Source organism: Alnus glutinosa, chromosome 9 (assembly GCF_958979055.1).
Source record: "Alnus glutinosa chromosome 9, dhAlnGlut1.1, whole genome shotgun sequence".
Lineage (NCBI taxonomy): Eukaryota > Viridiplantae > Streptophyta > Magnoliopsida > Fagales > Betulaceae > Alnus > Alnus glutinosa.
The window spans coordinates 26814916-26886681 of record NC_084894.1 but is presented as its reverse complement, the minus strand read 5'-3'; the positions used below and the strand labels follow the sequence as shown (position 1 = coordinate 26886681).

At 35.3% G+C, this 71766-nt stretch overlaps 5 protein-coding genes, 1 long non-coding RNA gene and 2 pseudogenes across 9 annotated transcripts in view; 6 read left to right on the top strand and 2 right to left on the bottom strand.

The window, feature by feature from the left end:
* Positions 1-4018, top strand: part of LOC133877500 (disease resistance protein RPV1-like) — an 8007-nt gene extending 3989 nt beyond the window's left edge. The window contains exons 3-7 of one of the 3 annotated variants that reach the window (XM_062315829.1): positions 1-39; positions 611-889; positions 977-2542; positions 2633-3099; positions 3286-4018. The exon at positions 1-39 is cut by the window's left edge and continues 1051 nt beyond it. In XM_062315829.1, coding sequence (XP_062171813.1) covers positions 1-39; positions 611-889; positions 977-2542; positions 2633-3099; positions 3286-3388 — 2454 coding nt within the window. In that variant the 3' untranslated portion in view covers positions 3389-4018. Of the gene's footprint in view, positions 40-610; positions 890-976; positions 2543-2632; positions 3170-3285 lie in introns of those variants that run through there. The other 2 variants (XM_062315830.1, XM_062315831.1) reach the window with 2 other exon arrangements.
* Positions 3587-15171, top strand: LOC133876936 (disease resistance protein RUN1-like; annotated as a pseudogene).
* Positions 15172-15769: 598 nt separating this feature from the next.
* LOC133877505 (uncharacterized) lies at positions 15770-17957 on the bottom strand. Its single transcript, XR_009901750.1, has 4 exons — positions 17737-17957; positions 17617-17660; positions 17011-17066; positions 15770-15996 (listed from the first exon to the last, which is right to left on the bottom strand). It is a non-coding gene; the product is annotated as an uncharacterized LOC133877505 (long non-coding RNA).
* A 9328-nt stretch (positions 17958-27285) lies between these two features.
* LOC133877502 (disease resistance protein RPV1-like) lies at positions 27286-34305 on the top strand. Of its 2 annotated transcripts, none has more exons than XM_062315836.1 (9): positions 27286-27676; positions 28087-28594; positions 29169-30267; positions 30620-30898; positions 30983-32497; positions 32568-33128; positions 33231-33774; positions 33984-34085; positions 34171-34305. In XM_062315836.1, the coding sequence occupies exons 1-6, from the start codon at positions 27559-27561 to the stop codon at positions 33084-33086; spliced, it is 4038 nt and encodes a 1345-aa protein (XP_062171820.1). In that variant the 5' UTR covers positions 27286-27558; the 3' UTR covers positions 33087-33128; positions 33231-33774; positions 33984-34085; positions 34171-34305. The 2 variants fall into 2 exon arrangements, with proteins under 2 accessions (XP_062171820.1, XP_062171819.1); XM_062315835.1 differs by having other exon boundaries at positions 33981-34085.
* A 4005-nt stretch (positions 34306-38310) lies between these two features.
* On the top strand, positions 38311-42939 carry LOC133878168 (internal alternative NAD(P)H-ubiquinone oxidoreductase A2, mitochondrial-like). The gene is made up of 9 exons (XM_062316677.1): positions 38311-38863; positions 39558-39771; positions 39882-40042; positions 40273-40338; positions 40663-40826; positions 41415-41529; positions 42034-42213; positions 42292-42459; positions 42596-42939. Exons 1-8 carry the CDS (start codon positions 38450-38452, stop codon positions 42442-42444), a joined length of 1467 nt encoding a protein of 488 aa, XP_062172661.1. The 5' UTR covers positions 38311-38449; the 3' UTR covers positions 42445-42459; positions 42596-42939.
* Positions 42940-43572: 633 nt separating this feature from the next.
* On the bottom strand, positions 43573-47809 carry LOC133878606 (selT-like protein). Its single transcript, XM_062317172.1, has 4 exons — positions 47532-47809; positions 47360-47430; positions 44864-45182; positions 43573-44111 (listed from the first exon to the last, which is right to left on the bottom strand). Exons 1-4 carry the CDS (start codon positions 47709-47711, stop codon positions 43995-43997), a joined length of 687 nt encoding a protein of 228 aa, XP_062173156.1. The 5' UTR covers positions 47712-47809; the 3' UTR covers positions 43573-43994.
* A 2627-nt stretch (positions 47810-50436) lies between these two features.
* On the top strand, positions 50437-54319 carry LOC133876935 (U-box domain-containing protein 43-like; annotated as a pseudogene).
* Positions 54320-64705: 10386 nt separating this feature from the next.
* On the top strand, positions 64706-67434 carry LOC133877763 (omega-3 fatty acid desaturase, endoplasmic reticulum-like). The gene is made up of 8 exons (XM_062316166.1): positions 64706-65507; positions 65607-65696; positions 65774-65840; positions 65963-66055; positions 66142-66327; positions 66420-66500; positions 66791-66928; positions 67011-67434. The coding sequence occupies exons 1-8, from the start codon at positions 65194-65196 to the stop codon at positions 67200-67202; spliced, it is 1161 nt and encodes a 386-aa protein (XP_062172150.1). The 5' UTR covers positions 64706-65193; the 3' UTR covers positions 67203-67434.
* Positions 67435-71766: the final 4332 nt, after the last annotated feature.

The window sequence follows — 71766 nt, the reverse complement described above, 5'->3', positions numbered from 1 at the left end:
TTTCACGAGGATGTCTTAAATGTACTACGCAAACATACGGTAAGAGGCATATGCATTTTTACTTCTTAAAAAAAAAATAGAAGCATATGCATTTACATATATAAACACATGCACATGCACATGTTCTGATGTACATAATTTACGTGCTATGTAGGTGTTTTATGTAGATATGCATGAGAGATTTGCCTTTTTGCCAAGCATGCTTCCTTGTTTGAATAGTGTATCAACATAACTCATAAGTGGTTTGACTTTCAAAACTTCTCCAAATCAAGTAAGATAGTTTTCGACATTAAAATGGTTTGCAATTGTGTTTTAAGCAATTCTAATCATGTTCAAATCGCTTTTAGTTTTCTCTTTTAAATTATGGTTAGAATATATAGGCTTACTCTATTTCAAAGTTAATATTCTAGAGAATATATAGTATTCTTTGTTTTTTGTGGGCTAGCTGGGTTGTTCCTGTATATATTTATTGTGCAGTTAGGGGCATCTTACGCTTTTTTTTTTTTTTTTTAATAAAATCTTCTTACTTATCCAAAAAAAAAAAAAAAAAAAAAAAAAAAAAATAAAAGATGAGGATATGCGTTGCTAATCTAGCCATCTATTTTGCCAGGGTTCGAAGAAAGTTGAGGGTCTCATCTTAAATCCCCCGCTACTTGAAGATGTAGAACTGGAAACTAAAGCATTTAAAAAAATGACGAATTTAAGATTACTCCAAATCAATGATGTACAACTTACAGGATCCTATGAATATCTCTCCAAAGAGCTAAAATGGCTTTGTTGGCATAAGTGCGCTCTAATATCTCTCCCACGGGATTTTCATCTAGAGAACTTGGTTATTCTTGACATGCAGCATAGTAAAGTCAAACGAGTTTGGAAGAGGAAGAATAAAGTATAGCAAATCTTATAATGATTTTTTTTTTCCTGTTAATGTTTTAATGTATAACTAACAAGTACTTTTCTTTTATTTTTCTCACAGATTTTCAACAAGTTGAAGGTCCTTAATCTTAGTAATTCCAAATGTCTCACTAGATCACCAGATTTTTCACAAGTCCCACAACTGGAGATACTAGTACTTGAAGGTTGCACAAGCTTGGTTCAGGTGCATGTGTCCATTGGACATCTCAAAAGACTTGTTTTATTGAATTTAAAGAATTGCACTAACCTGAAGTATCTTCCAAGAAGCATTTTTAACTTAGAATCTCTTGAAACTCTTAACTTATCTGACTGCTCGGCATTTGAAAAATTACGGAATCAACAACCATCCTCCTTTGGTCTTTTCATGAATCTCAAAACTGCATCGTTTTCTGGATGTAGAAGTCTCATCGAATTACCAAACTTCTTACATGCCCCACATTTGGAGAGTCTGGAACTTGTAGGTTGTACAAGCTTGGTTGAGATTTGCAAGTCTATTGGACTTCTAAAAAGACTTGTTTTGTTGAATTTACGAAGTTGTGAGAAGCTTAGGAATCTTCCAAATAGTTTTTCAAACTTAGAATCTCTTGAAAGTCTCTACTTAGGGGGTTGCTTTAATCTTGAAAATTTACCGGAGCAATTAGGGAATATGACGGCTTTAAAAGAGCTGGATGTGAGCTCCACTGCTATTAAGCAACTGCCATCCTCCTTTAGGCTTTTGAAGAATATTGAAACTATAAGTTTTTCGGGATGTCAATTTCTGATCGAATCACCAGAGTTAGCACAAACCTCATGTCTAAAGTATCTGACATTTGAAAATTGTACAAGCTTAGTTAAGATTCACAAGTCCATTGGACATCTGAAAGGACTTAAATTACTTGATTTAGGAAGGTGCAAGAAGCTTAGGGGTCTTCCAATTAGTAGCACTTCTAACTTAAAATCTCTTGAAAGTCTTATATTGTCTAACTGTTTACCGGAACAATGGGGGAATATGTTGGCTTTAAGAAAATTGGTTGCATACGGAACTACTATTGAGCAAATACCATTGTCCTTGGGTCTTTTGAGTAGTCTCAATGTTTTAAAATTGGTTGGATGTGGAGGATCGATATCACCCAAAAGCTCCAACCACATAAGTTTGTTATCCATTTCTGAATTATGTTCATTGACACAACTAGATCTCAGTAACCACAATTTGTCTGAAGACGAGATCCCCATTGAATTTGAATGTTTATCTTTACTCGAAGAATTGAATTTATCAAGAAACAATTTTCGTAACCTACCTAGTTTCATCAGTCGCCTTCCTAAATTAGAGTTTTTAATTTTGAATGAGTGTACTAGTCTTCAATCAATTTCACTTCCTAAAAGTGTAACATCTTTGAAAGCAAATGGTTGCACATCAGTGGAAAGAATCTCAGTTCTGACAAATGAGAGTTCAGGATCTTCTGACCTTGATTATCTCGACCAGTGGTGCAAAAAGATGCCCGCATATATTGAACTTGATAATTGCCACAAACTGGTTGAGATTAAAAATCTGGAGAGTTTGCTACGTAAACCAGGTTGTGTTAGCATGGGAAGCTGCTACAATCTATCATCTGATTTTAGGGAGAGTGTTCTCCCGTATCTTCTCAAGGTTCTCTCTCTCTCTCTCATTTTATGACGCAAACACTTTTTTCAAATTCTCTCTCTCTCATTTTATGACGCAAACACTTTTTTGAAATAGACGATGTGCGAGACAGGTGATGAAGATCCTTTCGTTTTCTTACCCGGAAGTGAGATTCCAAATTGGATTAGCCATCAAGCAATCGGTTCTTCAATATCCTTTCGTGTACCTCCCTTATTAGAAGGTAAAATCAGCAAGGTGCTTTTTTGCATTGTTTATGCTGTAAACAAGGAAGCACCTAGAGACATATTAGCTCAAGTGGTTTGGTTGAGATGGAAATGGAGATTTTGTAAAAGAAGTTTGAGAGACCAGTCCAACAACTGGAATGAGGTGCCACATACTCATCTGGATGTACCAACTTTTGATATCTTTGAAGATCATATACATGCACTAAAGATGATTGACTCTATGTCGATAGAAAGACTTCAGATGAAAAGTGGAGATGAAATAGAGTTCGCCGTCGATCTACAAATGTGGCGCCAAGGAATTATGTGTGAAATTGATTCACAAATTATGGAAGTGAAGAGGTGTGGAATCCATATGTGGAATCTATGAGTAATTCTAGTTGATTTTGCACAATTCCACCCCAAATAAATGGTATATAGATATCCCTTGCTGCCTTTTTTTTATTTTAAAATTTAATACTTAGAAAATCAAATAAAATATTTTATTTATTTTTTATTCTTCTTTTCTTGTTTTTTTTTTTTTTGTAGACAGTCGTGGCAGATAAAAAAGCAAATTGGTGAAATGCATGAGAAACCGTTTCCTGCTGTCCCTGAAATTCCCTCACTCACAGACGGCATCTGTATGCCTTAAGCAGTGTCCAATGCAACAGTGGCCAATGCAGTAGCTGAATTAGCATGGATTCAGTCTTTGCTCAGTGAACTTGGTGTTACTTCTCCACGTCAACCAGTTCTACATTGTGACAACATTGGCGCCACATATCTCACATCTAATCTTCTCAATCACGCACGTACAAAGCATATAGAGATTGATTATCATTTTGTTAGAGATATGGTTGCTAAGAAACTTCTTGATGTTTGCTTCATCTCTGGGAAAGATCAACTGGCTGATGTTCTCACCAAGCCCCTTGCTGCTATCCAGTTCGTGATGCTACGGTCCAACCTCAACGTGCTTCCTCCCACGTCGAGTTTGAGGGGGCGTATTGGATCAGAATCCTATTTGGCTAAAGATACTACTATAGACTTGAATAAGAATTCTTCTAAAGCTTTAGAGTTAAACAAAGACTCTTCTATTTAGACTTCTCTTTAGATTAACTCTAGACTAGTTGTGATTGTAATCTACTAGGACTCTAGAGTTATATGTTCAGATTTGATAGATAGTTTGTTTCATGTAAAACACATCTAGCTATTATCTAGATGCTTCAGATACTTCCATAAATACAACTACTGGCATACATGTTATGTAGGCAGAATTGCAAAACAATCTAAATCTCTATGAAGAGATGACAGTTTTATTAGATCTTGGAACAAATGACGTTCGCATTGTGGGCATCTATGGGATGGGTGGAATTGGTAAAACAACCTTAGCAAAAGTCGTCTATAATCAAATATGTGATAGATTTTAAGGAAGTAGATGTCTTTTAAATGTTAAAGAAACTTCAGGGCAATCCAATGGTTTAGTTCATTTACAAGAACAACTTCTTTTCGATATATTGAAAACGAAGAATATAAAGATTTTCAATGTTGATGGGGGGGGGGGGGGGGGGGTAAAGTTGATTGAGAAAAGAATTCAAGGCAAAAAAGCTCTTATTGTTCTAGATGATGTGAATCATGGGAAACAACTACAGGCATTAGTTGGAAACTCCAAATGGTTTGGTTCAGGAAGTAGAATCATTGCAACAACTAGAGATGAACAATTGCTTACTCAACTTGGAGTACATAAAAAATATAAGGTTGAAAAATTGAATATAATTGGGAGTCTCTTCGACTTTTCTCCTTTCATGCTTTCGGGATGACCCGTCCAACAGATGATTACTAGGAGCTTTTGATTAGTTTAGTTGAATATGCAGGAGGTCTTCCATTAGCTCGAGGTTTTGGGTTCTTTTCTATTGAAAAAAAAGTGTTTTTGAATGGAAAAGCGAAATAAAAAAATTACAAAGAATTCCTCACAAGGAGATGCAAAACATACTTAGATTAAGCTTTCAATCACTAGACTCCTATACAAAGAAGATATTTCTTGATATTGCATGTTTCTTTATCGGTATGGACAAAGAATATGCCATCAAAATACTTCATGATTGTGGTTTTTTTCCAGATATTGGTATTAGTATTCTCATTCAGAGGTCCCTTGTGACAATTGATTTGCAAAATAAGTTGCAAATGCATGATCTTATTCGAGATATGGGAAGGGAGATTGTTCGCAAAACGTCACCTTGTGATCTTGGAAAACTTAGTAGGTTATGGTTTCATGAGGATGTACTAAATGTACTAAGACAACACACGGTAAGAGACATTTGCATTTATATATAGGTATACGCACATACATAGACGCAAGATATATGTGTTAAGTAGGTATACATGAGAGTTTTGTCTTTTTGCCAAGCATACATCATAGTTCGATTAATATATCAACATTTATGTATGATCTTAAATCCAAAATTTCTCTAAACTAAGTCGTACAACATTAAAAAAAAAAAGGTACGCAATCAAGTCTTAAGCAATTCTTGTCAATGTTTAAATCAGTGTGTTTTTTGTTTTAAAGTTTTGGTGCGAATATCTAGGCCTACTCCAATTTGAAGGTCTTTTAACTTTACACAGGTTGAGGGGAAGTGTTGCTAATCTAACTACCTATTTTTTTGTCAGGGATCGAAAGTAGTGGAAGGTCTCATCCTAAATTTGCCAGTACTTGAAGACGTACATTTGAAAACCGAAACATTTGCAGAGATGAAGAATTTGAGATTGCTCGAAATAAATGTTATATCTCTAACAGGATCTTACAAACATCTTTCCAAAGAGCTAAGATGGCTTTGTTGGCATAAATGCCCTCTGGATTTCTACCACTAAATTTTCCTCTAGAGAATCTTGTTGTTCTTGACATGCAGCATAGTAATGTCAAACAACTCTGGAAGGAGAACAGAGTATGGAAAGTCTTACTATGCAAATTTTGGTCCTCCTTTGATGTAAAATATAACTCACTAGAACTTTTTTTTTTTTTAATGTAAATGTTCTTTTTCACAGGTACTCAACAAGTTGAAAGTTCTTAATCTTAGTTATTCCAAAAATCTTACCCAATCACCCAATTTCTTACAAGTCCCACATCTGGAGATGGTAATACTTGAAGGTTGCACAAACTTGGTTAAGCTGCATGAGTCTATTGAACATCTAAAAGGTATTGTTTTGTTGAGTTTAAATGGATGCAAGGACCTTAAGAATCTTCCAAGAAGTATTTCTAACTTAAAATCTCTTGAAAGATTTAACTTGTCTGGTTGTTTAAAACTTGACGTGTTACCAGATAAATTGGGGAATATTATAGCTTTAAAAGAGTTGCTTATAGAGAGAATTGCTATAAAGCAACTACCATCCTCCTTTGGTATTTTGAAGAATCTCAAAGGTGTATCGTTACCTGGATGTAAGGGTCAATTCTTAGAATCTTTGTTGTCAAGTTTCTCATCGTGGATATCACAAAAAAGTTTGCTATGAGCTTCTGTTTTTAGATTTTGTTCTTTGGAAAGACTAGTTCTCAATAACTGCAATTTGTCCGAAGATGAGATTCTCATTGATCTTGGTAGTTTATCTTCACACCAGGGTTTGGATTTATCACAAAACAATTTTCGTAACCTACTTGATTGCATTAGTCGCCTTCCTAAATTGCAGTACTTGTATTTAGATCAGTGTACGTCTCTTCACTCAATTGTAGAACTCCCCGCAAATCTAGAGGTTGTTAGAAATAATTTAGACATGAAATTATTTTAACCTAACATGCGCAGCGGAAAAATAAAACATAGAAAAGTTTTTAGGCATACCTTCGGCCATTGTTGCTCAAGCACTCCTTCAGAACTTCTAGAAACAAAAATATGCGGGAGCTTCTAACCTATGCCTATTGCTTGATGGCTGTACTGATGGTGTACACAGGCACTCTATTTATAGGCTAGGTCAGGGACCCTCAAAATGGTAAACACCGTATTTGTTTCCTTCCATCAAGGAAACAATATCGTTAATTGATTTTAAAATCAATTAACCGATTCCATATTTACGGTAATCTAAATAAATAGAAATAACCATAATACCGATTCCATATTTACGGTAATCTAAATTAATAGAAATATCTGTAATACCGTATATGTTTATTATTAAAATAATAAACATAGTAGACACCGTAAATGTGATATAAAGGCCACAACCAAAAAGGAATAATATATACTACATAGGTGTAATATATATTACATTCTCCCACTTGGACTTTATAACACATGACCATATGGTATTAGGTTCTTTAGTTTTGGCCAATCTTTTATGGAATCCTCCAACTCAGTTAAGAAGTGTTTCACACGAATCATGGCGGTAAAACCATTATAAAAGTAGGTCGTCCCTTCCATGTATCACAATGTAAACCACTCCTTACATGAGTACCTTATAGATAATCAAGCTTTATGAATGAACTTCCTATAAGTCATTCGGGTCCAACTTTATTTATCCTCATGGATAAAAAATAACGAATGTGCACAATAAACTTTATTAAAATAACTTTATGTCTATAGATCAAAAATGAGTACAAAACGAATCAACAAGTCCCATATGGTCCACATGACCTTAAACTGTTTTACCGGTAAACCTTTTGTCATGGGGTCCGCAACCATTGATTCTGTACTAATATGCTCAATGACAACTTCATGTCTCTTAATGTTATCTCTAACGCTAAGATACTTGATGTCGATGTGCTTACTTCTGCTTCCACTTTTGTTATTCTTAGAGAAGAAAACTGCAGCAGAATTATCGCAAAAGATCTTAATGGGTCTTGCTATTGAATCGACAACTTTTAGTCCACCAATGAAGTTTCTCAACCACAATGCCTGTGTAGTGGCTTCATAGCATGCAATGAACTCTGCCTCCATGGTAGATGTAGCAACTATAGTTTGCTTGCTGCTTTTCCAAGATATAGCCCCTCCAGCTAGAAGAAAGATATATCCTGAAGTAGACTTTCTGCTATCTACACATCCAGCAAAGTCTGAATCTGTATACCCAAAGACCTCCAAACTATCAGCATGCTTGAAAGTCAAACTGTAACCCTTGGTTCCTTGCAAGTATCTCATGACCCTCTTGGCAGCTTTCCAATGTTCTAATCCTGGATTACTTTGGTACCGTCCCAGTATTCCAACCGCTAATGCAATATCAGGTTTGGTGCAGACTTGAGCATACATCAGGCTTCCCACTGCAGATGCATATGGGATACTTTTCATCTGCTGTTGTTCCAACTCATTTTTGGGACACTGGTCTTTACTGAATCTTTCTCCTTTAGAAATAGATGCCACACTAGACTTACAGTCACTCATCTTGAATCTCTCTAAAACCTTTTCAATGTAGGCCTTCTGAGACAGTCTTAATATTTTTTGTTGTCTGTCTCTGTGAATCTCTATGCCAATGACATAAGAAGCTTCACCCAAATCCTTCATTTCAAAGCTTTGAGAGAGTAACTGCTTAGTTTCATGTAGCAAACCTAAATCATTGCTTGCAAGTAGAATATCATCTACATACAGGACTAGAAATATCACTTTACTCCCACTGACCTTAAGGTATATACATTGATCAACAAGGTTCTCAGTAATTCCAAATGAGGTAATAACCTTGTGAAACTTAATATACCATTGACGGGAGGCCTGTTTTAGTCCATATATAGACTTCTTTAACTTGCAAGCTCTCTTGCTATCATCATCAAAGCCTTCAGGTTGTTTCATATAAACCTCTTCATCAAGATCCCCATTCAAGAATGCTGTTTTCACATCCATCTGGTGTAACTCTAAGTCAAAATGAGCTACTAATGCCATGATTATCCTAAATGAATCCTTCTTTGATACTGGAGAGAAGGTTTCATGGTAATCAATGCCTTCCTTTTGAGTGAAACCCTTGGCCACAAGTCTAGCCTTATATCGTTCAACATTACCAGAAGCATCCCTTTTGGTTTTGTAAACCCATTTGCAGCCTATGGTTTTAGCTCCCTTTGGTAAGTCAACGAGATCCTAGACTTGGTTTTTAGCCATGGATTCCATCTCTTCCTTCATGGCATCGTACCATAGTGTGGAGTTATCCCCACTCATGGCTTGTGAAAACATACTTGGATCATCCTTAGGTCCAACATCAAAGTCAGACTCTTGGAGGTATACAACATAATCTGTAGAGATTGCTGGTCTCCTTATTCTAGAGGACTTTCTTAATTCTACTTCCTCTGCATTTTGCAATGGGAGAGTAGATTCATTCTGAACCTGTTCTGTATGAGTTGGTTGTTCTAGAACTGGTTGTGGCTCAGGAGGATCAAATTGATCTCCCTGTTCTTCATGAGCCGGTTGTTCTAGAACTGATTGTAGCTCAGGATAATCAATCTGATTTTCCCTGAATACAATCAATCTTCCTCTGTGAGGAGGAGATTTGGCCAACTCTCGTGCTTCCACTAATTCTATCCTTTGTGGATGAGCACTCCCACTAGGTTCAGCATCCTCTAGAAACTTTGCATTTATAGACTCAACAATCCTAGTACTGTGAGAAGGACAGTAAAACCTGAATCCCTTTGAGTTTTCTGCATAACCAATAAAATAACCGCTGATTGTCCTTGGGTCAAGTTTCTTCATGTTCGGATTGTAAATCCTCACTTCAGCAGGACAACCCCATATGTGTACGTGATTTAAACTTGGTTTCCATCCAGTCCATAATTCAAAAGGTGTCTTGGGGACAGCCTTGGATGGAACTCGGTTTAATACATACACGGCAGTCTTTAAGGCTTCACTCCACAAAAACAAAGGTAATTCAGAATTACTAAGCATGCTTCTGACCATGTCCATAAGTGTGCGATTCCTTCTTTTCTGCAACACCATTTTGTTGTGGTGTGCCAGGCATTGTGTATTGGGCAACAATACCTTCTTCTTGAAGGAATCGCGCAAATGGACCGATCATTTGTCCCTTTTCTGTGTACCTACTGTAGTACTCTCCGCCTCTATCAGATCTTACGATCTTGATTCTCTTTTCCCTTTGTTTCTCCACTTCCACCTTATAGGTTTTGAAGGCATTGAGCGCTTCAGCCTTGTCATTTAGGAAGTAGAGATACATATATCTCGTATGGTCATCAATAAAAGATATGAAATATCTTTGACCATTGAGGCAAGGAGTAGAAAAAGGTCCACAGATGTCTGTGTGTATGATTTCTAGAATCTCAGAGCTCCTTCTGGCACCTTTAGTGGTCTTGTTGGTTTGCTTTCCCTTTATGCAATCCACACAAGTACCAAAATTAGTAAAGTCAAGAGTTTGTAAAACTCCATCGCTTACTAATCTTTTGATTCTCTCTATGGAGATATGTCCCAATCTCCTGTGCCATAGCCAAGCGGAGTTTTCATCTACAAGGCTTCTCTTTATGCCAATATCAGTATGCAACGATAAATAACTGTTCTCAAAGTTGGGATCTAAAGAAAGTTTGTATAGACCATCAATTTTTATTCCACCACCAACAAAATTATTATTTCTAAAAATACTGAAAATTGAGTTAATAAACCAAAAACCGTATCCAAATACATCAAGTTTTGAAATAGAAATTAAATTTCTAGAAAATGATGGAATATAAAAAACATTCTCAAGGTCTAGTACATATCCAGTTTTCAAAATAAGTCTGTAAGTCCCAACTGCTACGACCGGTGAGAACAATTTATTTCCCGAGTAAACACGTTGCTCACTTCTTATCGGCTTCCTTGTTTTGAGAAATCCCTACAATGTATTCACAATGTGGATTGTAGAACCAGAATCAATCCACCATGTATGGCAAGGAGCCTCAACAAAAAAATATTCATGACATACAAAAGAGATGAGATTACCTTTCTTTTCCAGCCATTTAATGTATTTCTGGCATTCTTTCTTCATGTGCCCCTCCTTCTTGCAAAAGAAACAAGCATCCTTATTGCCTTTGAGTGACATCTTGTTTCCTTTCTTGGAGTGGTGGGCAGCCTTGCCTTTCTTAGTCTTTGCTTTAGCACGAGCAACCAAGTGAACACTTTCTGGTTTCTCGTGTTTCAATCTCTCTTCCTCTTGAACACACATGGTCAAAAGTTCATTAATTGACCAGTTATCCTTATGTGTGTTGTATGAAATCTTAAAGGGACCATACTGAGGAGGAAGAGAGTTGAGAACCAAATGGACCAAGAAGGATTCGGAAATCTCAACCTCAAGGGACTTTAATTGAGCTGCTATATCCCTCATTTCCATGATGTGCTCACGCACACCTTTGGAACTGTCGAAGGCTTGACTTGATAGTCTCTTCATTAGAGTGCTGGCCATGGCTTTAGTTGAACTCACAAACTGTGCTTCAACGGCTTTCAAAAAATCCTTAGCCGTAGGACATTCGGGGATAGAACCCCTAATGCCTTTGGCAATGTGAGACTGCATAAACATTAAGCTGAGGCGATTGGATCGCTCCCACCTTTCATGTTTAGCCATCTCTAGTGCAGTACTAGTATCCGTTAAAGCGGGTGGTTCATCCGTCCGGAGTGCCATGTTTAATTCCAAACACTCTAATGTAAAGAGTAAGTTCTCTTTCCATTCAGCAAAATTATTGCCATTGAGTTTCGGAACATGAAAAGTACCGTCAAATAATCCAGCAGGTATAGCTGCAAGAACCAAGGAAAAAACAAAACTACTTAATTGCTATGAAGTGACTTTAATTTAAATTAGCCAATGCTAATTTAAATAGTAAATTTCAACCTACCTTTGGGCAAAGGTTGCATCACGCATGAAATTTACTCCTTATTAATAAGACCAATAAATTTAAAAATATTAATAAATAAAAATTCCCCGTACCTTTGGGCAACCGAGATAATTTTTATTTTTAATACTAAATTTATTATCTTATTCTAATTAAGTCATAAAAATAAAAAACATTCCTTTGGGGATAGGTAATTAAATTTATGAGTTAATTACAATACGATGTTAATTTTTTCCATATGAAGTTCATATAATTAAACTTGATGCAATTATTATTCAAAATTGAGATGCTTTGGCTCTCTCAAATTATCATAATAATTGCGACTTCATTAACATCTAATAACTTTATAGATGCCCACAAATGACCCTAGGAATAAAACAAACCAACACGTAAATGAGGTAAACAACATTCTCCAAGGTGCAAGCAGATGAGCTCTCAGGAAAGTGAGGGGGGTCACACCGGACACACTTAAATCCCAAGACTTTCCTTGCCAGAACTTTCCCCGACATTGCATTCTCAGATAGCGTCATAAACCCACACTAACATATTAGGTTTTGCTAATTATCCCTTAGGTCTAGGCATCAATCAATTTGTATAAATATACAATAAAATAATTACACAATAATTTAAACCTCAACCCTAATAAAAAGATATTAAGAGAACACACTAAGCTTATAGCCTAGCCTAATGGTTTAGAATGTGGCTTTAAGCCCTTTTACACTAAGTGAACCCAAGTTCTAAACCCCATAAACCCCCCCCCCCCCCCCCTTTTTTTTTTTTTTTTTTGAACAGGCCCAATTCTGGATTGGGCTGACCCACGGGTCAGCCCACTTAATGTCAGGTTGGGTTCTGGATTGGGCCCACTTGATGTGGGATTGGGTTTTAAACCCTACCCAACTAACAACCCGACCCGACCCGTCCTTTTTCTAGATGGGTTGGCAAAAACCCTAAAGGCTGAAAATGGACCTAGCCGCCACCCCACCGCCGCCCTTCACTCCTGATGCGGCGGCCAAGATAGGCCGCCGCTGTGACGAGCCCGGCGACCCATAAGGGTCGCCGGGTGCTGGAGAAGCAGCGGCCAAAAGGCCGCTGCTTGGAGCACTGTCGGCGACCCTTTGGGTCGCCGATTGCTGGAGAAGCAGCGGCCGAAAGGCCGCTGCCCGTAGTGCTGTCGGCGACCCAAGGGTCGCCGATTACTGGAGGAGCAGCGGCCTTTCGGCCGCTGCCCATAGTGCTGTCGGCGACCCAAGGGTCGCCGATTAACTAGAGGGGCAGTGCTCTCTGCAATACACGGCGACAGTGGGCGGCGACAGTGGGTGAGAATTTTCAAGGTTTCCAAACAAGGGCAAAAGGGTAATTTTCTTTTACAGTAAATATCACAGCCTAGAATCATGCGTTTCTATCACAGTATATTCGTAAAAGCAACAATAATCTTCCACAGAGTATTGACAAAACAATAATAAATGAAAATATACTGGATTAAAATTGATAACGCAAAAAAATCAAGTGCTAAACAACACGGCATAGAGGCTGGCTCTGATACCACATGTTAGAAATAATTTAGACATGAAATTATTTTAACCTAACATGCGCAGCGGAAAAATAAAACATAGAAAAGTTTTTAGGCATACCTCCGGCCATTGTTGCTCAAGCACTCCTTCAGAACTTCTAGAAACAAAAATATGCGGGAGCTTCTAACCTATGCCTATTGCTTGATGGCTGTACTGATGGTGTACACAGGCACTCTATTTATAGGCTAGGTCAGGGACCCTCAAAATGGTAAACACCGTATTTGTTTCCTTCCATCAAGGAAACAATATCGTTAATTGATTTTAAAATCAATTAACCGATTCCATATTTACGGTAATCTAAATAAATAGAAATAACCATAATACCGATTCCATATTTACGGTAATCTAAATTAATAGAAATATCTGTAATACCGTATATGTTTATTATTAAAATAATAAACATAGTAGACACCGTAAATGTGATATAAAGGCCACAACCAAAAAGGAATAATATATACTACATAGGTGTAATATATATTACAGAGGTCCTATATGCATACAGCTGCTTATCAATGGAAACACTCTCAATTTTGCCAGATTCGCAATTAGCTTGTCTCTGTCTTAGTGACTGCTGCAAACTGGTTGAGGTTCAGGGCTTAAGTTTGGATTCTAATTCACTCATTCATTTGGATGGATGCTACAATCTATCATCTGATTTTCGGACTAGTCTTCTCCAGGTTTGCTCTCTCTCTCTCTCTCTCTCTCTCTCTCTCTCTCTCTCTCTCTCTCTCTCTCTCTCTCTCTCTCTATCTCTCTCTCAATGATGCAAACATTTGTTTTGAACATTTTTTTTTTAAACGGTGTCCGTCAACACAGGGTGACATGTGTAATTGTTTCATTTTCCTCCCTGGTAGTGAGGTTCCAAATTGGTTCAGCCATAAGAGAATTGGATCTTCGATATCCTTTCATGTTCCTTCTCTTGCAGAGGGTGAGATTCGCGTATTACTTATTTGCTTTGTTTACGCAAAGAAGAAAGAATTGGATCCGCGAGTGACTGAAATTTGCGTGATAATTCATAATAAAACTAGAGGCCACCAACATGTTCTTTTCCCAGTAAATTTTCCCTTTTTTGTAAACAGTTCAGATCATTTGGTTTTATCCCGGTGGCATGTTGTAAAAAATAAAGTAGTGGCGCCTGGACCTTCATCAATAGAGATTGTAAATGGAGAGGAAATGGAGGTGTCCTCTGAGCTTTGGAGCTGGGCTGAAGTGAACAAGTGTGGAGTTCATATAATAGTTGATGAATCAAAAGCTATAGGCAGATATATATATGGAAGTGCAGACCAATGTGTCTATTCTGATCCTATTTCAGGTGATATAGTCCCCGAAGGTGATACTACTGTAGATGATCAGGTGTCAGGTGAAAACTTTGAAGGTGAAGACTGATTACTATAATTCCTTTAATCGGGACCGTTTGTTACAATGAACAGTCTATAATGTGCCACATTAGCAGGTCAGTGAAAGTTAAAAAATCTTTCCATATTACCAATAAATTGCCAGAAGCCAAAAAACCGTTCCCTCTCTTTTCACCTTTCAGCCAACAAGCCAAAGCTAAACGCCTCCACTGACGGTCTGTGGGCATGATACACAGGTGATCTTGCTTTTGGATCTAGGCATCCACATCAGCTTCAGCGTCTCACTCGGTAAGCTATTATCATAATCATTAAATTTTTTGTTCTTTAGAATTTTGCATTTGGATTGTCAGATATGTTTGTGGTAGTGTTTTTTTTTTTTATAATGTCTTGGATTGGTAGATTTTGTTTTCGTTTAGTGTTTTGCTTTTGTTTTGAAGATAGTGTCTCAGATCTGTTTCAAGCAGTTGTGGTCGAATTTGTTGTTGTTCAAAGATGTACCATTGAAAAGCAATATGTGATGTAGTTGCTGCTGTTGATACTGTTTTTTGTTGGTGTTGTAGCATATTCCAAAAACCAATTAGTGCTATCTTCATTTACAAGATTTGCTTCTTCAATCAAGTTAATAAGTGTTTGTTAAAATGCTAATATGACCAAGCAGAGATGATGTTTCCAAATACTATATATATAGCTCTGCCTTCTCTTTTTATTTTTCCTCAGCTTTCTCACTAACCAAACAAAGGGATTAGTTTCATAATAATTTTATGCTGCTATGCTTACACTTGGTTGTAGCATGTTTGTGCTCTTGATTTGATATTTTTTTCGTGGGCTTCCTAATGGATGAGAAAAAGCCTCATTATATAATTTCTATGTATGCTTTCTAGTTACATATATAATTATGAATTAATTGCTCAGGTATGTGACATTGGGTTAAAGTTGGATATGTGGAGAAGTATGTGAACAATGGAGCACGGGCTGTTGCAGCTTCAAGAGACATTGAGGATACGGTTGGAGATCTCTTGGCTTCTTCAAACTTCAACGTCAATGGTTCACTTTTGGTTATTCAACAACAAAATTGTCTCTCACGTAATTCAAAGTTAGTGTGACGACCCGTTTTTTTTTTTTTTTTTTTTTTTTTTTTTTTTTTTTGAAAACATACAAACGGATCTTCACAGTGGCACGACTACTTGTCGCTCAGCCAATATAACATACACGTTCCATAACATGTATCTGATATTCAGAGTTACATCTAACACAGCGAAATATAAATATCAATGTGCAGCGGAACACATATCATAAGCGAAAATACATCTAATACATCACAGTTAATATCAACAAGAGCCATTTACATGTCTATCTATTTAAGGCTTATAAAACATTTTACTATAATTACATATCAAATTACAGGCTCAACAAATACGTAAACCACGTAAGACACGAGCCATAAATAGAATACCCAAAATATGAACTACCCATGAGTCCATAACTTATGACTGTCGCGATGTGCTCCAATCATAACATCCCATACGCTAGGTGGACGAGTCAATATCTATATCTGTAGAACCTGCAACCAAAGCATCAATGTCTGTACAGTTGCGGGGGTTGCCGCATCCATACAGGTGGAATTATGAGCCCACCGCCTTAGCATAAATAATTACACTAAGACCTCAGAGGTATACTATTCACTGAGTTTTCGCAAAGAACCAACTTTTCTTTTCTAGTCATGCGTACACTATAACAGCCACCAATTTTATATATTTTTGTTTGAAAATCCCCATAGCTGATTTAGCGGACACTGACTAATAAAAACATATAAAGCATACTACGCAGCTGAGCTTATACGTAGAAGTTTCATTGTTGGAAACAACTACATACATCCTCACCTACTATATTACTTTTGTTTCAGTGAGATTTAGAAAACAATGACATTTAAATCATGCAACCATCCGATAGAAATATGCATAAGCTCTTTTTCATTAAAACTCTTATGCATACCAATACGTATAGCAAAACTACTCATAATATAAAAACATCACTCATCAAAACCATGCTATGAATGATTATGCAATGCACATCATGGAAATGAATCCAAGCATCATGGGTTACCCCAAGCATCATGGAAATAAATCCAAGCATCATGGAAATAAATCCAAGCATCATGGGTTACCCCAAGCATCATGGGAATTACCCCAAGCATCATGGGAATTACCCCAAGCATTGTTTCCCGTGAGTTGTGAACCTCACTTCGATGCACGTTTAGCGTTCATATGCATATGCATCATGCTTTAAAACAATATACACAATATACATTTCATTTTATGAATTATGCCTTTAACACATGCTTTCTTTACAAAACATAATCAATTCAACATGTCATTTCTTTAACAATTTGCATAACTTAAATCTTTATACTCACTCTAAACTCACCAATCATATTCATAGTTCAAAACATCATCAATATTTCAATATACTCCAAAGTACTCAAATCATCCAAAACAATTCATAATCAACATACAGTTGGTTCAGGTTTGTAAAACAATATATGTTTTGCAATTCATCATTTTAGAAAATAATACTTCTCAGTGAGTAGAATACTCACTTGGCTGCGCGGATATTAAGCACTAGGCCTACTAGACACCACCTTGCAATGCGTCACTGTGAAAATACACATTGCACATTATTTGACATTTCTAACATTAGACCGACATTTAACTCTTAAATTGCTCAAGGGCTAACCCTTGAAAAACCCATAATATTTTAAGGGTCCCAATTACTCACCCATAAATCTAGACACTACCTAAACTCAATTAACACTAACCCAAAGTATTTACTTGGGGTTAGACATTAAAATCACCATCTCAAATAATTTCCTATAACATCAAATATTAATCCCAAATTATAATCATTAATCTATAAATTATTTTCACTAACATTTTCTCAATATTATTAACCCTAATATTATTTCATAAATATTTTTACATCAATTACTAACATATTAACACGATTTAATCATCTAGATTTTTAATCACTTAAAAACCCCAAATTAGTTTAACCTATCAAATTAGGGTCTCTAAACTTTAAATCATAATTTATAAACACTACCTCAAACACAATATTATTAACCCAATAGCTTTTACTAAGGGTTAATCACAATAAATAGCATTTTAACAAAATACCCGAAAACTAATGTTTATAGAAAACTTACCAAAAATTCGCCAAGCCTCCTAGCAACTCCAAACTATCCAAAATCTAGAGAAAACGCCAAGTTAAACTCATCTCTATAAGATTTATAAAAATCTCCAAAAATGCTAGTTTAGCGATTTACCTCAAAACGATCGGTAGAAACGTAGATCGAGCTTCGTAGATCACGTTACCGAAGTCGGATCGAAGATCGGACCGTTGGATCTTCATAGATCAAGGATTTTCTATAAAAATCCATAAGAGAAAAATAAGGAGGAGAGGCACTGCCTCTCCGAAAAAAATAGAAAAGGCCAAATGGCCTTTTCTTCGGAAAACAAGGCGCAGTGCGCCTTGTTGTTCATTTTTTTTATTATTTTTTTTTTTCTTTGTCTTTAGCAGGGAAGGGCCACTTTAAGTGAAGGTGGGGCGCAGGTGGCGCCCCACACTTCATTTATTTATATATATATATATATATATATTTTAATTTTACTTTTAACTTTTCTTTTTCTTTTAATTTTATTTAATTTTATTTCTTTTTCTTATTTCATTTTCTTTTCTTATTTAATTTTATTAATTAATTTCTTTTATGTTTATTTTTCATTTCTAATTTATTTTTGATTATTTCTATTTTCTATTTTATTTGGACTTTAAAAATATTACTTTTTACATTTTTAATAATACTAAAATTATTTTAACTATTCATTTACTCAAATTTTATACTCTAAATATTAAATAATGTCCCGGACATTACAGTTAGTGTAGAGGGAATTAAAAACGGTTGACGGGGGATTATAAGAATTTACTAATGAAGAATGCAATTTCATATTTACATTGTACGTTAGAATATAAATTAAATTATTATACTTATACTTTCCTACCTGTTTAGGCTTTTAAGATAAGTAATGATTTAATATGATATTAGAATAAAAGTTATGATCGAGTTCGAACATTGTCTCCATCAATACATATATATATATATATCTAAATCCAAGCTAGGGGTTGGCTCAAGTGATAAGGGCTTTGGTCTTTGTGGTAGTCCCATGAGGTCTAAGATTTGAATCCCCTTAAATACAAACAATTCTTTAGGGTCGACGAAGCTGGAGTATTGCCTGATCTGTGTGAAGGGGGCGCTTTACATGAGTCCTAGATTTATTTGACATTGATGGTACACGTAACATGAAGTGGCCCTACATTGGAGGGGTTCCTTGTCATAATATATATATATATATATATATATATATATATATATAAAGTTTAGATTTACTTGTAAATATACATGTACACTGATATATGGTATATAAGGAACTTATGTCTCAATTTCAACTGAAATTTGGACCCAAACGAAATCCCAAATTAGAGATGGTAATCACCTATGAGATTTGCCTACTAGAAAGGTTACTACATGGAATAAACTCTAAAGGTTTCTCTTTGATAATGTAATGATATTGAAATATTAGTCGGATAGTAGTACTATTGAATCTTAATAATAAAATATCTTGATTAACCTTACAAATGTGATGCCATTTTGCAAGAAATTAATGGATTCAATGGTTAGTTTGATCAATCATTGGATATTTAGGACTTACATGTAGAAAAATAGATTCAATGATTAGTTTAAAAAAAAGTTGTTGAAATTGTACAATAGTTGTGTAAAAAGTTATACAACAATCATTAATTTATATATATATATATATATATATATAAAAAAAAAAAGCTAGGGAACAATTATTGCAGAGCAAAAGTCTGTCTTAGAGCATCTTCGATCAACAGATACTTCAGATACTTAATTTAAATAACTGATATTAATTATATTTAACTAATATGAATCCTTCACTTAAGAAAAAAAACACTAATATGAGTCCTTTAGACTTTTCAGCACATGCTTAAAAGTAAAATATATGCTATAGTTGTTACAAATAATCAACATATTATTTAATCTAACATGCGCAGCGGAAAACGAATAAACAGGATTCAGGCTTACCTCTAACCATGTTTGCTCAAGCGTCTCCACGATCCATCTGAAGAACAAGAAAGATTATTTGAGGGATCTTCTAACCTATGCCTATTGCTTGATGGCTGTACTGATGGTGTACACAGGCACTCTATTTATAGGCTAGGTTAGGGACCCTCAAAATGGTAAACACCGTATTTGTTTCCTTCCATCAAGGAAACAATATCGTTAATTGATTTTAAAATCAATTAACCGATTCCATATTTACGGTAATCTAAATTAATAGAAATAACCATAATACCGATTCCATATTTACGGTAATCTAAATTAATGGAAATATCCATAATGCCGTATATGTTTATTGAAAAAATAATAAACATAGTAAATACCGTAAATGTGATATAAAGGCCACAACCAAAAAGGAATAATATATTACATTCTCCCACTTGGACTTTATAACACATGACCATATGGTATTAGGTTCTTTAGTTTTGGCCAATCTTTTATGGAATCCTCCAACTCAGTTAAGAAATGTTTCACACGAATCATGGCGGTAAAACCATTATAAAATTAGGTCGTCCCTTCCATGTATCACGATGTAAAACACTCCTTACATGAGTACCTTATGGATAATCAAGCTTTATGAATGAACTTCCTATAAGTCATTCGGGTCCAACTTTATTTATCCTCATGGATAAAATAACAAATGTGCACAAAAAATCTTTATTACAATAACTTTATGTCTATAGACCAAAAAGAGACAAACCAAGCGAAAATGAATTAATGAGTCTCATATATTCCGCATGACTTTATTCTTTCTTTACCGGTAAACTTTAAGTCATGGGATCCGCAATCATTAATTCAGTACTTATATGCTCAATAGACCATTTATGTCTCTTAATGTTATCTCTCGTACTGAGATACTTAATGTCGATTTACTTCTGCTTCTACTCTTTATTCTTATAAAAGAAGATTATAGTAGAATTACCGCAGAGTATCTTTACGGTCTAACTGTAAAATCGACAAGATTGAGACTTTCAACAAATGTCTCAACCATCATGCCTGTGTACCAAATTCATAGCACGCTAGACTTTTAGCTTTCTTGGTAGACGTAGCAACTATAGTCTGCAAACTGCATCTCTAGGATCTATCCTTCAATAAAAAGATATATACCTTAGAGTAGACTTTCTACTATCTACACAATCAGCAAACTCAAATCTAAACAACTAACCACCTTCAAATGGAAAGTGTATCCTTAGGTTAAGTTGTTCTTCTTGGTTCCTTGCATATACCGCAAGGCTTTATTTGCAGCACTTTATTGACTCAATATACTTATTGTCAGTCATATGGTTATGTATAATGCAGACGCTTAAAACTTTTCATCTGCCCTTATTCCAATACCTTTTGGGACATTAATCTGTATTTAATTAGTCCCTCTTAATTGCTATTGAAGGTTTCTAAATTTTTCCAAAACTTTTTCAATGTAGACCTTCCGAGACAATGTTAATATTCTTTATGTCTCTGTGAATCTCTATGTCAAAAGACATAAGAGGTTCCTTCATTTCAAAGTTTTTGTGAACTTTATGTAGCAAACCTAAATCACCACTTGCAAATATAGGACTATAAAGATTACTGTACTCCCACTGACCTTAAGGTATATATACTAATCAACAAGGTTTTCTACAAACAATAACCTTGTAAAAAGTATCTTACCATTGAGAGATCTATCATAGCCATAAATAGAATTCTTTAATTTGCAAGCTTTCTGACTGTTATTTATAAAACCTTTTTGATTGTTTCATGTAAACCTCGTCTTTAAGATCCCCATTCAGAAAGTCGTTTTCGCATCCACTTGATGTAGCTCTAGATCAAAAAATGAGCTACTAATGCTATGATCATCTTGATGAACCATCCTTAGACACTGGAGAGAATGTTTCACGATAATCAATGCCTTCCTTATGAGTAAAACCATTGGCTACGAGTCTAGCTAGACTGTTGAGCAATGGATTTAACTCTTGCTTCATGGCACTGAATCTCAATGTGGAGTTTTCTCCACTCATAGCATGTGAAAACAAACTTGGATCATCTTTATGTCCAATGTCAACATCAGACTCTGGGAGATATACAACATGATCACTAAGACTTGTTGATCTCCTTATTCTATAGGATTTTCTTAATTCTACTTCATCTGCATTTTTGCAATGGGAGAATAGACTTTTGAACCTGTTCTGTATGAGTTGGTTGTTCCATAACTGATTGTGGCTCAGGATAATCAATCTGATTTTCCCTGAATACAATCAATCATCCTCTATTAGGAGGAGATTTGGCCAACTCTAGTGCTTCCTCAAATTCCAATTTATGTGAATGAGCACTCCCACTAGGTTCTGCATCCTCTAGAAATTTTATAATCAACAACCCTAGGATTATATGAAGGATAATAAAACATTAAAACCCTTTAAAGTTTACTAGATAGCTTATAAAAGATTCGCTGGTTGTCCTTGAATCTAATTTTCTAAGGCGAGGATTATAAATCCTCTCTTTAGCAAGGCAACCCCATATGTGTAAATAATTTAAACTAAGCTTCCATCTATTTCATACTTTAAAAGGTGTCTTAAGGACAATCTTAGATGGAATCCTGTTTAACATATACACAACGATCTTCAAAGCTTTACTCTATAAGGGTAATAGCAGATTAGTATTACTAATCATTTCCCCTTTGTGTGTACCTACCTTAATACTCTATGCCTATATTAGATCTTATGATCTTCATATTGTTTCTCTTCTTCTTCCTTATAGATATTGAAGCATTCAATACCCCAGCTTTAATATTTAGAAAATAGAGATACATAAACTTTATATGGTCATCACTAAAAGAGATAAAAAATATCTCTGACCATTTAGGCAATGAGTATGAAAAGGTCAACACCTTTTAATGTAAATGATCTCAAGAATCTCAAAATGCTCTCTTTGGCACCTCTAGTGGTCTTGTTGGTATGCTTTCCCTTATGCAGCCCACACAAGAACCAAAGTCAGTAAATTACCGACTTTTATTTACTGTATGGAGATATATTTCAATCTCCAAAGCCGTAACCAGAGCATTTTAAATTCTCAAAGACTCTACTTTACGTCAACATCAGTATGCAGAAATAAACAAATAATTTTTGTTTCGAAAATTGGGATGTAGGTCAATTTTAAATAGACTTTAAATAAACCCCAACCAATATTCCACCAAAAATAAGAAAAATTTCAAGTTTAAAATAAAAATTGAAATTTTTAATAAGCCAAACTAGAAAATAGATTTCAAAAAGATTGTGGAATATAAATCATTTTTGAGGTCAAAATTATAACTGAATTTTAAAATTAACCTATAGATCCCAACAAACTCAAATTGTAAACACGTGTTATCCATTTTAAAAAGATCTGCATTTGTGTTGACAATGTGGATTGTTAAACCATAATCAATCCACAACATATTTGAATGAGTCACTATAAGAGATTCATGACATACTGGATATATGAGATTTATTTTAAGTCATTTCTTTTACTTTATGCAATCTTTCTTTATATGCCCTTAATTTTCCTTATTGCATGAGAAATAAGTATCTTGATTGCCATAATACTTTATTGGCACCTTATTCTCATGCTTAAGTGTTGGACATGATTGCATTTATTGGTCCTTCCTTTAACATGAATAATCATGTGAACACTTTATAAATTCTCTCATATCCTTGAACACACATGGTTAGAAGTTTATTTACTAACCATTTATCCTTACGTGTGTTACAAGATAAAATTCTACACTTAGAAGAGAGAATTCAAAAAATTGAAATAGACCAATAATGACTTAAAAATCTCAATCTTTAGGGACTTAAGCTTAAACTACAATATCCTTCATTCCCATAATGGAATTAGAACACTCAAATGAAAAAGTATATTAATCTTTTTCCAGTCAGAAAAATATTACCATAATGTATTGGAATATAAAACCACCAAAGTAGATAAATATGAACAGCTGCAATAACCAAGAAAATAAAAAATAAAAATACTTTAATGCTATGAAGTAACTTTATTTCAAATTGGCCAATGCTAATTTAAATAGTAAATAGTAAAATTTCAACCTACCTGTGGGCAAAGGTTGCATCACGCATGAAATTTACTCTTTATTAACAAGACTAAAGCAAATTTAAATATTAATAAATAAAATTCTTCGTACCTTTGGGCAACCGAAAGAAATTTTACTTTTAATACTAAATTTGTTATCTCATTCTAATTAAGCCATAAAAATAAAAACTTCCCTTTGGGGATAAGTAATTAAATTTATGAATTAACTACAAGACGATGTTAATTTTTCTATATGAAGTTCATGTGTATGATCCTTATGCAATTATTACAAAATTAGGATGCTTTGGCTCTCCCAAAATCATAATAATCACGCTGTAATTCATGAACATCTAATAAATCTTTATGAGGTTCATGCGTGTAATCCTGATGTAATTATCATACAAAAATGGGATGCTTTGGCTCTCCCATAATTATTATGATAATTACGTGTGTGTAATCTTGATGCAATTATTATTCAAAAATTGGGATGCTTTGGCTCTCCCAAAATCATAATAATAATTGCGACTTCATTAACATCTAACAACTTTATAGATGCCCTCTCAATAGCCCCAGGAATATAACAAACCAATACCTAAATGGGGTAAACAGCATTTTCCAAGGTGCAAGCAGATGAGCTCCCAGGAAAGTGAGGAGGGTCACACCGGACACACTTAAATCCCAAGACTTTCCTTGCCAGAACTTTCCCCGACATTGCATTCTTAGATATTACTGTAAACACACCAGTATTTATGGTATTGTTGATTATTCTTAGGTCTAGGCATCAAACAATTTATATATAACAATATAAATTCAACAATTAAAATATATTCCTCAATATATGTATTAAAGAAACAATAATCTTAAAATACAACACTGTAAATAATAAGTAGAATAAAACTGCAATATGAGGACATAATAAAAAATATGGCCCAATGGTTTAGTAGGTGGCCAAGGCCCTTTACACTTGGTCAACCCAAGTTCTAAACCCTACATGAGTTTACTATTTTTAATTCTTGATGGGCTACTGAAATGGGTTGCTGTATTGGGCTGACCCAATTTGGGTCAACCCACCTAATTGGGTCAGTTTTCTTATTGGTTAATCGGGTCGGGTCTCTACATTGGTCACTTAATGGGCCATATATATATATATATATATTTTAATTGCATTATTATTATAAAAAAAAAAAAAAAAAAAACGAATCGGGCATGGGTTAAAACACCCACACCCGGAACCCGACCACCAGTTTGACCCGACCCCAACCCTGACCCGGAAGTCTTTTGAACCCAAAACCGGAACCCGGTTTACTTGACGGGTCGAAACCCTACCCGGTTCCTCATCACACCCACACCCGGAACCCGAAAAACTGAAAAAACCCTTCTCTTCACCATGAACGCCGGCCAGATCCTCTGCCTCCTTGTGCACGGCCACTGTGGGCCGCTGCTTTAGCAGCAACGGCGACCCAGAGGGGTCGCCGTTTGCCCAAGAACCAGGCGGCCCGTAAGGGCCGCCAGTTCTTGTGATGGGGAAGAGGCCGCTTGCAGCGGCTTCTTCCCTCCGGAACGACGCCGGCCCATACGGGCCGGTCCCTACTGCATCCGGCGAAAACCCGCTCAGCCTTATGCGGGTTTTCGCCAGTGAATGGCCGGTGTTGAGGATTCTTCTTCAGGCACCCGCTACTGCCGCTACCTTGGTCCAGGAATCAGGCGACCCGTGAGGGCCGCCAGTCCCGGTGAAGGGGGAGGCCGCTGGAAGCGGCCTCTCCTTCGACAAACGACGCCGGCCACGACGGGCCGGCGCCTGCTGTATGCCGGTGGCGATCCCGCCGGTGGTAGAGGAGAGATCGGGCGGTGAAGGTTTGTCGGCAATGTATGGTGTTTTACTGCAATCTCTAACAATCCTCTTATGCACATATCCGAAACACAAACACGTACAGTTTGTGAACAACAATAATAATAGGCTGAATTCTGTTCCATATGGAACAATGGAACAAACAACATGTTGAAAAATTAATACCCATATATTTTCCAACCGTTTGTGAACGATAAATATAATTTCAAACAAATTATGTTTACAAAAAATATCAATTCAACAAAGACTTAATGCTAAACAAAATAGCATAGAGGCTGCTCTGATACCACATGTTAGAAATAATCAACATATTATTTAATCTAACATGCGCAGCAGAAAACGAATAAACAGGATTCAGGCTTACCTCTAACCATGTTTGCTCAAGCGTCTCCACGATCCATCTGAAGAACAAGAAAGATTATTTGAGGGATCTTCTAACCTATGCCTATTGCTTGATGGCTGTACTGATGGTGTACACAGGCACTCTATTTATAGGCTAGGTTAGTGACCCTCAAAATGGTAAACACCGTATTTGTTTCCTTCCATCAAGGAAACAATATCGTTAATTGATTTTAAAATCAATTAACCGATTCCATATTTACGGTAATCTAAATTAATAGAAATAACCATAATACCGATTCCATATTTACGGTAATCTAAATTAATGGAAATATCCATAATGCCGTATATGTTTATTGAAAAAATAATAAACATAGTAAATACCGTAAATGTGATATAAAGGCCACAACCAAAAAGGAATAATATATTACAATAGTAAACTCTTATACATATGAGAAATGTTTGACATCCCAATGTTTTTTATTTTTTTTTAGAATTTGATTCCAATTATGTGCCACAATCCTATGAGATTGTGACACATTTTTCAAAATGATATATCTCATAGGATTGTGACATATAAAGTTGGAACCAAATTCTGAAAAATAAATAAATAAATAAAATAAGAAAAAAAAAATAAAGTGTTTGGAAGTATAGCATTCCTCTATTCATATTGACTATTTAGTGTGTATATATATATATATATAATAAAACGAAACATTGCACTGAATGTTAGGCCTTGTTTGGTAAACAACACAAAATTTTCCCACTTTATTTTTATATTTTCTAATAATAATCATCATCAAAACATTTCAACTTTTTTTCTCTTTTTATATTACATCAATAATTTTTAATTACTATTCAAATAAAAAAAATTTACTAAAATACAATTTTTTTTTTTCACTTTTCTATACGAATTATTTTTACTTTATATCACATTTATCACTTTTTACTAATTCCAAAATTAACAACTTATTATCTTGTTCTGTTTTGCACAGTGCTTTACCAAACAAAGCCTTAATATTAATTTTAGTATTCACAAAAATCTTAAAAATACGAAAAATATTTAGTTTCATTTTATTACACTGTTGTTTTGTACATCTCCATATAAGAGATGTCCAAATTCATCATTAAATCTATAATAACCACGCATGAATTCCATATAAACTAAAAAAAAAAGTACAAAAAAGTAACATGAAACAATTCACTCTCTCTGTGTGCGCGCGTGTGTGTGGTTATCCAGAAGATAAGTATGAGGAATTTCACTCCAGTGACAAATGCCCCACAAAGACTTTCTCTCCGGTCTTCACTCTCCATCTTTTTTTTTTTTTTTTTTAGTTTCTCTTTTCCTTTATTGTGGCCAATATATCAACATTTCACATTTCCACTTTCACTTATTCCACATCCTGTGTCTATATCGCGTTTGCTTTGGTATAGACAAAGGTGGCCCACGTGCATCAAGAAAGATGGCAGGAAATGCATGCAGCGAGATTCGCGGAGCTTTCTTCATCTTATTCTTCTGATCTCTTCTCTCTCACTTTCCCACCTCTGAACCCAAAATCTCTCTTTGCGTCACCCACAAATCCTAATCCAACTTCTCTGCCATCAAACCCACAAACTAATCAGCGTTAAACCCATTTTGCTGACATCCCCACATTTCTCACCTCTTCAATCTCCACGATTTCTTTCGGAAATTAACTACATCCACCATCCCTCTCTATCTACAACCCATGGGCCAAAGCTTCAGTGTGATACCACCAAGCTTGAAGCGGAAGCGGGATCCTGAATCGGAGGACCAAAACCAGCAGGCTCGCAAGGTGCTCGTAGTCCAAGACCCAAACAAAGAAGGTACCGTTTTCAACCATTTAAAACTTTACCCTTCCTAACTTCAACTTCAATCCAACTCTCTTTCTGCTTGCCTTGTTTCAATATTAATGTTACAGGAATTATGGTTTCTGGTACGAATTAATTCTTGTTGCCATTTTTTTTTTTTTTTTTTTTCAATTATGGAGAAATTATATTTTTATTAAATAAAAATATGAAATTATTAGTAAGTTCAGATACCACTAAATCCTCATCAATATCGTGTCCTCTTTAATAGCGCGCGTGAAACTTTGACAAGAGGATCAAAAAAAAAAAAAAAAAAAAAATGAAGAAGAAAAGAATGAATCATCATAAAAAGAATTTCTCATTTTTCAGCTTACTTTCCAAAAAGTCCTTCAATTCTCTTAACTCGCCTAATATGTCTCCTTTTACAGTCCAATCAAACTCAACCACAAGAACCACCTCGTCATCTTCTCAATCTGGTTGGAATTATGACGTCTTCTTGAGTTTCAGAGGTGAAGACACTCGCAAGAACTTCACCGATCACCTCTACTCTGCCTTGGTGGGGGTCGGAATTCGTACCTTCCGAGATGACGAGGAGCTTCGAAGTGGGGAGAACATCTCTACCGAACTACTCAATGCAATTTGTGGATCAAGGATTTCCATTGTGGTGTTTTCTGAATGCTATGCTTCTTCAAGGTGGTGCCTTGATGAGCTTGTAGAAATCATGCATTGTAGGAATACCATAGGCCACACTCTTCTTCCAATATTTTATCACATGAATCCCTCGGATGTTCGACACCAGATCGGAACTTTTGCGAAAGCCTTTGCTGGGCATGAAAAGCGATTTCAGACCGATATGGAGAGGGTGCGAAGGTGGAGAGCAGCACTTACTGAAGCTGCAAGTTGTTCCGGCTGGGATCTTAATAACGTTGCAAATGGGTATTATGCTATGGACTCGTGTACTTTTGTCATGCATTTCTTTCTTTTTTCTTTTTTTTTTACATTTTAGACAAAAGTTGATAAAAAATTTTAAAAAAATATATATAAAAAAAAAAAAAAAAAAAAAAGGATAAACTAAACAAAACCCCCTAAATGTATTAAAGAAATTAGGGTTTGAGTTGAATGAGTTGATGGTTTTCTTTTCCGTGCCCACTCTATCGGTGTATCAAGATCATGCCATCTAGATAAACTTTTTTTCCTTAATTATCAAGTCTAGGATTGCTTTTTAGATAAACTATCGTACACTTGAGAGGAATGATATTGTAACCATACTTTGTGCCCAAAATTGTTGATAGCTTTTTTCTGCTAAAAGAAACCAAAATATAATTGTTTCATCTCATGTCAATTGGAGAAGAAATTACATAGAAATCTATTTAAATGATAATTATCAATAATTTTGATAAAACCTAATTATTTGTCATGGCTTAAAATAATAATAATAATTTTCTTTCTTCTTTTGCTTTCCTTATGCTTACTTTGTTGTTCTCTTTTCTATTTGAATCACAAAAATTAGGTATGAATCAAGATTCATCAAAGTGATTGTTGAAGAAGTTTTGTGTAAAGTGAACCCCGCTCTCTTGAATGTTGCCAAACACCCAATAGGAATGAAGTCTCGGGTTGATGATATTAAAGTTTTATTAAATCTTGGAACAAGAGATGTTCGAGTTGTGGGCATTTACGGAATGGGTGGAATAGATAAAACAACCCTAGCAAAAGCTGTCTACAATGAAATATGTGATGCATTTGAAGGAAATAGCTTTCTTTCAAACCTTAAAGAAAGTTCAGAAAAGCCTGATGGTTTAATCCACTTACAAAATCAACTTCTTTCTGATATATTGAAAATGAATTCGAAGATTGTGAATGTTGACAGAGGAACCAATATAATTCAACATAGAATTCATGGAAAAAAGGTTCTTGTTATTCTTGATGATGTGGATGATTTTGGAAACCTACACATGTTAGTTGAAAAGCACTGGCTTGGTCCAGGAAGTAGAATCATTATAACAACTAGAGATGAACATTTGCTAACTCAATTGGAAGTAGATGAAAAATATGAAGTTGAAATACTGAATGATTGGGAGTCTCTTCAGCTTTTCAATTGGCATGCCTTCAAGATGACCAATCCAAATCCAAACGGAGATTACTCAAAGCTTTCGATTGAAGCAGTGAATTATGCCGGAGGACTTCCATTAGCTCTTGAGGTTTTGGGTTCTTTTCTTAAAGGAAGAAGCACTGCTGAATGGAAAAGTGAATTGGACAAATTACAAAGAACTCCTCATCAAAAGATTCAAAAAATACTTAGAATAAGTTTTGATTCATTGGATAGAATTATAAAGCACATATTCCTTGATATTGCATGTTTCTTTGTCGGTATGGACAAAGAATATACTATCAAAATACTCGATGGTTGTAATTTCTTTCCAGAGAGTGGTATCCCTATTCTCATTCAAATGTCACTTGTGACAATTGATTATCAAAATAAGTTGAAGATGCATAATCTGATTCGAGATATGGGAAGAGAAATTGTTTGTGAAGAATCGCCCAAATATCCAGGAAAACGCAGCAGGTTGTGGTTTTACAAGGATGTCTTAAATGTACTACACAAACCTACGGTAAGAGGCATATGCATTTTTTACTTATGAAAAAAAAAGGTGGAATGTGCATATACACATATTGTGCACATGTACATGTACATGTACATAATATACATGTTATATAGGTATGCGTGAGATGTTCAGGAAAAAAAAAAAGTACGTATGCATGTGTGATTTGCCATTTTGTCATTTGGCCAAGCATGCTTCATAATTTGAATAGTGTATCCATGTAACTCATATGTGATTTGACGTTAATTTCAAAACTTTTCTAAATCAAGTCAGGTTGAGAATATATAGGCATGTTCAAAGTTATTCTAGATTTACACAATATGAGGATGTGCGTTGCTAATCCAGCAATCTATTTTGTCAGGGTTCGAAGAAAGTGGAGGGTCTTATCTTAAATCCCCCGCTACTTGAAGATGTAAAACTGGAAACTAAAGCATTTAAAAAAATGACGAATTTGAGATTACTCCAAATCAATGATGTACAACTTACAGGATCCTATGAATGTCTCTCCAAAGAGTTGAAATGGCTTTGTTGGCATAAGTGCCCTCTAAAATCTCTCCCACAAGATTTTCATCTAGAAAACCTTGTTATTCTCGACATGCAGCATAGTAAAGTCAAACGAGTTTGGAAGAAGAAGAATAAAGTACAACAAATCTTCTAATGATTTTTTTTTTCTTGTTAATGTTTAAATGTATAACTAACAAGTACTTTTCTTTTATTTTTACAGATTTTCAACAAGTTGAAGGTCCTTAATCTTAGCAATTCCAAATATCTCACTAGATCACCAGATTTCTCACAAGCCCTACAATTGGAGGTACTAATATTTGAAGGTTGCACAAACTTGGTTGAGGTTCATGAGTCCATTGGACATCTCAAAAGACTTGTTTTATTGAATTTAGAGAATTGTACAAATCTGAAGTATCTTCCAAGAAGCATTTTTAACTTAGAATCTCTTGAAACTCTTGACTTGTCTGGCTGCTTGGCATTTGAAAAATTACCGAATCAACAACCATCATCCTTTGGTCTTTTCATGAATCTCAAAACTGCATCATTTTCTGGGTGTAGTAGTCTCATCACGTTACCAAACTTCTTACATGTCCCACATTTGGAGAGTCTGAAACTTGATGGTTGTACAAGCTTGGTTGAGATTCACAAGTCTATTGGACTTCTAAAAAGACTTGTTTTGTTGAATTTACGAAGTTGTGTGAAGCTTAGGAATCTTCCAAATAGTATTTCAAACTTAGAGTCTCTTGAAACTCTAGACTTGTGGGGTTGCTTTAATCTTGAAAATTTACCGGAGCAAATAGGGAATATGACGGCTTTAAAAAAGCTGGAGGTGAGCTTCACCGCTATTAAGCAACTACCAGAGTTCTCACAAACCTCACATATGGAGGAACTGATACTTGAGACTTGTACAAGCTTGGTTAAGATCCACGAGTCCATTGGACATCTAAAAGGACTTAAATTACTTGATTTAGCAGGGTGCAAGAAGCTTAGGGGTCTTCCAATTAGTTGTACTTCTAACTTAAAATCTCTTCAAAATCTTATATTGTCTGACTGCTCAGAACTCGACAAGTTACCGGAACAATGGGGGAATATGATGGCTTTAAGCTGTTTGGTTGCAGACGGAACTACTATTGAGCAAATACCATTGTCCTTGGGTCTTTTGAGTAGTCTCAGTATTTTAAAATTACCGGGATGTGGAGGAATGATATCACCCCATAGCTCCAACCGCATAAGTTTGCTATCCATTTCTAAATTATGTTCATTGACACGTCTAGATCTCAGTTGCCGCAATTTGTCCGAAGACGAGATCCCCATTGAATTTGAATGTTTATCTTTACTCGAAGTATTGGATTTATCAAGAAACAATTTTCGTAACCTACCTAGTTGCATCGGCCGCCTTCCTAAATTAGAGCTTTTGATTTTGAATGAGTGTACTACTCTTCAATCAATTTCACTACTCTGCAATGAATTTCACTACCATTTGAAAGCAAATGGCTGCACATCATTGGAAAGAATCTCAGTTCTGACGAATGAGAGTTCAGGATATTCTGACCTTGATAATCTCGACAACTGGTGCGAAATGGTGTCCACATCTATTGACCTTGATAATTGCCCCAAACTGGCTGAGATTCAAAATTTGGAGAGTTTGCAACGGATACCAGTTTATGTTAGAATGGGAAGCTGCAACAATCTATCATCTGATTTTAGGGAGAGTGTTCTCCCGTATCTTCTTCAGGTTATCTCTCTCTTCTCTCTCTCTCTCTCTCTCTCATTTTATGACGCATATTAACACTTTTTTGAAATAGACAATGTGCAAGACAGGTGATGCAGATCCTGTCGTTTTCCTCCCCGGAAGTGAGATTCCAAATTGGATTAGCCATCAAGCAATCGGTTCTTCAATATCCTTTTGTGTACCTCCGTTATTGGAAGGTAAAATCGACAAGGTGCTTTTCTGCATTGTTTATGCAATAAACAAGGAAGCACCCAGAGACATATTAGAGCAAAGTGGTTATTTGAGATGGAAATGGAGATTTTGTAATAAAAGTTCGAGAGATCAGTCCGATAACTGGGATGACTGGGATGACGTGCCACATACTCATCCGATTACCCCAGCTTTTCATATCTTTGAAGATCATATACATGCACTAAAGATTACTGACTCTATGTGGATAGAAAGACTTCAGATGAATAGTGGAGATGAAATAGAGTTCGCCGTCGATCTACAAATGAGGCACCAAGGATTTATTCATAACTCAAAAATGTGTGAAATTGATTCGCAAATAATGGAAGTGAAGAGGTGTGGAATCCATCTGTCGAATCAATGAGTAATTCTAGATAATTTTGCACAATTCCACCCCAAATATATGGTATCCAGATATCCCTTCCTGGTTTTTTATTTTTAAAATTTCATATTTTGAAAATAAATTAAAATATTTTATTTTATTTTTTATTCTTCTTTTTCTTTGTAGACGGTCGTGGCGGTGGATAAAAAAGCAAATTGGTGAAATGCATGAGAAACCGTTTCCTGCTGTCACTGAAATTCCCTCACTCACAGACGGCATCTGCATGCCTTAAGCAGCTGCCAAGCAATCATTCCTCACCATCGAGCCAAAGATGCTTGCAAACAACTCAAGTCAAAGGCAAAAATTACAGAGGCCTTGTTCATCTTCAAAGTCTCATATGGCTTGGTTCAGAGATTCTGATACAAAGATTCCACTTTTCATTTTTTTTGGTTCAGAAGCCTAATCCGAGTCTCCAGCATCAAAACCAGAAACAGAGCGCTGAACCCATTTCCATTGGCTTCTCTGGCGTGGTTGAGCACTGAAGCCACCGATCAGTACTCGGGCCTGGGGCCCACGGTGCCGGAGGTGAAGCCAAGGGTGGTGGTGGTGGGCTCCGGGTGGGCTGCTTGCAGGTTCATGAAGGGCCTCGACATCAAGCTCTAGTGTGCGTCTCCTCGGAACCACATGGTGTTCATGCCCCTCCTGGCCTCCACCTGCGTGGACCACATGTGTAAGCTTTATAATAAGTTATAGAATTCCATTTGATGCACTAGCTAACACTTGTCTGGTGCAATCTGCAAAATAAGAAAAAGTCGAACTAATTTCATGATCAAAGTTGAAGGGAAAAGCAGTTGTCTTTTGCTTATTATATTTGAATTTGAATGATATGATAAATCCAACGAATAGTCTAGTTACTCATATGTGGTAATTTTGCAGCAGCAATTTTGCAGGAGGCAAATGGCATGGAACTGGGAGATCAATCCATTTGTTTACAAGCATTGGCAGATACAAGGCTCTAGTAGATATATTTGGCAAAGCAAGGTGAGTTTCTAGTCATTCCTTGGCCTTCTCTCTTGAGATTTTAAGTTAAATTAGACCATGGAATGATGCCGCAGCAATTTTGCAGGATTTGTCAGTTGGTTTATTTGGTGCTCAGCATATCTGAGTCACTTGTGTTAAAAGCTGGAGGAACAGATTTGTGTGGCAATCAGCCTTCGTGTTTGGTTGTGATATTAGCAGAATTGGTTCAGCAGAGGGTGACATGTGTAACCATTTAATTTTCCTCCCTGGTAGTGAGGTTCCAAATTGGTTCAGCCATCAGAGAATTGGATCTTCAATATCCTTTCATGTTCCTTCTCTTGCAGAGGGTGAGATTCGCGTATTACTTATTTGCTTTGTTTACGCAAAGAAGAAAGAATTGGATCCGCGAGTGACTGAAATTTGTGATAATTCATAATAAAACTAGAGGCCACTGACGTGCTCTTTTCCCAGTAAATTTTCCCTTTTTTGTATACAGTTCGGATCATTTGGTTTTATTCCGGTTGCATGTCGTAAAAAATAAAGTGGTGGTGCCTGGACCTTCATTAGAAATAATAGAGCTTGTAAATGGAGAGGAAATGGAGGTGTCCTTCGAGCTTTGTAGCTGGGCTGAAGTGAAAAAGTGTGGAGTTCATATAGTGGTTGATGAGTCAAAAGCAATAGGCAGATATGGAAGTGCAGACCAATGTGTCTATTCTGATACTGTTTCAGGTGATATGGTCCCTGAAGGTGATACTACTGTAGATGATCAGGTGTCAGGTGAAAACTTTGAAGGTGAAGACTGATTACTATAATTCCTTTAATCCGGACCGTTTGTTACAATGAACAGTCTATAATGTGCCACATTAGCAGGTCAGTGAAAGTTCAAAAATCTTTCCATATTACCAATGAATTGCCAGAAGCCAAAAACCGTTCCCTCTCTGTTCATCTTTCAGCCAACAAGCCAAAGCTAAACGCCTCCACTGACAGTCTGGGCATGATACACAGGTGATCTTGCTTTTGGATCTAGGCATCCACGTCAGCTTCAGCGTCTCATTCGGTAAGCTATTATCATAATCATTAAATTTGTTCTTTAGATTTTTCATTTTGAATTTTGCATTTGGATTGTCAGAAATGTTTGTGGTAGTGTGTTTTTTATAATGTCTTGGATTGGTAGATTTTGTTTTCGTTTAGTCTTTTGATTTTGTTTTGAAGATAGTGTCTCAGATCTGTTTCAAGCAGTTGTGGTCGAATTTGTTGTTGTTCAAAGATGTACCATTGAAAAGCAATATGTGATGTAGTTGTTGCTGTTGATGTTGTTTTTTTGTTGGTGTTGTAGCATATATATATATATATTCCAAAAACCAATTAGTGCTATCTTCATTTACAAGATTTGATTCTTCAATCAAGTTAATAAGTGTTTGTTAAAATGACCAAGCAGAGATGATGTTTCCAAATACTATAGCTCTGCCTTCTGTTTTTATTTTTCCTCAGCTTTCTCACTAACCAAACAAAGGGATTAGTTTCATAAGAATTTTATGCTGCTATGCTTACACTGGGTTGTAGCATGTTTGTGCTCTTGATTTGATATTTTTTTCGTGGGCTTCCAAATGGATGAGAAAAGGCCTCATTTTATAATTTATATGTATGCTTTCTAGTTACATGTATAATTATGAATTAATTGCTCAGGTATGTGACATTGGGTTAAGTTGGATATGTGGAGAAGTATGTGAACAATGGAGCACAGGCAGTTGCAGCTTCAAGAGACATTGATATGGTTGGAGATCTCTTGGCTGGGCTTCTTCAAACTTCAACATCAATGGTTCAGTTTTGGTTATTCAACAACATAGTGCCCTTGTGAATATATGTATATTTTTGTTTTTACTTGTACTTTTTTATTATTATTATTATTTGAGGGTAAAATTATAATTTTATAAAAATTGCTCTCATAGGAAAAATGGCCGAAATTTGTACGGATAGATCATTTTGTTACGAAGTATACCATAAGGATTTATAAGCTTATTTTGGAATCACAAGTGTTTTTTTTTTTCCGGGTTACAAGATTAAACTAATATAATAACATTATCTCAAATTAATAGAAAATCTTTAAGAATAAAATTTAATAAAAAGGAATACCCACAGAGCATGTGTGTTCTCCGGAGGGATCAAAATGGTGATTCCTTTCTTTTTTGGTTTTCACCCAAAGAATAAAATAGAAGCTTTTCTGATTATTCTAAAGTTATCTCTAATTAAGACGGAAGATGTTTCTGTTTTTTTTCCCTATTCAATTCAAGAAAGGGAAAGAAAGAACAGATTACATGGGTGTTTTCCACTCTTAATATGTAAGGAGGAGAGAAACAGATAAATTTTAAGAACGCTTACAAACACTGTGAAAAGTTGTTCATTTAGCAACTGAATGTGTTCGAAAGTTGAGTCATTTTCAAGCTTATTTAGCAACTGAATATGCTCGAAAGATGAGTTATCTTCAAACTTTTGAAGTGTTCAATTTTCAAAGAGAATGATCTACCATCGCAGGGCAGAAGGCCAGCCAGTCAATATCAAATGGCCCTTGTTGTCTATTAATCTTTGTAGGTGGGAAGCGGATCTCCTCTATTTCAAATGAAATGAAAAAGAGCCGGTCCTTTATTTTATAAGAGGTAAAATAGTCATTTCACCTTTTTTTTTGAACTATTTTACCCCTTATAAAATAAAGGACCGGCTCCTCTTCATTTCAAGTAACCTAATACTTGTATGTGAGGACGGATGATTACACTGATCCTCGACAATTGAGATAAGGTTGACAAGGCCAGTCTTGAAAAGAACAAAATGTCTCTTATTCTTCTTCTTCTTCTTTTTCTTCTTTTTTATAACATATATTTATTCAGAATAAAAGTTTGCACAATTCCTTAAAAATAAAATAAAATAAAATTAGTCTGATCCTATTTTTCACTCTCTTTTATCATACTTACGTAACATATTTTAACTAACTATCACGAAAAGAAGCTAGCCTATGGCCTAGCGGCTTTTACCGTAATATTGTAAAAGAAGGTGGCATAGTTCAGGGTTAAATCAGAATAAGCCTGTACGTAATTTTAAATTGGAGAAGGTTTTCTTCTCAATTAACTCAGTCTATTCTTAAAGATGTTAAAAGAGATCATAAACAAAATGTCATTATTTTTTTCAGTCGGTAGTTACATCAAAAAATACTGATAACCATCTAAAAAGAGCGGAAAGAAAGGATGACAAAAGAAAGAAGTCAACTAAAGGCTTTTTTTTTAAAAAAAATTAAAATTAAAATTTTTAAAATTTAAAATTTTTTATTTGTTATTATTATTATTGTTTGTTAAATAAAGCAATATGAACTAGGGGTAAAAATGAGGGTGGATAATAATCACCCGCATCTACTATTAGCACCTATTCGCTATCCGCATATGCGGATGCAATTTTAGGGTATGCAAATGCGGTTAATAACCACATCCACATTCCCTCTGTATATATATAAAATCACTAAACAATGTTCATTTTAAATTCGGTAAGTTTAAAATCTTTATGTTATGTTAGGTTTTTTTCACTATCATATCAAAGTCATAGCTCACTACATTTACTTTTTCTTCTTTTTTTTTTTTATTTTTTTCTTTGAGTAATCCAAATATCGATTACTCTATAAAACAATGACCTTTTATGGTTGATAATCGTAAATTGTGTAACAAACGAAATCTTAATTTATTTAAACTTGCATATAGTAATAACCACATTATTTAAAGTTGTATATAAATTTTGATAGTAATCCAAAATGGCCATTACCACATATGCGAATAGTGGATAATAATCGCATTTAATAACCACACAGATACGAATACTTAAAAATGATCATCACATAATGCGGATATAGATATTGCTAATAACGCATTCACATCCGTATTTTTACTCCTAAATTATGAACCATATGTTCTGGGTGATATTTTATAGTGTTAAATTACATATTATACTTTTATTTTGCTTTTATTTTATTAGTTGATATTGCAATGATCATCAGTCTGATATTTATTTAAAAAAATAATGATACATGTAACACTCTTATCCTCTTTTATTCACTCAAATATGTCGAGTGAATATTGCTATATTGGAGTCGGGCGGGGCGGGATAAAAATGCGAATCGGGGAAATGCAGGAGAAACCGTTTCCTGCTGTCACTCAAATTCCGTCACAGACGCCAACTGTCTGCCTTAAGCAGCTGCCACGCAATCATTCATCACCACCGAGCCAGCCACTCAAAGATGTAGCAGAGAACTCAAGTCAAAGCCAAAAATCTCGGAGTCCTTCTTCTTCTTCAGAATCTCAGATAGCGAAACAGAGACCCATTTGAGAGACCGATACAAAGATTCCACAATGGCTTGGTTCAGAAGCCTAATCCGAGTGTCGGGCATCAAACCCAGAAACAGAGCGCTGAACCCATTTCCATTGGCTTCTCTGGCGTGCTTGAGCACCGAAGCGACGACCAATGAGTACTCGGGCCTGGGACCCACGGTGCCCCAGGAGAAGCCGAGGGTGGTGGTGGTCGGCTCAGGGTGGGCCGCTTGCAGGCTCATGAAGGGCCTCGACACCAACCTCTACGACGTCGTGTGCGTGTCTCCTCGGAACCACATGGTGTTCACGCCCCTTCTGGCTTCCACCTGCGTGGGGACCCTAGAGTTCAGGTCCGTCGCCGAACCCATCAGCAGGATCCAACCCGCCATCTCTCGCGAACCCGGGTCGTACTTCTTCTTGTCCAATTGTACGGGCATCGATCCCGATAATCATTCGGTATGTTAGCTTTCCTTTTTGGGTTTGTTGGATTGTGGGAAAAGTTTAGCTTTTTTGACTTTTTGAGAACATTGTCTGAAAAGGCTCTTTTTAGAAAGTTTTATTGAATAGTGTAATCAAATGAGGAAGAAAAGAAAAGGGAAAATTGATTGAACTGCAATGTGGGTCTGGAAAAATTGTAAGTAAAATTGTAATTTTTATTTATTCCCGCGTAAAAAAATGTAGTCCTTTTGGGTAGTGAGGTAATGGGCTACAGTTTTGGAGGGTTTTAGTTGATGATAATTTTACGGCAGCAATTTGTATTGCAGGAAATTGTTTCCAGAATTCTTGTTTGTTCTGGGTTCCCAAATTGCAGGGCTTCCTTTGTTATAAACTTTTTTTTTTCCCTGTTGGATTTTTTTACTTATTTATTATCTGGAACATTATTGAGTTTGACGTTAAGCTATAATAAGTTATAGAATTGCATTTGATTCAGTAACCAACTCTTGTTGGGTACAATCTGCAAAATAAGAAAAAGTCGAACATTTCATGACCAAAGTTGATTGGAAAAGCAGTGGTCTTTTGCTTATTATATTTGAATAGTATGATAAATCTAACGAATGGTCTAGTTATACATATGTGGGTCTATAACAATCTTGGAGTTTTGAGTTTCGCAGAGGCTCAATTGTAAGAATTTGGTCTTGGATAATTGAAGGTGCACTGTGAGACTGTTACTTATGGATCGGACACCCTGGATCCATGGAAGTTTAAGATTGCATATGACAAATTGGTAATTGCTTTGGGGGCACAGCCCTTAACTTTTGGAATCCATGGGGTGAAAGAACATGCGATTTTTCTTCGGGAAGTTTACCATGCCCAGGAAATTCGTAGGAAGCTACTCCTAAACTTGATGCTGTCTGACGTGCCTGGTATGCTATCGCAATGATCTTTTTTTTTTTTTTTTTCTTGAATTAAGAATAAGATCATATGATGTGCACTTTAATTGGCAATGCTACTATTGAATTTGGGTTGGAGGCAGGCATTTCAGAGGAAGAGAAAAGCAGACTTCTACACTGTGTTGTTGTGGGAGGTGGTCCCACAGGAGTTGAATTCAGTGGTGAACTAAGTGATTTTATCACCAATGATGTTCGCCAAACATATGCGCATGTGAAAGACTATATCCACGTTACTTTGATTGAGGTTTGTTTAATAACAACTTAAGCTATGAGATATTCTTGTATGAATATTTCCTTTATAAAATATTTCCACTAGTGTTATTTCTATCCACGCAATCACCTTGTTTGGATAAGGGTTCTGTATTTGCTTCGAGGCATCACTAGAACTGTTATTGTGACAAAAAACCATTGCATACTTGCAATTGCAAAACATGTTTCAAGTAAATATTGAGTAAATTTTTCTTGGATTCACAGGCAAACGAGATATTATCTTCCTTTGATGATAGCCTCAGGCACTATGCTACTAAACAGTTGACAAAGGTAAGAGATGCATGATTAAGTGGAAGAACTTGTTTGTATGTGTCTTAAAAATGTTGCTCTGGATTATGTATTGCATATTCTCAAATTGAAAGTTTTAGTCTGATCTTTGTTGTGGAAGACATCAACTGTAAAAGGTAAAATCCAAAAGGAACCATTTTTCTCTAAAAGGAACTTGGGGCTTCTCTTAAGGATACGTAAGACACCTCTCCCTAGCAACAATTGGGATATTGGACAACTGTGGACATTGCAATTATTAACCCCCAACAACCAGCCTCCCCTTTTAGTTATGGATCTATTCATTTTTCATTTAGTGGTTTCTCTCAGTCAGGAGTTCGTCTTGTCCGTGGGATTGTCAAGGATGTTAAAGCTCAGAAGTTAATTCTTAATGATGGCACAGAGGTTCCATATGGGCTATTAGTGTGGTCTACGGGTGTTGGTCCCTCTCCTCTTGTTAACTCTCTGGAGCTTCCAAAATCTCCAGGTGGAAGGTTGGTTACTTTTTGTTTTTGGCTCATGACAGTGCATTTCTTCATCATTCTCAGTTCCATATGAGGTTTTTGACCAATTCATACCTCTAGTTATTATACTGTTTTGAAGGGGGAATTTCCTATTCTTGTAAAGATTGTCCGAAATTGATCAACAAGGTCTCTCTAACTCTTGGGACAATTGGCTGGGAAATTCTGGAAATCGTTATTATGTACCTTTTGAAATCTTTTTGTAGGTTCTTAAGAAAGACAGTTTGCTTCTTTTCTCCCCCACCCCCCACCCCTCACCCCTCCCCATTAGAATGTCTTTAAGCATCAACCAAGTTGGATTTCAGTACTTGTATAGTATTTAGATCAATTTTACTCTTGAAAATAATTTTTATTGCCTCCTATACGTCATTTTTTTTGGTTGCTTTTATGATTAGGTTTTCCATTGGATGCCATAATGTTCATTATATCACAATTCCATAGTAAATTGGTTCATTTTCATCTTTTGCTCTGCGTGTCAATCATATTCATATCCAAATTGGTAGGCATGCTTTGAAAACATAGGCATTAGAACGAGTTAACGAATCCTATTCGTGAATACAGGATTGGTGTTGACGAGTGGCTACGCATTCCTTCCGTACAGGATGTGTTTGCAATTGGTGACTGCAGTGGGTTTCTTGAAAGTACTGGAAAACCAACCCTTCCAGCTTTGGCTCAGGTAAGCTGCTTATCTATGAACAGCTTTATTTTTTATTTATTTTTAAGATATTAGTAATCTTCCTGGTGAACTGTTGAAGTCAGAGATATCCCAGATGATTGCAGATTTGTGTTATTTGCATATTTCATGAATCAATAATATCCGTTACATCCCACCTCATGTTTTGGAAGGTCAATATTATTACTAAGATAGGATAACTTTAGTTCTGTAATATTAAATTAGCGACTGAATTAAGTCTTAAGTACTCCAAACTTCAAGTGGCTACCCCATTAAAAATGTGATGGACAAAATAGTGTGATGCTTTATATCTATTGATGGTAGTGGTGATTTCCCAAGAAGCTTGTTCGGCCGCAATCCTAGTGTAAGATTTCCTATCATGCTTGAAATATTGATCTGGATTTTGAGTGGCCAAGGTTTTTGCATAACTAAATATGCTATTATGTTTCTCTTTGGCTGGCAATTTTGGTGTTGGCTCTTTAATATGCCTCTTTTTGAGTTTTCAAGGTTGCAGAGCGGCAAGGGAAATATCTATCGCATCTATTGAACAGGATTGGTAAAGCTGGTGGCGGTCATGCCAATGGTGCAAATGGCATGGAACTCGGAGATCCATTTGTTTACAAGCATCTAGGAAGCATGGCAACCATTGGCAGATACAAGGCTCTCGTAGATCTTAGGCAAAGCAAGGTGAGTTTCTAGTCACTCCTGGGCCTTCTCTCTTGAGCTATTAAGTGCAATTGGACTGATGCAACCGCAATTTTGCAGGAGGCAAAAGGATTATCCATGGCAGGATTTGTCAGTTGGTTTATTTGGCGCTCAGCATATCTGACTCGTGTTGTAAGCTGGAGGAACAGATTTTATGTGGCAATCAACTGGCTTACAACCTTCGTGTTTGGTCGTGATATTAGCAGAATCTAGATGTTGGAATTAAAGGTATCTTTATCTTCTTGTAGGATTCTATGCCTACTTTTCTCCCTCTCTGTTCCTGGTAAATGGATGACTGGTTTGCGAGGTGTATGCTACTGCAGTTAGGCCCCCTTAAAATTATATTCCTTGTTACTACTTGCAGGTCAGCAGTCATGGCACGTTTCCACATGTACATCTTCATGGTGCGAGTCCATTTGAATTAGAAGATGATAAATATCAAATCATGGACGTTTTTCTGGCACACGAGGCCTAAAGTGAAGAAAACAGTGAACATGTCTACAATGAATACCTATTATTGCTTTTGTTTTACTCCCATAACAACCCACGTATTCGTTCCTAATAAAGTTGAGGTGCTGCTTATATGATACATTCAATTACCTCCCATGTATCTTTGTTCGTTCATATTGAAGTTGGCTGTTGGTCACTTCTGTGAAGAAATGATAATTAATAATCCTCTCAGATTGATGTAGATGATCTGTTTTTTTTCTTCAAGTATCATCAATACTCCCCAGCTTCTGGAAATGATACTTGTTGGGATGGCATATATTGCACAGAGCTCATCCGAAAGAGGGTAGTGCCTTTCAGCTGAAAAATAATTGTTTGTCGTGTTTTATAGAACTATGCATGTGAATTCTTTTCGATCCACTTAAGAGATTTGAGCATTATGTCTCAGGCCCCCTTGACTTCTAACACCCTGATATTTGGGGAGAGCATTTTCAGAGAGGCGAGAGCCATTGGACTGGACCGACTGGTGAATCGGCATTGCAGACTGCATAACCTTAACTGATACTTGGTTTTTGTATTATCTAGCCAAGCAAAAGCTGCCACAAAATGTTGGGCCTTTCTCTAAGTTCAAATCCTTATATATTAGCAATACGGATTAATTCCTAAAATAAGATCTTGTCAATAGTCTATGTGAGGGTACACCCGTCACAGCATTTTCCTGCATCTTCTTGTAAATGGAAGACCCCCAAAGATTTGTTTTCTCCCAAACTTATCCTTTCTTGAAGGAGCTTCCACCAGAATTGTGAAAAGCTTATGTCCTGTTAGAGAAATATAGAAGCCAGATGGCTTGACTACCGGTTGCATAAACTTGGTAGTGCCAATCAAATAGCAGAATAGAATGCAAAAGAACATTTATAAACAAGCCCCAGAGAGCTTAAGTTTTTCAAGTAGTGGCTTCTATATGACAAAAACATACAGATTTTTGATACAAAGATGAACACCGAATCCCATGCCGTTCTATCAAGATTTGAGCAAAAGCAATCCAAGTGGCAAATCCAACAACTCACACTTTGGACGCATTATTGCACTTTCAATCACATTGATTTTGGAGAGTAAGGCTAGAAGTCCCCCTTTTGTCACTCTTATGTCCTTTAAAAAATGATGTACCTTTTAAAATTACTATTTGATTTGTGATTGATTACTATTGGATTTTGATCGATCACATGATTATTTTAAAAGCCACACTATTTTTAAAGGGACACAAGAGGGACTACTAAAATTACTCGATTTTGGACCCTCTAAATCCGGTTTGTGAACTAGGACCACAAATTTCCAAGGCCGTCTGCAATTCCCGTGGTAGTCAACCTTTTGCCGATGAGAGTTTTCAATTCAATTTCTCCCGGAAACCTGCCCACGTTCAGTTTAGAGAAAACCTACAATGTACAGAGCAGTACGAATATGAGAATACTGCAATATCATTGATACACTATCATGTTAGTTAGTTGTCTAGAGAGAGAGAGAGAGAGAGAGATAGGAAGAAAAAAAAAAAAGTCATGCTGAACCCTCACATATGCACATCATATCAGAAGCACATTGAAGAAAACGAATGAAGAAATTTTAACCAACGTAAAATTCAACTTTCAAGCACATCAAGCAGCAGGATTAAACGTCATCCCTAGAGATGGCATAAGCACAATTAACACAAAGTTGGAGTCTTTAAATGCTCAGTATATCAAAGAGTAGCAGATTGTAAAGACATTGCTAACAATATCGTTGATGTTTATAATGGTGGATATGCAATCTGAAAACCTTTTAAGTCAACTTAAAACCTATTGAAAAGAACCAAACGTCCAATCCATGGACTTATGATGGATGGTTACAACCATTTGTTTGCATCAATTTCTGGTGTACGGGGATGTGGTGAATGCAAATGTGGACTGGAAAATTTATACATTTGTAAATGAGTAATGCTACACATCATCCTCTTGTCCACCTTTTATCCTCCCAAAATTGATGTGACTCTTAAAATCACCATTTGATCAAAATTCAATAATGATCTATCATAAATTCAATGGTGATTTTAAGAGCCACATCAAATTTGAGAGGACAAAAGGAGGACAAGGAGATGATGTGTAGCATTACTCTATTAGAATAAAACATATTACAGGAAGAAAGGATAACCAACCAATTCATCGTTGAAGTAAACTTCAAAAGCCCCAGTGCTTTGCAGGAAGGACTGTGCTGCATTGCCAAGAAGCCAGGAGGTTGCAATGGTCCCAAATTTATTTGCACGCAAAGAATAATACCAAGGAGGCGGTGCCATAACTCCAAGCATTGGAAAGATCTGTTCACCCGCCACTACCATTCCAACAACACCCATCTGAAAAAAGGGAACCACTTTTGCTAGCAGACGCTTTGGCAAGCTCGGTGGATAATTTGCAAGTACAACATCAATTCCAGGAAAAGCAGTCTCCAACATCTTCTTCATTGTCTCCGCAGAACCTCTATGAAATGCAACACAAAGCAATGAATTAGAAATATTGTCTAGGTAATCACACCAACAGAAATACAGAGTTAGGTTGCGAAGTTTTGCGACACTAGCACACCGCTGATACGGAATGCATGCTAACTTATCGTATTAGTGTTAGTTTAATTTATGTTATCTTATTATTATTAGTAGTTGAGTAAGCAGCAGAGTCTATCTTAAATTCAAGTTCTAGAGTTATCTTAATTTCAAGTGTCCATCGCCAATAGGTTAGTAATTGTTGCGATAGACAATGTTATCTTTTATTTCAAATTACTAGTGTTATCTTAGCGGGTAGAAGGGGATAATTATCTCTTAGAGTTGCTACCCAGTTAGGACTCATGATGTAATCTCTATTTAAAGAGTTATCAGTGACTGAATAAAGCATGCAAATTTAATCCCAAACATTGTGTTTGAAAAGGTCTAGGTTCCCTCAGAATCTAAGGTCTAGGTTCCCTCAGAACCTAACAAATTATCCCGTTGCGTGATCGAGAAATCATTCACGTAACATTTTGGTATCAGAGCCAGGTTTTCCAATGGCGGACTCGTGGAATGATCGGCTGGAGACTCTCCAAAAGACGCTTGACGATGCCATCAAGTCTTTTTCAGAGAGACTAAAAAGAGTGGAGAACAGACCTAGCCAACAATGGGCTAATGGATTCGGAGAAAATTCAACGACCACTAAACCCATTAATTTGGAAAACTCAATAACACCACCACCCAAACCCGATCCCATCACATCACCAGAAGATACACCACCAAAGATCAACCCATCAGCACCACAAACACCCAAAATCACCCAAAAAGATCAAAACCCCAACGAGCGCAGCCACACCATCCCATGTCGTCATTTCCTCAGATCGCGCCACCAACATCACCATACCCCCCCTAGTCGCAATTACAATTTTGTCCAACAACCACCATCACCTTGCACCGACCACCCCAGCCACAGGTGCAAACATTACCAGAGGCAACACAAACGCGCCACCAACCATGGTGCCAGCCTACATAGCAGTCTCTGCTGGCCACGCCGCCAACACCGCCAAACAGATCGCCCGCCTAGGAAGCGAATGAAGCACAATTTTTCAATTTTTGTCCTTGAGGACAAGGACACTTTCAAGGGGGAAGGAGTGATACGGAATGCATGCTAACTTATCGTATTAGTGTTAGTTTAATTTATGTTATCTTATTATTATTAGTAGTTGAGTAAGCAGCAGAGTCTATCTTAAATTCAAGTTCTAGAGTTATCTTAATTTCAAGTGTCCATCGCCAATAGGTTAGTAATTGTTGCGATAGACAATGTTATCTTTTATTTCAAATTACTAGTGTTATCTTGGCGGGTAGAAGGGGATAATTATCTCTTAGAGTTGCTACCCAGTTAGGACTCATGATGTAATCTCTATTTAAAGAGTTATCAGTGACTGAATAAAGCATGCAAATTTAATCCCAAACATTGTGTTTGAAAAGGTCTAGGTTCCCTTAGAATCTAAGGTCTAGGTTCCCTTAGAATCTAAGGTCTAGGTTCCCTTAGAATCTAAGGTCTAGGTTCCCTCAGAACCTAAAAATCTATCAAAATAGGTAGGAAGAAGAATCTAAATCCAGCTTCTTTTCCTGTTGAAAGGCGCATTACAAGATCCGTTACGCATTCACGTAACAACCGCCAACTATGAAAAACTCAAAAGCATTCCAAACATGCTCTAATCAACTTTCAATCATGGTTCCCAAAACAACTTGTTGATAGATGAGGCCCATGGATAGGCACTTACTTTTTTTCCTTGAAATTTTTTTTTTTTTTAAAAAAAATTAAGTGATTGTAAAGAATAATTTCACAGGTTTAGAACAGAATCGCAGATACCCACAATGAGATTTTAGATGATCAAGGTGTTCTTTCCTTTTTCTTTTCTTTTTGGATTTTACCCATAAGAATCTATAATCCGTTTTAGTCCTTTTTCCCTTTCTCTTATCCGTAACACTAATTACAAATGAAAACACCCAACATCAGCACCATAAACATGCAAGAAATTAAATTCTATGATAACGAAGAATATAATTCAATCTAGACCCACCAATCAAAAAGCCCAAAGCCACCATTAGCAATTAACAAATCACCAAATTCAACCAATTTTGTTTTTAAAAAAAAATGAAAATTTAAGATACCTGTAAGAGCAAGAAGCGCAGAAGTTGATGTTGACTGTGTTGCCAAGACCAATCCCTCCAACACCGCTTGTCTTCTCCAATACAAAGACAAATAAATCAACTTTTAAAGGAGTGGGGGGAGAACCCCATATGGCAAAAATTCATGAAATTAGAAAAATAAAACAAAAATTACCTGTGAGGGAAAGTCCAGGCTTTCTTTGGTAACTGGTGGTGACGGGTGGTGGTGGTGGTGGTGGTGAGAGTGAGGGATGGGCTTGGGTGGTGGTGGTGGCGGCGGAGTGAAGAGGTTGACGAGATCAGAGAATAAGAGGAAGAGCGGTAATCCCACCAGAAGCAACTGTGTCCGATCCATTGCTCAACACAAACAAGCCCACAGAGAGAGAGAGAGAGAGAGAGAGAGAGAGCGGCCGAGTGCAAAGTTGAAACTTGGGACCTGAAAATGTCTGGTTTGATCTATTGTGTATTATTAAAATGTTAGATTAGACAATGAGAAATAGTCTCTTTCGTTGATTAAAAAATAAATAAAAATAAACCCAAAATCCCGATTACACCCGAGGAAAAAAATTAGGAATACCGTATCAAGAGATTTTATTAGTTAAAATTTGTATAGTTTAAACTTGGAAAAAAAAAAAAAAAAAAAAAAAAAAAAAAAAAAAAGGATATTTAACCCCTTAAACTATTATTTCATTGTTAATATCTCTTAAAATATAAATTATGTCGATGTGTTTTTCCTAAAATATCAAAAAAATGTAAATGTCCTTCTAATAACAAAAATATCTTTCATAAAATTATTAAAATTTAAAAGAAACTAACTAATTATTAAAAAAATATAAAATAACAAAAAATTATCTAAAAAAAAAATAAAAGTGGTTTTTCTTTCCTTCTTTTTCGTTTGTTTTTTTAAAAAAAAATTATAATTTTCAGTTTTTTTTTCCTTTTTTCGTTTTTTTCCTCTTTTTTTTATTTTTAGTTTTTTTTTGAATTTGTAAGGACATTTTTGTCTTATTGAAAGAAAATTTAGAATTATTTTTTATTTTTGCTGGCTTTTGGGGGCACATTGTCATATTTTAATAATTTGAAGAAAAACATTGACAAAATTAATAGTTTGAGAGAGGCATTAACAATTGAGTGATATACATACTTTTCCCTTTAAACTTCATTATTTTGTCCGTAAACCTTTCTCTATTTTCTATTTTTAATACAAGCAATAAGATTGAATCCATAATATTTGTGTTTATGGAAATTCGAATGGAATCAGCTTGTGCTTTGATCCTTTCCTATTTTAAGATTTTGATTTTTAATTTTTCTATCAAATTATCTCGTGCATGCTCATTTTTCAGTTCAATGCGTCCGGCCATCTCATTCCGTTAAATTTATCTTAATTATATAAAAATATAATTATGTCCTTTAGATTAAAAAAAATTATGCAATGACTAGATAAATTTGTTCCATATGAAGTGGCTTTTAAGATCGGCAATGTTCGATACGATCTGTGAACTTCATACGGTTTGAGTTGAAACACATTGATCTTATTAAACACGATTAATAAATGGATCAAATTCATGTCAACCTACATAATTCATTGACTTAAATTATATTTGTACCCTTCAAAATCCCATGTATAAGTATAACTAATGTAGATGTGTAGTGAGAATGCTCTTATCATGTCCGGTTGGAATTTTATCTTATCTTTTATTATTATTACGTGGTTGTTTATCTAGATGGGCATTATTGCATTGTAGTCTTATTTTGATTGAATATTCACTGAGAACCTGGTCATGTTCGTGTTAATTCAACACAATTTATTTATTAAACGAATTATACGGACCATGTCGTGTCACAATTTAGTTATACAAGTTGTATCAAAATTGAGAAGTTATACACTATTAATTAATAAGTTGTATTCGTGTCAACCCATATAGTTGTATACCCATAACTCGAAAGAGGAATGCTAAAACTCCTTTTAGTATCTTTTTGAAATCCTTCTATATTGACATGGCACAATGTATTTTTTAATAAAAAATAGGAGAGATAAATCAAGCTGTAATTTTTTTTATTAAAAATAAGGTGTCATGTTAGCATAAAAAGACTCCAAAAAGACACTAAAATGAGCGCTACCGTTTTTCAATTCAAAATGATACCAACCTGACCCGTGAACCCAAATTGTCACTCCTAGTAGTTGGGTAAGGCTACATACCCAACCATATGGACATAGTTGGGTAAGCACCATCCAATTGTGACTAGGTCATATCAACCAAGCCATAGGGTTTGACAAAGTAGGCATGGCCATATAATAACAAGGCTATCCCTATTTAGCTAAGGGAAATGCTCAAAATATTCATAGTGCACTATGAGTGCATATATCATCCCCTTTAACTAAAGTCAATAACATTGTCACGATTTAGGAAAGTGTTAGGTAAGTCTGCATGATTATTTTAAAAGTATTAGTCAAATTACAATTGGAATACCTTAAAATCATTTATATAACAATTTCTAATCCAAATAATGAATTAATAAAGGACTTAATAAACTGAATTAATATGCAATACCTTTACAATTCACACCACTTTTTTTTTTTTTTTTTGTTAAGCTCCACCTTCACCCTTCTTGTGACAACACAAACCAATCATACTCTTGTTCTCAAATCATATCCAAAAGGACCAAAAGTGAATTGTTCAAAGTCAATTCAAATCAATGCTAAAGATAAAATTGAAAAAAAGAAAAAGAAAAAAAGAAAAGAGGAAAGACTGGATTGGATTTTCTACAATAAGACAATCTCAAGTGTTCTGATTAATAAACCCTAAAAAACCTTGCCCTTTTTTTTCTTTTCTTTTCTTTATTATTCTTGTTTTTTGAACCAAAAAAAAAAAAAAAAGAGAAGAAGAAAAGAAAAGAAATTCATCTGTTGAATCAAACTCCGGTTAGTCTTCCCTCAAAGTCAATGCTCAGACTCTTCCTTCCCAGGAAGCTCCAACGCGGTGCTTCACAGGGATAATGCACGGACCACAAACACTCCTTCTAAATTGGGAAAATTGTAGAAGAGTCAACCAACTCTAGCATGTCACTCTCGTTGAGAAATGACGTCAGCACTACCGGCGCATCCATTGTCGATGTCAACAGCGTTAGAATCCATCAAGCGCTCGTTGTCCGAGCTCTGCGTCTCCGCTGACGAGCACCATTTCTCGTTCGACAACCCTTGCCAATTCTCAGCCTTCGTGAACCGACTCCAGGCCCTCCCCATCCACTAGCTCCTCCACTCGATCTTGTCACATGACTCTCTCCCCACCGCAACAACCACTGCGCTTAAGGGCATTGCCGCATACCTCTCCACCGCTGCAGATAAGACGTCGCTCTACGCCAAGCGCAACAAGATCTTCGTCCTCATTCACTGCCAGCCCCTCCGTGAATCCCTCTAAAAGCACATGCTCGCCATCGCCGTGTAGCTTGCCTTCCTCAACTTCGCGCTCACCGACCTCCCTGATCTCCGCAAGAAAATCGCTGATATCTCTCTGAGACATGAAGCAAGCTCCATTCATCGTATCACCCCTCTCTCTCTCTCTCTCTCTCTCTCTCACTTTCCCTTTCTATACTGATACATATACGTGCGTATGGATTTCTTAAATCACATTTGAATTTTTTGGCAGGTAATAGAGAATGAAGACCAAGTGCATTGCACACTACAGAAGGAAGGGCAAGGGAGACGAACGAGCAAAGCGATCCAAAGCACGATCATCATGGACTTAGCGCGAGCTCTCGGGATTGACTCCAATAACTTCTCCGAGATATCAGTGCAGGTCAAGCTCTTCAAGGCCGATCTGACCCATCCTAGTCCTGTGTTGGATAGGCGGATTGTGGTCTCTCTGTCTCTCTCTTTGTCTCTGTCTCTGTCTCTGTCTCTGTCTCTGTGTCTCTCTCTCTCTCTCTCTCTCTCTCTCTCTCTCTCTCTCTCTCTCTCTCTCCCTCTCTCTCTCCAATTCTCAGCAGCCTCGCGATCCAACCAGACACCGTGACGCAGGCGCTGGACTTGGATTTTGAAGAATACAATGTCATATCGGTGCCCCAGATGTCATTGCCATTCAAGAATTTTCTATGTCCATTGACGAAGGAGGTCATGAAGGAGCCGGTGGTGTTGGAGTCGTCTCAGAACTATGAGCGCTCCGCTATCAAGTACTAGTTCGAGTGCTACATAAAGGACAGTCGCAACTCAACCTACCTAGTCATCGGGCAAGTGCTCGAGTCGCTGAAGCTAAAGCCGAACATCGGGATGGCTGGCGCGATCGAGGAGTGGGTGAACTAGAATATTGAGGTAAAAGTGTGATGTCCTACTTCACTTGGGTATGGGAATGGTATGTGCTTATATGTATATTCGCACATTTCTTGATACAACACGTTTTAAAACTGTAATGGCCATGAACTTATTAAAACTGCTCAGTTAAGCATATTTCTATAAGAGTAATACTAGAATGGGTGACCTTCTGGGAAGTCTGGTTCAGAGAAGCCAAAAGCGAACAATATTATGTCGTTGAGGGTGGATTGTTACAAATGGTATTAGAGTCATTGTTCAGCTTGAGATTGAGGGAGCGTGCACAAGCCCATGAGGGTCACCAATGGGCACTCATTGGACATCAAGAATGAGGTAATCCCATGAAGGTCGTTAGCAGGGACACTAGGTCCCAAGAGGGGGTGATTGTGACATCCCATATCGCTTGGGTATGAAAATGGGTACGTGCTTATATGTATATTCGCACACTTGTTGACAAAACGCGTTTTAAAGCCATGATGGTCATAAACCTATTAGAACTCCGCAGTTAAACGTGCTTCTGCAAGAGCTGCGAGAGTAGTACCAGGATGGGTGACCTCTTGGGAAGTCTGGTTCGTGGGAGCCAAAAGCGAACAATATTGTATTGTTAGGGTGGGTTGTTAGACTCGTTACAACAAGTTAACTCCGCAGCGCAACGGTTTGAAGAGGAGCCAATTTCAATGGATAATCACGGCCTTGAGAAGGTGCTGGATAGTGTGTACAAGATTTAAGAGGAGTACTCCAGTAGTAGGTACAAAGTGAGGAATGGTGGGATTGTTGAGCTTGTTATTGAGTTGCTTAGGAATAGTTCCAAGAGTATTGGAACGCATTTGAGGAGCAAGACACTTATGATTTTGCTTAGCATGGCCAAGGATGAAGAAATCAAGGTGAGAGTTTATGTGGGTCTTGGTTTGGGATTTTTGCATATGGATTGTGTAGCATTTTTGTTAATCTAGAGATTTAGGTGATTGAAATCAAATAGTTCTTGTTCACCGGTAAATTATCACTTGTCTTGAAAACGTAAATTGATTATGAATTTAATCACTTGACTATTATTCTAACTTGCATATTCTTATAGCGCATTTTGTAAATTGCTTGCATTTATAAGAGTAAAACATAGGTTTGATTGCTAAGAACTAGTTTGAAGTTGAAGATGGACAGCCTTTTTACTGTGTAATCTGCTAGAAAAATTCAATGCCATACATTTTAAACTATGTCAGATCTAACATCTTAATGTCACCTCCAGTGAATAGTGTGCAAGTTCCAACCATGAGAAATAAGAAACGTATTTAACTGTTGTTAATTGATTAACAACATCTTGGGTCAATTATGGATCGAGAACATATTTAAGTATATATAGTTTGCATGCAAGTTGTAATGCATATACCAACAGAGGGTACAATCCTTATTTGTTAATTTTTTAATGGGGATGCGGTTCTTTCCTTGAAGTTTTAGTTTTCATGTTGAAGTGATTCTTTTCGCATTTCTTTCATTGAACACAATTTTGAAAATTACTTTTGTAATGCAATGCATAAATACTGGATATGTATCTTTGAGGAAGTAAGAATTTATATTTTCTTTATGTAAATATTTTTCTTTCTTAGGACCTTATTGTCGCTGATGCTATTGTTGTAGTTTCTGATGATATATGTAACACCTCTGTAGAAAATAATGCTTGAAGATGGTATCACTAGATTGGCCATATATACATAGTCTTATTGGGAGCTCATAGAAAGAGAGAGAGTATGCTGTAAAGTTATTACTTGAATTCTCTAGGGACGAAGCTTGTTGCATAAAAATTGCATCAGAAAAAGGTGCCTTAGTTCTTCTCTCAAGCATGGTAGGAAATCCAGGGCATCCTGCTTTATCCAATATCTAGCCGAGGAGGCCTAGCTTGCAGTAGATGGAGAGGGTGGAGGATAATATTCAGCCTTTAGCAGTAGCTGGGAGATTTGAACCCTTTCTTAATAGGCTTTGTGAAGGTATGTCTTTATGTAGTTTCTGTTTCCATGGTCAATAAATAGTTATACGTGATGTCATATATGTTAAGAGAGTACAAAATTATGTTGTTACTACCATTCATTTCTACATAGAGCCATATAATAGTAAGCAGGAAAGAGGAGTCTCTTGAGATATTTGTGTTACTTTGTATCAGTTGCACATTTAGTCTATAACAGATTTTTACAATCATATATTTACATTGGAATATGGGGATTTTATTAATGGAAGAGGTTTTGATGATGTTAAAATAGATATGGCATCTATTAATGTGGGAAGGAGGACCTCGACAAATGGTAGTAGAGAACAAATTGCAAGGCAAAGTGCTCAAACACTAGTTGAAATTGTTGAATTGCTATCTAAGCCAGACGAAAGGGCACCAATTAAGTTTGCAAGCATTGTGTAACTTGTCAGGGTTTGATAACAATGCTACTATCCTTGTTGACTCTGTAGTGTTTCCAGCTCTTACAGATATTCTGTTTCCAACATTGTTTCAAATCCAGGGCACTGGGAGTTGGCATCTGTTGACAAGAAAGGACATTTAATGCAGTCAGAATCATTGCATCCCTTCAATGTCAAGTGTCTATTATGGTATCCTATATGGAATTGCATCGTCTCCCCAGGCATCAGGTAATTCCTTACAGGAAAAAATTTGTGTTTAAAGTGATTATATTCCAGTCACCATAACATGTGTTCATGTATAGGTACAAATCTTTCTCTGCTTTCACTTGTTTATAGGAAATAAAACTGAGAAAGAAAAAAAAATGTAGCTGATGCCATTGGAAGGGCATCATGTAGCAGGGTGCAGTTGATGCCCTGATCACTCTTTTCACGGAAGTTCGACCTGAAGAGCTTCAAGAGAAAACAATTTGGATGATAGAGAGGATATTAAGAGTGGAAAACCATAATCAGCAGCTGGGGCTCAACCAGGCTTTGGTTTGGAAGCCTTGAAACATGGGAATGCCAACACAAAGAGGCATTCATTGTTTGTGAGGAATTATTGTATGATGTTTAAGGTATCAGCCAAATTGTTATAGGTTAAACCCGTTCCCCTCTCTTTTGGGAATTCTTAATAATCTGAGATTTGGATATAATGACCTGGGATGAGATGGACTCATACCGTTAGGATTTACTACATGTTTGCTTCATAAGAGCATCCTCAATGGGCTCTCTACTTCAAAAATTTCATCGAATTTTAGTGAAAGTTGTCAAAACACCCCATGCATCAAACTCTTTAAAATTTCTCTAAAATGGTGAATGGCAAAACCCCTCTTTACATTTAACCCTCCAAATCATTTCTCTATTCATTTTTTAATTATGTTCTTTCAGTTTCCCCCCAAATCCTTGGAAGGGGAATCGATCCCCTTCAATTTTTTATGTTTAAATAGTTAAAGTAGTTGCTCCAAAACTAATAAAAAATAATATTTAGTTAAAATAGAGAAATGTTTAGAGAGTTTGATGTATGAAACTTTTTAAAAGTGATAGTTAAACACAAAAAAAAAAAATGGATTCATTCACTAAAATTTAGTAAAATTTTAAAGAGTCCATTGAAGATACTTTAACACATTTTGTTATTAGTGAAAACTGCTCAATTGCATTCGGTGTGAAGTTCTTATGGCTCTCTCTCTCTCTCTCTCTCTCTCTCTCTCTCTCCATAATTTAACACTAATTAGAACGACAAAGACCATAGACTAATGTTGGTCGATACATGCTATTTAGTACACTTGAGTCTTTCTCTCATCATCTCATTTTGAAAATCAATCATTGAATCTATAGGACTCACACATGAGTCACACAAGACCCACCTATAGATCCTACAAATTTAATAATTAATTTTCAAAATTGAAGGATAAGAGAATACAATAAAACATTTTTCATATTCATCTCATCAACTTATGGTAAAGATCCTAACCCCATAAGCAATTTTGCATAATTTTTTTTTTTTTTTAAGTGCAATTTTGCATAATTTTGGGAGTGTCCCAATTGAATTTGTACGTGCATGCTATTCGTAAGCGAGAAAATTAATTTGATTATTCTTAACCTTAGTCATTTGTTATGCACGTTTTTATTTTCAATTATTCTTGAAACTCTAGTTTTATTCAAAGTATAGCGCGGGTTTTTCATTATAATTTATTTATTATTATTTTTTGGTGAAAACGTCTTAAAAAAATTGAAAGAAAAATATAAATAATTAAAAAGAAAAAAGATAATAAGGTTATAGAGAAGGAATTCAAATTCAAACGGTTGATTTATGCCCTACGGTGACGACTGGTTGGATTAAATTAAACCAAAATTAAACAGCAAAAAAGTCACAAAATGCTACTTGTCACTTATATATTTAGTTACCGTAAAATTATTTCATAAATTAAATTTTGGTTCTTTTTCAACCTACTTTTTATTAATCATTGTTAGTGACATTTTTGCATAGCTCCTCAACGTATATGTACCAAATTAAGTATAAAACCATTCAAAAAATTTGGCATATTTAACAATTTTAACCACTCTAAAACGAATTAGGCTTATGTGCCGTAAAATAAATAAATAAATAAATAAAACATATTCGGTAAGTGTTGCATTATTTTCAATAGTCAATATATAATTTTAAGTATTTTATTAAAAAAAAAAAAAAAAAAGATCTTAGCCATTTCCAAAAATTACAGCACCTGTACTTTAGTTTTTGCAGCGGATCTAAGCGAAATCTTGAAAGGGAAAGTGTCCTCGTAAATCGCAACTACCAAAAAGTAGCCTACTGAAACAAACATGCATGCAACATGACAAATGGGACGATAGCTTTCTGATCGAAATCTGGAATATTGTTTTATCACGTAAAGCCAAAGCCTTTTTTCTTTCTTTTTCTTCCCATTAAAACATCATTTATCCAAAAGACAAACAACAAAAGAAAACCAAGAAAAAATATGTGCATACCAAAAAGGAATTGTCCCTAACTATGAGGTCTCCAAGCAATATGATCGGTCTATGCCCCTTCAAATTTCTGTTTCTGACATTGTGATCTGATCAATGGTTTAAGGACTCGGCCATGATTGTTAACTTCTTTCTCTCTTTTGTTTATGTTTTTGTTTTCTGATCTCATGTTAAAAATATTACCAAATAACTCGAAATACAAAATACTTTGTCAAATAAAAAAATAAAAAATTTCTTTACAGACACATTAACAAACATATATAACGTTTTCATCAATTTGAGATTGAGTATCAATGTATTTCATACTTCATGTTGCATAGAATAATTCCATGCATGTATAACTGGTTGGTAATGTTGTCAAATTGATAATAGTGGCTGGTCGGTGCTGTCTTCATGCAAGGTTTTTACGGTGTTCATTTATAAATAGATCGAGTACTCATTGTTTTACTGTAAGATTCACGATTCACTACTCTTGGAATCCAATCATCTTTTCCAACGTCTATCCTCTTTTTCTCATATGTTCTCTGAATCCAAACACTCGGCAAACATATTTGACCATTTGGGTTTAATTCATTGTATTTACTTTGTGGAGTCATACAAGTGGGCAATCCAAAGAAAAGGGTTGCATTAATGTCGTTCTTTGCTTAATAAAGTGCAATAAAAAGAAAGCATTGCTGTTTTCTTGTCTTAGTTAAAGCGCGCATAAGCGCATTTTTCCAACCACAATCCAACGTTGTCCCTCTCTCTTCACTCTCCAACATTTATGATAAAATTCATTGAGCCTTACCCTTTCACAAAAGATACATTAAGGAAAGATGTTTGCTCAAGGCTTATAAAGCACATAACCTAAGTATACCTTAACAATGTGAGACTTTTAACACGTCACATCATGTGTGGCACTATTGTTCAAGGCCCTGAAGTTTAATACCATGATAAAGTCCATTGAACCTTACTCTTCCATAAAATGTACCTTAAGGGAAGATGTTTGCTCAAAACTTATAAAGCCCACAACCCAGGCATACCTTAACAATGTAGGACTCGATCTTAACAAAATTATTGACTTTCAAAATTGGATGATAAGAAAATACAATAAAACATTTATCATATTCGTCTCATCAACTTATGGTAAAGATCCTAATTACCATAAGCAATTTTGCATTATTTTTTTTTTAAGTGCAATTTTGCATAATTTTGGGAGTCTCCCGGCCAATTGAATTTGTGCCATTCCTAAGCGAGAAAATTATCTTGATTATTCTTAGCCTTAGTCATTTGTTATGCACGTTTCTATTTTCAATCATTCTTAAAAATCTAGTTTTATTCAAAGTATAGCGCGGGTTTTTCATTATAATTTATTTATTATTATTTTTTGGTGAATACATCTTAAAAAAATTGAAAAAAAATATAAATAATTAAAAAGAAAAAAGTAAATAAGGTTATAGAGAAGGAATTCATTAAATTCAAACTGTCGATTTATGCCCTATGGTGACAGCTGGGTGGATTAAATTAAACCAAGATTAAACAGCAAAAAAGTCACAAAATGCTACTTGTCACATATTTAGTTACTGTAAAACTATTTCATACATTAAATTTTGGTTCCTTTTCAACCTACTTTTTATTAATCATTGTTAGTGACATTTTTGCATAGCTCCTCAATGTATATGTACCAAATTAAGTATGAAATGTTCAAATTTTGGCATATATAACAATTTTAACCATTCTAAAACGAATTAGGTTTAGGTGCTAAAAAAAAAAAAAAAAACCTATACCGTAGGTGCTGTAGTTTATTCAATAGTTAATATCTAATTTTAAGTATTTTATAAAATAATAATAATAATAATTAGATCTTACCCACTAAAAAAATTACTAACACTTATACTTTAATTTTTACACCAAACCTAAGCGAAATCTTGAAAGGGAAAGTGTCCTCGTAAATCTACCAAAAAGTAGCCTACTAGCTAAAACAAACACTGACATTGTGATCTGATCAATGGTTTAAGGACTCGGCCATGATTGTTAACTTCTTTCTCTCTTTTTTTATGTTTTTGTTTTCTGATCTTATGTTAAAGATATTACCAAATTAAATAACTCAAAACACAAAATGCTTTGTCAAATCAAAAATAAAAATATCTTTACAAACACATTAACAAACATAACGTTTTCATCAATTTGAGATCGATTGAGTATCAATGTACGTATTTCATACTTCATGTTGCATGGTGTAATTCCCTATCCATGCATGTATAATTGGTCGGTAATGCTGTCAAATTGATAATAGTGGCTGGTCGGTGGTCTTCATGCGAGTTTTTTACGGTGTTTGATCATTTATAAATAGAGTCACTGTTTTACTGTAAGATTCACGATTCAGTACTCTTGGAATCTAATCATCTTGTCCAATGCCTGTCCTCCTTAATTTTCTCATATGTTCTCTGAATACAAACACTTGGCAAACATATTGACAATTTGGGTTCATTGTATTAACTTTGTGGAGTCATACAAGTGGGCGGCAATCCAAAGAAAAGGGTTGCATTAGTGTCGTTCTTTGCTTAATAAAGTGCAATAAAAAGATAGCATTGCTGTTTCCTTGTCGTAGTTAAAGCATAATCACATTTTTCCAACCACAATCCAGCGTTGTCCCTCTGTCCTCACTCTCCAACACCTATGAATTAGTGAATTACCATAATGATTATGCTTCCGAGAACGCGGCTTCGTGTACGTTGTGCACCTTTTTGAACTCTCCCCTAATTTCTAGTTCATTTTTAGGGAAAAAAAAAATACAATTTAGCCACTCAAACTATCATATTTTCTTCTGATGGCTCCCGAAACTACTAAGATTTGCACTCTAGCTCCCTAAATTACCAAAACCTTTAAAAAAGACAATTTTTACCGAAATATCTCCATAATACCCCTACCACGTGTCATTTTTCAATTAAAAAATCAAAAAATTAAAAAAAAAAATAGAATTTTTTTTTAAAAAAAAAAAAACAGAAAAATAAATAAACTAAAATTTTATTTCTTATTTTTATTTTTATTTTTTTAAAAAAAAGATGGGTGTTTGGGGTGGCGTTATTTCCTAACCGCGACTCGATCTTCCCGACACCCATCCGGTCACCGTCTGTTTGCAACGCCGTGATAGCCGATTTTATAACCCGGCTCGACGAGTTCCGATTCGCAATCATCAGCTCACTGATCTTGGCCGAGCTCAAGCTCGCCCCGCTCTAGAAAATATCATCTACCAGACAAAAAAGCTTGTGATTCTTGAACCCTAAGTAGCTATTGGCCAACGTTTTGAACGCCAAAAAATCACAAAGAGGAAAATGGATATGAACATCAAAGAACATGCTCACGGCCGTTGATTTCTCCGTCAGAAATCGATTGAAGTCTTCCACAACGATTATAAACTTGCTCGTCGTTTGCAATATTTTTTTAAAAATAAAAAATAAAATTTTAGTTTTTTTAAAAAAAATAATTAATTAATTTTTTTAATTGAAAAATGACATGTGGCAAGGGTATTATGGGGATATTTCATCAAAAGTGGTATTTTTCATAGGTTTTGGTAGTTTGAGGGGCTAGAGTGCAAGTCTTGGTAGTTTGGGGGGCCATCCGAAAAAATGGTGATAATTCGAAGGGCTAAATTGAATTTTTCCCTTATTTTTACGTGATGCGTTCCTACCCGAGTTGTGAGATTATCGTATCAATTTGGACATAATTTTTCTAAAAATTGTGATTTGAAAACGTTAAGAAGATTAGAGTTTTCAAAATGTAAGAAAAAGCGTGCGTTTTTAATAATTACACATTTTGAAATCATAAATCCAAACGGACCCTCACCAACCCTAGCCTTCAAAACACTAGAATCTGAATAGAAAAAAGTATATACGGACGTGTGACAATGAACGCCACCATTGTGGATGAATTTAACTCTTGTAGAGATGCCCATACCTATAAGGTCGAGGATTACCTAGAAAACTCCATAGAAATTAGGGTAACTTAAGAGAGGGTTACGGAATTTACTTGTCCGGACTTTAGGGTGTTGAACACACCAACTAGGTATTGTACTATCGTGTTATACGGTTAACCATTAATGTGCTGCCAGGTTTAATGGCCGGCCTTTATAATATGAACTTAATTACGTACGTTTTTAAAAAGAGGGCTGCTTTCTTTTTAATTGAGTTGATTTTATAAAAATTTACTTCCGTTTTGTGCATTAAAAATGACTAAAAGGTAGGAAAATATATACAGCTTAATTCATTTGGAAACCTTGAAAAACCCCTTTATTATGTTCTGAATTATTATTATTATTATTATTGTTAAGTAAGATTAGTGATCACAAGATCTCGAAGTACTGTTGCCTTGCCTGTTGGTGCATCAAGAGGCTGCATTAAATCCATGCTGTGGGTTTCAAAATTTATAACTAATAAATCCATACTTAATTTGCACTTAAAATATTCACAACTAATAACAAACCTACGTGAAATATTAATGGATCGATCTCACGATGATAATGAAAAGTTATTCTAGCAATAAATTAACCTTATTATTCAAAATATACAATTCTTCATTTTTTTTATATTGTTTTGAGAAATGCTACAGTTCCTTCTAGTTTTTTTTTTTTTTTTTTTTGTCCATCTGAAATAACATAAATATAAAATAAAAATAAATTACATCTACGTAAAATAGAAGGAATTCTAGTATTCCTTTACTATTTTCTACTTTTTTTTTTCTCATTCTTTATTCCTTCCAATAAAAAAAAAAAAAAAAAAAAGGAGTAAAATACTATCATGGTTTCATCACTGTTCATTAATTAGACCCCGATTTCTTTGAGAACTACATTTTTTAAATCCTCCGTTCGATATGTCTTCCAATCTTTAGTCTTTTTTAAAAAAAAAATTGTTTCAAATTTTCCTTTGTCTATATATATATATATATATACATTCTATTCTTTAAACAACTAAAACAATGAACAATTAGGATTAATTATTTAAAAAATTATATTAAATATATTCATGCAAATTGACCCTTTTTTTTTTTAGGTCTTTGCATGTTGTAAGTTGTAACGGGTTTCCTAAGCTTATAATATTATTGTTCCTTAACTTCCTTCTACGTGAAAGGGCACGCGGCATGCCTGAAAAGGAAAGGGGCGCCTCTCTTTTTAAGAGCCCTTCGATCTTTTTGAATATTGAGAAAAATATAATGTATTAAATGACACCCGTGCATCATTATTTATCTCCTTTAAATTGCCCATTCAGATGCACAGAACATGATTACATAATTAGTAGGATTCGAATATTTCGAGTGCACACTCGGAATTAAAAACCCAATTTTTTTTTCAATAATTTTTTTTTTAAAAAAATACAGATAAGTATTCAAATCAAATCGCGATTTTACCTTTAAAATCATACGTTTTAATTGCAATTGTTAGACCAATATGCTGCAAACCAATTGAATCGTACATTTTCTTCTCGTTTATGTTGGACTATGTATTGGCTATTTACCCAAGAGTAATGTTATAAATAAGACTATTGAAACGCGCTCTTGAAAAATACAAATCATATGAAACAGCTTCGATTTTGTGGTTTAGATTTTGTTTTGTTGCATTTAATGGTGTACATGGTATTATGCCATTTAAAAATTTTAAATAATATGAAAACATATTTACTATATAACAACACACACACCATTAAATCTAATATGAAAATGGATCATCCCCATTTCATAGGTTTTGTTCTTCACGCAAACTTTGAACCGATTTAGAATTTTAAATGTAATTTTTTTGATAAGGATCCTCTCCATTTTATTATCAGAATTTAAAGTTTGTGCATCTAACGGTGTGCATGATTCCACATTATTTAAATTTTTTTAAAAACATGTCAACATCAACTTTATATACATGCACCCTTAAATGCACTAATTTTAAATTTTGATCATAAAATAAATCGTATAGAAAATAATGGCAATGCAGATCGTAGAGCATAATATTAAACTTTAACGGCTTATCATTTTCATTTTGAAAAATATTATTTATTTATATTAGTGAGATTTCTTTTTATGTATATGCTTAATTGTTCTATACAATATTAAAAGAATAATGTTTCTTACACAACTCTTACATAACTCTAACAACTTTTTTTTTAAGATCAATCATTGAATATTTAGGGTTTACATATAGGAAAATAAATCCAATAGTTAATCATAAAAAAATAATAATAAAATTGTGCAAGAATTATGTAATTTTTTTGAAAAAGTCATTACTCATATTAAAATTAATTAGTAACGACGGATCGAAAAGATATTCGAATAATATTATTCTTTAATTTTTTTTATTGAAGTTGCACTTTCTTGTCGATTCGCTCTCAAAAGGACGTCCAAAAAGTAATTAAAAAAAATTAATTTTTTTTAAAAAAAAAAAAAAAAAAAAAAAAGAACATCCAAAAAAGTGAATGCGATCCCGAAAGCACCAAAAGCGAATGCACTTGCCAGAATAGCATGCGAAAAAAAATTACTGTTACTAAGGAAAGCTGTTTTTTTTCCTTTTTTACATGCTTTTTTACTCTACAGAAAAAAGGAAAGATGTTTTCCCTTTTTTAGGCAGGATTAAAAACTCCATTAAAAAAAACAGTAAACAAGTACAAGAGAGGATAGCCCTAACAACAAAGCCTCGAACAAAAAATGCAACGGTTGAGAAAAAAAGTAAAAACAAATAACTAGAAATACGCCATAAAATGATTCGGTCCAACGTTTTATTAGATTGAAAGCCAAGAAGGACTTATAGTCTTATACAATGGCAACAAGGGGACTTGGGACGGGTGTCGGGTGTCAGCTCGATAGATTTTGAGGAATTAAGGTGATAAATTTAAGTGCGACATTTTCTATACATTTAGTTTAACCAATACTATATTTTGTGTTGAATTACGTATAATTTCTTATGGTAAAATTATATATTGCTTTAGGGTACCACATCAATGTAATTTTTTATTTTTCTCTTTCTTTCTCTCTAAAGTCTCAATAACTTGGAATTCAATTTTTTTTTTTTTTAAACTAGAATTGAGCCTTAATTAAAGGGCATTAACCGACCATTTTAATTGGGGTCTTAAAAGAATTTTTATTAAACAAAACATAATTATACTATAGTTAATGGATTATGATTCTCTCAAATTATTATTTGCTCAAATTTGAGAAAATTTGGGTAGGTGATTGTGAGAGACCATTTATGGGATCTACCTGACCAAATAAAAATGAAGTTGTCTAACCATTTATCCGGTCTGGTGGATCACATAAGTGATCTATCATCGTTCAAATTCTTTTAAATTCAAACAAATAATTTGAGATGAACTTAATTTGCTGGGGCCTTATTCTTGAAAGCCTTAACGGCCACCTAATTAGCCTAACCAATGAGTCGATCATGACTTGGCGACTGCAACAAAAAAGAAAGTATTGTACAATACAAATCTAGAGTTGTTGACAATAAATTTTTTAATGAAATTACGCACAACCTTTAAATTATATTGATTGTCTGATTCATGAGAATTGATAGAGAATGGACGTTCAACCGTCCTACTCCACCTTTCAATATTAAAAAAATCAAATTTAATCAAAAAAAGAATCAAAAGGTGGAGAGGGCCCGGTTGAACATCCCTATCAACCGTTCCCTCTCTATCAATTCTCTTGATTCATTAGACTTAAGTTTTAGACCATGCCCACGTATCCTAATGAATTCATAATTTCATTGTACACCAGTCTCATATAATCGTATGCGATTGTCAAACGTTATGGACCACTCACATAAAATCGTATGCGATTGGCAAAACAGAAAACTAGGAATTTTAAATGTTCAAGGGCACGTGGGTCACCAAACTTTACCAGTTTTTTTGACTTCTGATATGAGTGTAGATATTTTGAAAAATAAAAAATAATAATAATAATAATTAAAGTAAATAGTTAAAATAAAGAGATGTATGAGTATCATATATATATATATTTTAATAATAACTTCAACTTTCTTTCGTTAATTGGAAAAATCTAGAGCATATAGCTCTAAGATATATAGCAAAGCATGTTGCTTTAAATCTACAGCGTCGTAAAACAACTAAGAATCGAATGAGTTACGGCTTTGTGGTCGAATCATAAAAGAGCAACCAATAAGCTTGATTTACCATCGGGCCGTGTAGAGGTTATAAAGCTACAACCCATTTGAATTGTAAAATCTTAACCTTCTATATATATAAATTTTTAGACACCCTCCGTTTGAAATCTATATGAGGCGTATGCAGGGGACCGACCGCACCGCAAGGCCTGGAACATTGGAAGCCACTCCTTAAAAAAGTCGACATATTCTGTGATTCTGCCAGCCCCAGGACCATGTACAAGTAACAAAAAAGTCATACATATGTGTAACCGTTTCTGTTGTGTAACACGGCAAGTAGGGCGCATCCAGAGACAGATTCTTGTGTTGTGTGTTTCTACTCTCACGTGTGCGTCAATCCCTCGATAGCTTGCTGTAAAATATAAGAGCCTTGTGAGCCTTTCACCTTACAGAGTTCACCAAGCCTTCCTGTCCACATTCCCAATTAGGTCTGGCAGAAAAAGATATATTGGCAGCCAAAAGCTTAAGCGCCCTCCAATGAAGGAACCGGTGCTTGAAGAGATGGAGAATGCCGGAGGGTTTGGCAATGGCTTTCATGGGGTTGGTGAAAAAGATGATTTCGACCCAAGTGCGCCGCCTCCATTTAAGATAGCTGAGATCCGAGCTGCCATTCCAAAGCACTGTTGGGTGAAGAATCCATGGAGGTCTCTGAGTTATGCTCTCAGGGATGTCTTTGTGGTTATTGCATTGGCAGCAGCAGTAATCTACTTCAATACTTGGATCTCTTGGCCACTCTACTGGGCTGCTCAGGGAACAATGTTCTGGGCTTTATTTGTTCTTGGACATGATTGGTAATTGCATGCTTGTACATTCTTTGCCTTCTATAACTTCCTTGTTTTGCAATGCATATACTCTGTTTACAATATCTTCGATTTCGATTGATTGAACAGTGGCCATGGAAGCTTTTCTGACAGTCCCGAGCTGAATAATTTGGTGGGGCATATCTTGCATTCTGCAATTCTTGTACCCTACCACGGATGGTGGGTTTTTGACAACTTTCATTTTTCAATCAACTTTTTTTTTCCAAAAAATGTGTTCTAATCTTTGAATCCTACAGGAGAATTAGCCACAGAACTCACCACCAGAACCATGGGAATGTCGAGAATGACGAGTCATGGGTTCCGGTATTATGCCTCTTCTATTGTTATTATTATTTTGAAAAGAAAGGATTTTATTGAGGATGAAATGGGATATAATCAAGTTTTAATCTTCAATATCTAGAAATGTCTTTTTTCATCTTTCCCAGTTGACTGAGAAGTTATACAAGAGTTTGGCTTACAGCACCCGATTGCTGAGATTCACAGTGCCTTTTCCCTTGTTTGCATACCCTTTTTACTTGGTGAGAGAGCTTATATTCTGCAATTTCAAAACTTGTGTGCTTGTCAATGCCATGGTTTAATTTTTTTCTGCTGGATTACATCTCAGTGGAGTCGAAGTCCAGGAAAGGAAGGTTCCCACTTCAGCCCATATAGCAAACTGTTCGCACCCAATGAAAGGAAAGATGTGATAACTTCAACCTTGTGCTGGTCTACAATGGCTGCTCTGCTTATCTATTCATCCTATGCAATAGGCCCCATCCAAATGCTAAAGCTTTACGGTGTTCCCCACTTGGTGGGTGAAATTTCTCTTGCCTGATAACTTCATGAAATTCTTTATAGTTCTCTAATTGTAATGTTCTTAATTGAATACCCAATTATTCACAGATTTTTGTAATGTGGCTGGACCTTGTGACTTACTTACACCACCATGGCTATGAGCAGAAGCTTCCTTGGTACCGTGGCAAGGTACTGATAAATGTCTATGTTCATTACCCAACTTCAGAAGGGAATTTTACATTTTATGCAGAAGTATGCGATCTAAAAGCTTCATTAGTGTTTGTCATTTGTTAAATTCATCGATTCCTATCAACTTAAGCTTTTAAAAAAAATTGTGACTTAACATGATATTAGAATATAAGTTGTGAGTTCGAACTGTGTCTCCATCATTTATCTCTTATTTTAATTAAATATTTCAAGTCTTGAGAGAAGAGTGTTGTAAGAAAAGCCGTGATTTAACAATGTTTGTATCTTGACAGGAATGGAGTTATCTAAGGGGAGGGCTCACAACAGTTGATCGAGATTATGGATGGTTTAATAGCATCCACCATGATATTGGCACCCATGTTATACATCATCTCTTCCCTCAAATCCCACACTATCATCTAGTGGAAGCGGTGCTTAACTTTCTCCATCACCTCAGCAAATTCTATTTTAGTTAACGAGCTGATTCTTAGAGTTTTAATGCTTCTCTTGCAGACTAATGCAGCCAAACCAGTGCTTGGAAAGTACTATCGGGAGCCAAAGAGATCTGGGCCGTTCCCAATTCACTTGATCAAGAATCTAGTAAGAAGCATTGCAGAAGACCACTATGTCAATGACGATGGAGACATCGTCTACTATCAGACTGACCCTGAGTTGTTCAAATCTTCCAACAGCAAGTCTGACTGATTCTTTCAGAGCTCAGTTGAAGATGTAGTTTTGCCAGTTGTTTGATTACTCTGTTTCTAGTTCAGAATTGGTCAATTGATGTCTGTGATAAGCTAGGGAGACTTCAATTTGTTTCTTTTATTTCCGAAATTATGAGATCCTCTTCTTTTCTCCACAAGGGAGAAAATGATTTTATGTTATGATGGATTTTCAAAACAGTTGTATTTTGATGATAAAGCATACCTTTCTCTTAGCTTTCATTTGGTATGATGTTAATGCTTGAATAGGGTACTCCAACCCAATTGCATGGGCTCTTTCTGAAGTTTTCCAAGTGTCTTGTCATTCCTTTTACATAAAGAGGATATTAGGGTGGGGAAAGTAGATTTAGTTCTCGTCCAATAGATGCTAAAGTTTGTCCGGCTTGTACGTATTCGAACAGATGCTCAGACAGTTCGAGCCATACACTCACATAAGGTTACAAGGCAACTCTATTACACGGAATCTCCCTACTGAAAAAAGTTATTCTTACTAAGAGACAAGTTGTAAGTAGCATATTTTCAACAATGGACCAAGCCCCATGTTCATCAAGATGTGTATAGTAAGTCTTATGGATATCTAACACCCCTTCTTCTTTTTTCATGAGCCACTACTTGAAAATTAGAAAATTTAGATGCTAAATTTCGCTAAAACTTTTCTAAAAGGCTTGGCCATAAAAATGCCAAAAGTGAAAATGAAAATACAATATCACATTGAGATGGGGTTAATTCATAACAAAAATATAATAGAAAACGTAGCGGAAATATTTTGACATACCTTTAATCATATTCGTTCAAGCAAATCAGAAAATCTCAGCAACATAAATCCGAAAGAAATTCAGGACAAACGTATTCTCTAACCTAAGCATAATTATCTTTATTGATGAAATATATAAGCTCTTTATTTATAGGATTGGTCAGCAACTCTCGATCAAAGTTTTATCTTATTTATCCTCCCCATTAAGGAATAAAAATTAATTCCAATTATGATTCCTTTTGATTAAATTATCAAACAGCTTAATTTGTATCTTACTAAACCGTGCGTATAACATGTGGGTCACACTATAATTATTAGAAGATTTATAACACATGTTCACCTTAATTATTTCATATTCATGGACAATCATCGTTTGCTACCAAAATTTTGTTTACCATTTTTGTGCAACATCTTTAATTGCTATGAGTTCGCCTGAATTGTGTTAGAGCATTCACATTTGGCTCAACAAATTTTAACTAAAAAATTATCTTTTTATATTTTACCTACCAAAATTTTCAAAACACTTAGATCCCTGTCTCTATTTTAACTATCTATTTTCACTAATTCATTTAAAATATTATTTCTCTATCTGTTTTCACTATTATTAAAGAGGAAAAAGAATCATATTGAAGTTTCATTAGTTTATTTATGCGTTTTAAGCTAATTTGCTAAGCACCCTAATAGTTACCCCTTTTTTTATATATGTAGTTAAAATGACTAGGTGAATCGAATTATTTTTTGCCCATTTTTGTTACACCACTAATCAAAATAAAATAACCTTTTAACTATCCCAAAAGAGAATACCTTCTATAAAAATGGGCTGTAAATCCCTCATTTTACAGTAACCAACTATAAGTGAACAAGTTATCAAAAACAAAAAAAATACAATAAACATGAAAACAATTTTAAACCGCTCATTTCAACAATTCTTGGTACAGGCTCGATCAATTGCCGGAGAGGTAACGATCCATTTGAATTGCCATCTGGGTTGGATGGGTTTGTTTCAATCATAAAGAGCTCCTTCCTCCATGGGGTGTGGTCCTCCCTTTCTTTCAGTGCATTAAGGATTATTGTTAATATGCTCTTAATGGATTTTTGAAAAAGAAAAAAAAGAATTCATGTTTAACCAAAATAGACAAAGGCAAGAGATCCCCTGGCAGTGCATAGATCTAGACGCCTTATTAGATGGAGAGTTCCCCGTACTCCATTTCATTGGCAACTGAAATAGATCTAAACGGATTGCATGGTTTAACTGAATTCAACTGGGTTTGTGGCTTACAGAGGGAACAACCCAAATGACACACAAAGAGGGAGACACAGACAGAGAGAAAGGGGCAAGAAACTTCACCGAAATACAGTGGCTATAGAGGGTGGTCTTCGGCAGATTTCGACGGCTGGATGATTGTCTTTTTCCTTTGATTTTCTCTTTCCTTAATTATTTTGGGCAAATCCGATGGAGATGGTGGGTTCTTTGCAAATAAGAAAACTCAAAAAATGCTCTTTTGTTCATTAGTTTTGTTTTTTGGTATAAAATTTAGTGTTTTTATATCTAATGTTTAGTATGTGCTTAAATGATATATCAATATTTCATTAAAAGCTACAAAAATTGAGTTTTTCATATCATCCTTATCAAAAAGGGCTCTCATCCCAAAATGCTCTAAATTCATGTGCAATTATCAATGTTTGGTACCAAAATTTGGTTACAATTTTTGTGGGGGCGATGCTGTCATTGTCCTTGCCAATACCTGAACTTTTGCCCATCCTCCTGCTGTAGTGTTCACCTATCTAAACTTACCCAAGAGCAGCAGGTTCAAGAAAAATGTAATTTAGTGCATTCACTTTATTCAGAAACACTCAAAATACTTTTGGAAAATAATGACAAATTAGAGCCAGAGAATATGACAGACCTCCTTAATTACCTCAATGGTAAGGATGCCTGACACCTTCATAATTCATTGACAGATGGGAGAAAAGCCTTTTCATCTCCTTTATTGTTATCCCTTCTTTAAAAATAGAATCAGAGGACTTTTGACATTATTATAAAAAAAACTTTGGACGTGGTGGATGCCAGTGCTTTATTACTTTGTAATGGGGGTGAGAATATGAACAGAGCCCTTTGGAATAAAACTTCCCAAAAAGAGAAGAGATGGGAAGAGTTCATTTTCCTTTTTCTTTTCTATTTCTTTTTATTTTTGAAGCCCAAAGCATAAATGTTTTGTACTACATCTTCATCCTACCATACTAATAATAAAAAGTATTTTAATAATAATAATAATAATAATAAAGCACGAAAATCAAAAAATTAATTACCTAAAAACCAAGAATTAACAACATTTTTGGAAGTAGAAATCTTCCTTCTTTTTTTTTTAAAAAAAAATTATTATTATTATGTGGAGTTTAGCTCTGGATGAACGGATTCCAAGGCTCATGAACTTGTGCAATGTGGTCAATTTCATCATTTCATGTAGCCACCACATTATTTTATACGCTACAGAATATTTTGTACGTATTATACCCAGCAGCTCCCTAATGGCATCTTCCTCTCTTTCTTTCTTTTTTTTAACAAAGCTTTTTTGTCATGTGAAAGAATTCTTTCAATTCAATTTGTAAAATTAAAAAATGTATCCTAAAAGCAGAATAGGATAAAGAATTCATTTTATGATCTAGATCTCATTGTCACCTTGTGGGGTTGGGATAGAAGGTGAATCTGTTATTCTCCCTATGCCGTTGTTGATGTCCTTCTTTCATCCTATCCTAACTTCCTTCTCTTATGGTTAACCCTATTAATCGGTCATAGAATCGGCAAAGGGTAACAAGGTTTATATGGGTTTGATTCCTTGATCTTTACATGGTTTAGATTATATTTTGTTGCATCTAACGATCAACATGATGCTTTTAAATGATGTAAAAATGTATACACCATTAGATAATTTAGATTTGTAAAATTTAATCTAATTCTTTCTAGCATTTTTAAAAGAATACGTGAGAATTATATGCTCTGAAAACACGAGTTCAATAAACTATTTATATATATATATATATATATATATATATATATATATATATATATATATAAGTAGAACAACTTATTTAGTTCTTTTGATTTCAACTTCCAGATAATAGCCCAAGGATATCCATGGGCCAACCAAGCCTACCAATGCTTGGGTCAGAGGATTGAGCCCATAAAGTGAGCCCAACACAACCTCCAAGCTGCATCCTAGTTGCTCCAAATATTCAGTGGAGTGTTCAGAGCCCTATGAACAGTAACTGCAGTTTAAATTGTCATAATTTTTTTCAGTTTTTAACATTTTTGTTCTACTAATAAAAAATAAATAAATAAATAAATAACTTTTTTGTTCTGACTTTTGGGCTTTGAGTGCAAAAACTCTCTTCTTTCTTTTTTCTCTTTTTTTTTTTTTGGCAAGATAAAATTCATTACAAGAAAAGAAAATTACACATGGGTTGTATAGATTTACAAGAACAACTAAACAATTTTTTTACAAAAAATCAAAAAAGCCACTCTGTTAAGGTTGGCCGTTAGGTTGAATGAAAAATTGGTCAAGTGCCTTAGACGTGACCACTTTTCTATTTTTCTTCTTATAATACCCTTCTTTACTTAAAATAAAAAAAAAAAAAAAAAAAAAAAAAAAAAAAAAACTAGACTAGACTGAACGAAATTCTTTTTAAAAAATTCCAAACAAGGCACCCCCCCCCCCCCCCCCCCCACTTGGAGCTTTTTTTGTCTCAAAATTTTAGTTTCATATAAAAAGTGTTACGTCTGTCAATTGTGAGA

Coding starts and splice junctions, on each gene's coding strand:
- LOC133878606 (XM_062317172.1), bottom strand. CDS start 47,711: ATGGATCGGACACAGTTGCTTCTGGTGGGATTACCGCTCTTCCTCTTA. Junction 47,431..47,531: donor GCCTGGACTTTCCCTCACAG/GTAATTTTTGTT, acceptor GTATTGGAGAAG/ACAAGCGGTGTTGGAGGGAT. Junction 45,183..47,359: donor TGCGCTTCTTGCTCTTACAG/GTATCTTAAATT, acceptor TGCATTTCATAG/AGGTTCTGCGGAGACAATGA.
- LOC133877502 (XM_062315836.1), top strand. CDS start 27,559: ATGGGCCAAAGCTTCAGTGTGATACCACCAAGCTTGAAGCGGAAGCGG. Junction 28,595..29,168: donor CTTAATAACGTTGCAAATGG/GTATTATGCTAT, acceptor CACAAAAATTAG/GTATGAATCAAGATTCATCA. Junction 32,498..32,567: donor TTCTCCCGTATCTTCTTCAG/GTTATCTCTCTC, acceptor TTTTTGAAATAG/ACAATGTGCAAGACAGGTGA.
- LOC133877763 (XM_062316166.1), top strand. CDS start 65,194: ATGAAGGAACCGGTGCTTGAAGAGATGGAGAATGCCGGAGGGTTTGGC. Junction 65,508..65,606: donor TTTGTTCTTGGACATGATTG/GTAATTGCATGC, acceptor TTGATTGAACAG/TGGCCATGGAAGCTTTTCTG. Junction 66,501..66,790: donor TTCCTTGGTACCGTGGCAAG/GTACTGATAAAT, acceptor GTATCTTGACAG/GAATGGAGTTATCTAAGGGG.
- LOC133878168 (XM_062316677.1), top strand. CDS start 38,450: ATGGCTTGGTTCAGAAGCCTAATCCGAGTGTCGGGCATCAAACCCAGA. Junction 39,772..39,881: donor GATGCTGTCTGACGTGCCTG/GTATGCTATCGC, acceptor GGTTGGAGGCAG/GCATTTCAGAGGAAGAGAAA. Junction 40,827..41,414: donor CCAAAATCTCCAGGTGGAAG/GTTGGTTACTTT, acceptor TCGTGAATACAG/GATTGGTGTTGACGAGTGGC.